Below are 69541 nucleotides of genomic sequence, written 5' to 3'. Positions count from 1 at the left end.
GATATAATGGAGTGAATCTTGGCTGTAGTTTGTCGTCTAATAGTTAGAGAACCTTTTGTCGTGGGAAATCGAAATGCCTTTATTGAAGTTTGCTGGCAATCATCAAGTGAAAGGAGAGAATGTTAAGGCCTGTGTATTAATGTTCTGATTGGACATTAAGAAGTTCAGAAAGAGAGCCTCAGTGTTCATTCAAATGTTAACATGAATATGATATGCACTTGTATTGTATTGTAACCCTAACCCTAACCCTAACCCTGACCCTAACCCTAACCCTAACCCTAACCCTAACCCTAACCCTGTGTAAATCATTTCCACCACCTCTAACACCACCCAGGTGTAGACATTTGAGGATGTTTATGGAGCTCTCAATCTACACTCCCTCAACACTTGTGAGGAACACTTATGAACTTGATAAGAGGCCCAGTGTCTTCAGTAAGTGTTCACCCACCTGGACTTTTTACACATTTCATTGTGGCCCCTCTGTACAGTTCCTCTACTGTTAATAAAAAAAAAAATTCTTCTAGCACTGTGACTGCCAATAGCCCCTGGTCCTAGCATAGCATTTGTTTGTTCTTATGATGACTGATGTATAGATGATTCACTTACTTTAGACAAATGTACTTGTTGTAAGTCGCGTTGGATAAAAGCGTCTGCTAAATGTAAAAAATGTAAATGTGCATTTCTTTTGTCCCTGATCTACACAACATACTCGATAATGTAAAAATGAAAATATATTTTTTCAAATAATTCATGATAATAATGTGATTCAAAATGAAAATCTTTGTTTTTATAGGGTCTTTGAATTGCATAGGAATCAATTAATATTGTGTGGATGAGGCTGTCACTACCAACTCTCCAGCCCATACCTGTGACAAACATACCCATAACATGATGCAGCTACCATTATTCTTCATACGTGGGATGGTGCGGAAACTGTATTGCATGTGCTGAATTTTCACTAAACTTAATGCTTTGTAGTAAAAACCAAATAAACACATTTCCAGCCGCTTTCTTTGCTGTATCACTTGGATGGATGTGAAATAGATTTTTTTCATTAAGGGATTCTCTTTGGCCACTCGGTTGTATGGACAATTTAGTAGAGTGACTGGTATGGCGTTGTACAAGAGTGGGAAAGGAGCGGGGTCGATCAACGAATGGACGGAGGGGTGTTAGACAAGGGCTGAAAGAGATTAAACGAAGGGGGAAAATGGAGCCAATGGCCTTGGCTGCTGAAAGCAACAAATCTCCTGTTCCACAGTCTGCTTCTCTCTCCGACACAAAAGATTAGAAACACAGCATCACGTTGCTATGGATGAAACGCTGGCCGCCCGCTCAGACCCAAAGGCCAGCTGACAGTGAAATTTAATTCACTTGCAACCAAAAAAGCCACCCACATTTAGCTGAGGAAAAACTAGTCTGCTAGATACATTTTGTTGTGTTTTAAAATTTAACTCAATTTAAAATGGATTACATTTTTTGCCATCAATCCACACGTAATACCCCATAATGACAAAGCGAAAACACATTTTTAGAAATGTTTGCAAATGTAGAAATACCTCATGTACATAAGTATTCAGGCTATGACACTCTTAAAATTAGCTCAAATGCAAAAATGTCTTCAACAAATCACTCAATAACTTGAATTGAGTCCATCTGAGTGCAAGGATAATAATTCATGTGATTTCAGAATGAATATCTTTTGTTTTTATAGGGTCTCTGATTTGCATAGGAATCAATTCCACACTGTGTGGATTAGGATGTCACTACCAACTCAGCAAATGTAATTTTCTCTTGATCCTGACAAACTCCCCAGTCCCTGCTGGTGACAAACATACCCATAACATGATGCAGCTACCACTCTTCTCATGATGTAGCTACCAACATTATTGCATTTGAGCACATTTTAAGAGTGTCATAGCAAAGGGGGTGAATACTTATTGATTCAAGACGTTTCAGCCTTTAATTTTTTAATTAATTTTTAGATTAATTTTTAGTTAATCTGTAAACATTTCTATAACATAATTTTCACTTTGATATTATAGGGTATTTTGTGTAGATCAGTGACAAAAAACATGAATTAAATCTATTTAAAAGTCAGGTTGTAACACAACAACATGTGGAAAAGGTCCCGGGGGTGAATACTGAAGACATTGTATATTCATACCAGTTTACAAGTTTGGGCAGTTTTTCTGTTACATGTATTTGAAATACATATTTCAATTAATTGTCAATATTTGTATTTGACTGGCCTGAACAAAATCTATATACTGTATTTTTGTTTTTTCATAATACTCTAAACTCTTTTCAAGGCCATTATAAAGTGATAATGTCATATGTAGCTCCTTTAAAGTAATGAATCATCCAGGAGGCAGAGGACAAAATGTCACAGTGAAGATGTGTCACCCAGTTCTAGGGCTTCATAGCTGGTCACACTGTGTGGATTAGGATGTCACTACCAACTCAGCAAATTTCATAATTTTCTCTTGATCCTGACAAACTCCCCAGTCTCTGCCGGTAACAAACATACTCATAACTTGATGCAGCTACCACTATTCTTCACACAAGGGATGGTGCGGAAACTGCATTGTATGTGCTGGATTTGCACTAAACGTCATGCTTTGTTTTAAAAACCAAATAAACAAATTTCCAGCCACTTTCTTTGCTGTATCACTTGAATTAATTGTTGCAAGCACAGATTATTTTTACATTTAGGGAATCTGGTTGGCCACTTGGTTATAGACCAGTTTTGTAGAGTGACTGAGATGATGTTGTCCCGTCGACTGTGCTTTTTCCTCTCCACCATTCAACTTTGTAGATTTTTAGATTTTTATAAGTCTCCCCAGGCTTCAGGGTCGCATCCCTAGGCCTCAGGGTCATCAGAAATCACAATAGAAGTCACCCGGCTGAAATAGTAGCATCCACATTGTAATCATTCCTTATGATGAAATAGATGAATGAATTCATTAATTCATAAAAGCATAACATAGATCCATCATTGGTCAACCTCAAAGGGCTACACATTATTGTAACATGTTTGCAGGTAGGAATGCTCATTTAGTAATATGATGTATTTTGTGCAAGATGTTAAATTAAATTTGATAGACAGGCAGGTAGGCTAACCATCAAATACCCCCCCACCCCATCCTGTCACACACACACACACACACACACACACACACACACACACACACACACACACACACACACACACACACACACACACACACACACAATGCACTGACAGTGTAATTTATAATTATTTAAAACTATTCTAATTTATAGTGTACATGCCCCATACCCATTTCACAGCCTCTAGCCTCATTGCCACTTGTTTTTTTATATTGTTTTATTATGTCCCATGCACCAACCTCACCAAGTCAATTTCCTGTATGTGCAAATATACTTGGCCAAATAAAAGTATTCTGAAATAGGCGATTCTTAGGCCTCCGTGGCTTGGCTCCGCTGTGCCTTTCCTCCTCGTGCTCTCAGCAGCTGAGGTTATATGATGCTAAGTGATTGTCCGATATCAGATTTAATTCACGAATTGACAGCTACATGATATACTGCAACGCCACAAATGAGGACAATGTACCGCACTGAAGTAGACCTCGGCCAGAGTTATGGCCAAAGGAGAACGGTACGTTAATTTTCAATGTTGTTAATATTAAGTGAATTAAAATGAGCAAAAATCAAGAATGTTGTTTTTATTTCCAATGACTGAGAAAATAAACATGGAATTGTAAATCATTATGATTATTGTCTTGAATTGTAATTTGTATTCAATGAAAAAATGGACAGAGGATTTTCTCCAAATATGATGAAGTACGCTGAGTCTGGTCGAAGTCTAATTATCATTAGGCCTGTTGGAACGTCCACCGGAGGAGACATGTCGCTGGCAAATGTTTGGTAGCAACTGGATTACCTAATAAGGAGATGAGCCCCGGGTGTATACTGATTGATGCTCTAGTCGCAGGGGGAATCTTGGTTGGCATTCTCATTTCACACCTGTGTCTGATTTAACAAGAGACCAACTTATGGTCATCCGTTCCGAATTTTGGTTGCAATATACCCCTCGTGTTTATACTGATCGTAATGAAAATCTTTGTTTTTTTAGAGGGTCTCTGAATTGCATAGGAATCAACAACAAACTCAACAAACGAACAAACTCAAACAAACAACAAATCAACAAACTCTCTTGCCTTCTTTCTCTTTCCCTCGCTATCTCTCTCATTCATTTAGTTTGATTAAGACAACTACAAACATTGACTAAGGAGGCTCTCCAGCAATTACATTGTTTACTTAAATGCCATCTGTCCTATGTTCACTGAGGGAGATGTTTATTATTTACAAATATTTACGCTGCTTTATGAACAAAGATGTCATGCATTAGAGATACTAGGGACAGTTTATGGATGTCATATTCCTTTGAATATGATCTACTGTGACCTGTCTAGGGTCATTACATGCGTTATGTCAGTTGCGCAAAACAAATATGATGAGTTCAGTGCGTGACAGAGTGCTTAAATATGGTGTAATCAATACATCAATCAATTGAACCACCTTGGAAGGGGATTATAAAACTGGGACGGTTTTAATATACGCTACCGCTCCAGTCCTTCCACGACAGTCTTATGTGACCGATAGAACAGATTAAGATGGAGGGATAAGGTAAAGGAGTGGGATTACTAGAAACCATGGTGATAGATCGGGGGGCCATGTTGGTGGATCCAATTGACCTTTCAGTGGAGAGAGACATATGACACATGACACGGGCCACCTGTCCACCACTGATAGGTCTCTCTCTCTCTCTCTCTCTCTCTCTCTCTCATAGAGCTAGAATTGTTGTATATATACAGAGGTGTATGCCTTTACTCTTCCATTCTGAACAGGGCCAGCTCATCATAGTCAAGCCCGTTTGAATATGGTAGTACAGGTAGTCCAGTTTGATTTCCCTTTCAACTTCTTAACTTAACAAGGTTTAGGTCACACTATTGTGAGACTCTCATTGTGATGGGAACGTTTGATTTATTTTTCCCATGAAAGTTATACATATACACCCAGTGGATTCGGACTGCTGCATTAAATAACTTTGGGATTTTTAGTTAATATCTCGGTGAGTGAGTATTTATTTTACAGTGTGTAGCTCGTTTATACTCGAATGAGTTGCATTTTATTTTCCCAGCCATCATGTCATGACATGTGCTATCTTGCTGTAGACAAGCCCCCAACTCCCTGCAAGCTAGCTTAAGTGCACTTTTTTCTTCTCCTGATAGCCTTTGTTGGAGTGAACGTGTCAGACGGAGAAACCGGCAATCTTTACAGTAGCAGACGACACCGTTTCACATGGCCGAGGAGGACGCAACACCCCCCCCACCTTTCGGAGCTGCCTTGCCACCCAACTTCACCGGAGACGGCAGCGAGAGCTTTTCACAATGGCCTTGTCATTTCCAAGCGTACTGCTCGAGTATGGACAGAGTACACCTGGCTAAAGCCCTTCCATCATCCTTGGCCGGCGTTGCGTTCAGCTATTGGGACAGTCTCTCGGGCGTTATAAAAAGTAACTATGATGACACATCTGCTCATATGCTGTTTGCTTTTGGACAAGGACGGAAACTGAACGCCACGCATTGTCAGAATACTAAGCCTCTGGGAGAGTACGCAGCAGAGCTTTGCCGCCTGGTTCCACAGGCATTCCCACACTATGGAGCAGCTGCTGTTACAGGGGAAATTCTACGACGGTTCGTTGCAGGACTTGACCCAGTGCTACAAGCAAGGATCAACGAGATCGGTGTCACTACCCTGGAGGATGCGCTGACAGTAGCCGGTCAGTATGAAAGTGCATACTCCACGCTCCAGGCCCCTGCTTCAGCCATAGCATCACCGTCACCACAGTTTCAGACAGGCCAGGACTTCAGACAGCAACATGATGACGGCCGCCAACTCACAGCCCAGGAGACACATCTGTCTGCCCCAACTGGAGCTGAGACGACAAACACACCGAAAGCTGAGGAGGCAAACCCAGGAGTGTCGAATAACACAGACCAGGAGACAAAGCCCACAACTACACCCCAAGCCACTGCACACGTTTATTCTATCCCCAATCTCTCATTGGGCATTGACATCCCCCAGAGCCAGAAGCAAGATTCTACATTGGCCACAGTCAGACAGTGGTTAATCGCAGGGAAAAGACCCCCAGTCAGGGCACTAATAACTTACTCACCCACCCTAAGACTGTTAGGTAAACAGTTCCTAAAACTGTATCTATATGATGACATTATCTATCGTTCGTCTTCTAACAAGCCAGGAGAGGAACCCTCTTTGCATGTTGTGATACCAGACTCAGTCATTCCTTGTGTATTACAGCACTTGCACCATTCAGTGGGTCACTTGAGTCACAAAAAGATAGTGGCTAGGGCTCAGGAGCATTTTTACTGGCCGTCCATGATGACAGACATTGAAAAGTACTGTCAGCAGTGTCTGCCATGCCATCGTAGAACCATGCCAGCACTCAGGAATCTAACTCCACTCTGTGGAGTTCAGGTCACTCGCCGCTTCCAAATAGTGTCTGCAGCCAGTACTGAGCTCCCCATAACATCCGCAGGCCACAGATATGTGCTAGCAATACAAGACTATTTCACTAAATATGTAAAGTTGTACCCCATGACAAACCAGTGTGCAGTGTCGGTGTTCTCACCATACAAGGAAGGAGACCTGGTCTGGCTGGAGGATCCAACTCACTTCAAGCAAAAGCTGACACTGCGATGTAGAGGTCCCTACGTTGTCATACAGGCAGTCCACCTGGCTGAGGATGATGTACGGTATGTGATCAGGCAGCAGCACCTGCCTAACGGCCACAGTCGTGTCATCCATCACAACCGCCTCCAACCGTACGTGACCCCCGATCAGGGGTCATCTGCTCTGCCACAGCAAGCTGACTTGGTGGAGCCAATGAGAGACATCCCAAATGCCCCTGCACCAAGCACCGCCACAGAGTCCCCATGCCTAATCTTCTCTGGAGCAGAGCAACACCCTGGTGCGGAACCAGAGGTTCCTACGCCGTCAGCACCCCAGGTCCATCCCCAGTTAGCACTCCTTCTTGAGCTGCCAGCAGCTCAGGATGAAAATACAGCGCAGGTGACATGTCATGTAGAGCAAGAGCTCCCCGGCCACACACAGGACCCGGGTCAGGTTCCCACAGCCAAGGGGACACAGAGTTGTTAAAATGCCCATCCGGTTCAGAGACTTTGTTTTTAATTCTTAAGACATTAAAAAGCAATAGACCATGGACTATATGCTGTAATAATGTGGTATATGTCTAAAAGTGTGTTATCCTTGTTGACATTTTACAGTATTCGTGTTGTGCCCGGTTATATGGTAATGTTAGGTCCCGAGTTTGAAACATGGACGCAAGGCTTCCAAAAGACATGTGCCCAGGGACCTCACGGAACATGATCCGGCCCTGGATGGGAGTTGTCCATGATGGCCTATTGGACACCTCCTCCACAGTCTCCAGGGTGACACCGAGGACAGAACCAGATTTGCTAATAAGCTTGTTCAACCTCTTCATGTCACATTCCTTGATGCTGCACCCCCAACATACCACTGCATACAGCACTGCGCTGGCCACCACTGCACTGGCCACCACTGACTGGTAGTATTAAATTAATTAAACTATCGCTATCATTAAACTATCGCTATCATTAAACTATCGCTATCATTAAACTATCGCTTTACACTGGAATGTCCGCTGTCTGAAATTAATTAAACTATCGCTTTACACTGAATGTCTGTCTTTCTTCATATTGCCCTTACAATACTTTGACTCCATCTTGAAATCAATTAATCAAACTGAATCAAAAAGGCAAAAGCGTTTTTTGCTGACTGTCAAGTTACTCTTAATAAGAGGTTCGCACAACGACGTATTCGGAATGTATTTATTCAGCAACTCAGTACAGCAGCAGTCGGCTAGCGTGCATGAACAGAACTCCCGCTCCCGCTCCCTTACCGACGTGCGTGACGTCACTCCTCATTACTTCAAAATAAAAGCACTGCTTACTCTATTATACCATAATACCACACTGACCAGTTTAAAACTTAACTTTCCCTGTGTTTTTCTGACTTGTAATCGAGGCCTACAGTCCAGGATGCTGTGAGTTTATGAAGCATGGCTATTTTCATTCTCCCTCTCAAACGTCTGCATGTGGCAGCCCGGCACTGCACAATACCCTATTTATAGTCCAGGGGCAGTCGTGTAAGAGTGTTTTGAGTTGAATTCTCAATTCCGCTCAGCCTGCCCACTTCCTGTCAGACAGGAAGTATGTGTATGTGTATTTGTGTGTGTGTGTGTGTGTGTGTGTTTATGTGTGTGTGTGTGTATGTGTATGTGTGTTTATGTGTGTATGTGTGTGTGTGTGTGTGTGTGTGTGTGTGTGTGTGTGTATGTGTGTGTGTGTGTGTGTGTGTGTGTGGGGGGGGGGGGGGGGGTTACAGCTGACCTTTGGGTCTGAGCGTGCGGGAAGTGTGTCATCCGTAGCAACATGATGCTGAGTTTCTAATCTTTTGTGTCGGAGAGTGAAGTAGACTGTGGAACGGGAGGTTTGTTGCTTTCAGCAGCCAAGGCCGCTGCCTCCATTTTCCCCCTTCGTTTTCAGCCCCTGTCTAACACCCCTCCCTATTCACCCTTTGCTATAACTCTCCTAAAATTAGCTCAAATGCAATATCAATCAATAAGGTGAATTGAGTCCATCTGAGTGCAAGGATAATAGTTCATGTGATTTCAGAATGAATATCTTTTGTTTTTATAGGGTCTCTGATTTGCATAGGAATCAATTCCACACTGTGTGGATTAGGATGTCACTACCAACTCAGCAAATGTAATTTTCTCTTGATCCTGACAAACTCCCCAGTCCCTGCTGGTGACAAACATACCCATAACATGATGCAGCTACCACTCTCCTCATGATGTAGCTACTACATTTTTGCATTTGAGCATAGCAAACGGGGTGAATACTTATTGACTCAAGACATTTCAGCCTTTACTTTTTTATTAATTAGTAAACATTTCTAAAACATAATTTTCGCTTTGATATACGATATTTTGTGTAGATTAGTGACAAACAAATCTATTCAATCTATTTTAAAGTCAGGTTGTAACACAACAAAATGTGTGAAAAGTTTTTTTTGGGTGAATACTTACTGAAGGCACTGTACATTCAGACCTGCACTGTGTATCAGACCATTTTACAAGTTTGGGCAGTTTTTTGAAATACATATTTTTATTAATTGTCAGTATTTGTATTTGACTGGCCTGAACAAAAAAATCTATATATTTGTAACAATATATGTTAGAGAACTGTATTTTTGTATTTTCATGATACTCCAAATTCTTTTCAAGGTCATTATAAAGTAAAAATGTAATGTGTAATGAATCGTCCAGGAGGCAGAGGACAAAATGTCACAGTGAAGATGTGTCACCCAGTTCTAGGGCTTCATAGCTTGTCTGTGGCAGCAGGTAATTAAGTCACCATCAGACCTTGACAGACATGAGAGGCACATAAAGGGATATTCCTAGGCTGAACAGCCGGCCCTGATTGACAACCTGTCTGTCTGTCTGCCTGTCTGCCTGCCAACATGTCTGTCTGTCTGTCTGTGTGTCTGTCTGCCTGTCTGTGTGTTTGTCTGTCTGTCTGCCTTCCAACTGAGAAGAAAATAAGCCTTCCTGACATCACTTCCTGTCACCTCAGCCACAAAGTCAGTGCTGCTGCTGGCCAGGATATTCTGTATCTAGACTTCCTGGATATTCTGTATCTAGACTTCCTGCTACTTTGCTTGGTGCTGCTATGTAACGACATCATGGAGCACACGGATGTTTACCTAACCGGCCGTATCCGTCAGGATAGGAGGTATAAACAGCTTAGAATGTAAAATGGCTTCATAAACTATCAAAATCAGTAGGGCGTCCATGTCAACCACAATGGTGTTTGAATGAGTAGTCTTTTGTTACAATGTGATTCAATGAGGTGAGGTTGGAAACGGAATGTCTGTGGGAGAGTTATTGCAAACAGTATGACCACATGCAACAGGAAACAGCCTTATGGCTATTCATAGAGCTTCAAGATTAAAGAGCGATAAGCATGATATAATACCATTCCTAACCATTTTAACAGCAATTGTGTATGGCATACAGATACAGTAACTGACATGACACATTGTTATAACTGCAGGTTCTGTGAATTGTCAATATCAATGTGGTTGTCGAACTGTCATAACAGGAAACCGCCACTATGTGATGCTTATGATGGCATTATGAAGGCTTAATGTCAAGCCATCTTAGGTGCAATGATACCTTTGCCTTTCAGCTTTGATTAAACATGACCGCGGGAAGCAGTTTGTATATTTATTTCATGTTTATTCTGTTAAAGAAAGGCCTCGTATTCCCCTAAAACCTTCGCCAACAGATCATTAAAAAAAGAATATTTAGAAAAATATACATTGATATTAGAACTGAAAACATTAAATGCTTTGTTTATTCAAATACACATTTTGCATATTAGAACTATGAAGAGTCAAGGTTTTGCTTCGAGCTTGATTTTGAGGTGAAAAGGACAACAGATATCCCAACAGAACAAAGCGCCTGTTATTTTCAAAACCCTTTAAGCTTGTATACATTCAGCAATGTACTCCTGAGAGTAGAGTTAAATGAAAGGGTCAAGAGGAGGTCTAAGAACGTACTAAATCTCTTAATCTCTCTCTCTCTCTCTCTGTCAGTCCATCATGTCCCCCTCCATCTGATAGAGAAGAACAGAAACTATAGAAGGTTTTTGTTAAGACTTTCCCACTCCTGAGACATAAGGCCATAATGTCACCGAACTAAAGCCACTGTATTTAGACTGAGAGACTAAAAAGACAGCTGAAAAGAACTTCCCGTCTTCTGATTGACCTCAAAGTTCAATCAGAAGACGCCATACGCAAAGTCAAAGTGTCACTGTCCTTTCTTCCTTCATCTTCTTGTAACACCATCTCTCCGTTCGTCCACGTGCTCTGTCCTTCATCGACACATCACACATATCTCTCTCTCTCTGTGCTTTTCCTGTAACATTCACAGACTTTAACCCAAAAACATCTGCACTCAAAACTACTGCCCCTCTCCCTCAGTTCCATATCCAGCTAACCCATACATGATATGCATCCTTCATGTAGTCAATGATGGCCATTCATATGCCCTGTGCCTTTCCAGAACGTCATCGAGCATTCCTGCAAAGGCTGCAGAACTCCTCTGCCCAAAAGCCACAGGTTCCGTTCAGTTCTGTTCAGTTCCGCTCAATCTGGTCAATGTCCAGCTCTCCTCCCAGCTGGTAGATGTCCTTCTCTGTCCCACGCTCACCCCTCCAGAGGGTGCGTCTCTCCCCCACTACCCCTACCGGCGACCCGGCCCTAGAGTCCACGCTACATGCTGAGTCGCTATCCAGCTCCTCGTAATCCAGCTCCTCATAGGAGGAGTCCTCCTCGTCCCCACCCACTTCCTGCTGAGGCTTCATTCTGACGTCGGACACAGAGATGAAATCAGATTCCGATTGGCTGATGCTCCTGGAGGAGGGAGGGGACCGGCTTGATTGGCAGCTGTCAGGGCCAGAGAATCCAGGGCAGCTCAAGCTGTGGAAGGTCTGGAGTTTCTGTCAAGGAGAAAACACAGGGAAAGGAAAAAAAACTGGTTAACATTCGGATTAGATTAATATTCCTGTTTGATATCTCCATTTAGCTACAGTACATAGCTTAATTAAGCCATGACATACCGAGAGAGTCGTTGAGAGAAACCTGAGCTAATGGCTTCAAAGCGTGCAGAGGGTGTGTCTGACTCGTGTTTCACTTGGGGAGCTGAGCTCACCCTCCCACTAGGGGCCAAGCTATGTTAACTTCCTGGTAACAGCATGCAGACGCACAAAACACACATTGGGGGGGGGGGGCACAGCACACTACTGCACATACCACATAATCGCAAGATTCCTGGTTCGATTCTGACCCTCGACACGTCTTGCATGTCATCCTTCCTGTCAATCTCTACTGTCTCTATCCCAATAAAGCAGAAATGCCTTAAATAGTGGGATCAGTGGTCCTCTGTGGCTCAGTTGGTAGAGCGTGGCGCTAACAATGCTTAGGTTGTGTGTTCGATTCCCACTGGGACCATATATACTGAAAAAATACCCAACAAAAGGTATCCTCTCCATGCCCTCCTACTCGCCTGCTACAGTACATTGAGGAGAGTTTGCTGTACAGTGGAACACACACCATGGTGAAGGAACAACCCTGCCTAAGATTTTACAGGGTTAAATCCTTGGGCAAGGTGTGTGTGTGTGTGTGTGTGTGTGTGTGTGTAGCAGCTCCCTCCCACCCTGGGTGTAAACACACCGCAAACAGACGTCACAAACCCTCAGGAGTGGAAAGAAGACTCTGGGGTAGATCCAGGTTTACCCAGGGTGTGATCTCTCCTTTCAGAGACCAAAGTGTGTGTGTGTGTGTGTGTGTGTGTGTGTGTGTGTGTGTGTGTGTATAACAAACAGCCATTCCTCAGCCACGGTGTGTGAGTGAAACGGACTGCTTGGGTTCCAACAAAGTGTAATTAAGAGTGTGCGAGTGATTGTGCATAACAATGTCTGGCAGGTGTGTGCAGAGAGAGAGAAAAAAAAGAGGGAGAGAAAAAGAGAGAGAGAAAGAGAGAGGGTTTGGCTGTTATGTGAGAAACTGATCCTCCTACTAGTCTAACAACGCAATAGGCGTCAGTTTCCATAGACATGAGTGTGTTCCTGTAGTGTCCATAGACATGAGTGTGTTCCTGTAGTCCACACAGAACCATGATGATGGACAAACTGTAAGTGCTATAACTGCCCCCCTCTTACAGAACGACAAGAGCATTCGGGATAGTCTGGTCACACACACACACACACACACACACGCAGCAGTGGAGGAAATCGAAAGACGAGCTCATTGTAATGCATTGAGATCAAGTTTCAGCATAGTAAAATAAACTGCTTAATTGTTACGAGGAAGAGAGTGACCTAGCGCAGACGAACACAGACACAGAGGAGAGAAAGGGAGGGAAGTGGAGCAGGCAGACTTACAGACCAGCAGCAGCTCCTCCTGTATGCGTGTGCGTGTGTATGGTTAGGCTGGGATCCACCCCCCCTCCCCCCCCCACACACACTTACACACACGTTCCCTCAACCCCGCAGAGCCTGCAGCTCAGCTATGATCGCCATGTTTGCCATCCCAAGAATGGAGCGGAGGAGAGAAGGGGGAACGTGGTGCTGTCTGTCATTTTACGGGTCTGAAGCCCAGCCAATAAATCTCTCTCTCTCTCTCTCTCTCTCCCTCTCTCCCTCTCTCCCTCTCTCTCTCTCTCCCTCTCTCTCTCTCTCCCTCTCTCTCTCTCTCTCTCTCCCTCATCAACAGTTAACATTATTTTAACAGAGGCAAAAAAAAACAACACATTTTTGTGATCATCCTGATCCTACACCCTCTCCAAATAGCGAGAAAATCAGGCCCAACCTGACCCTGAAATTTAAAAGACACACACACACACACACACACACACACACACACACACACACACACACACACACACACACACACACACACACACACACACACACACACACACACACACACACACACACACACACTACTAGATTCCTTAACAAACATTTAGTTACGGCCCTACTGGTATTGAAGGGGGAGACATAAATTCTGCCCCCCTTCCTTGAGATACCTTCCTTGAAATCCCTTCCCCTGAAGGGCCAAATGACTGTGATATCTCTGTGATGTTTACAAGCTCTCTGGAATGTGTCCATGCTGTGGTGTCATCTGACTAGAATTGATAGGAAGAGGTCTCATTCGTTCTCCTTGCAAAAATAACTAATCGGCTTAATAAAACTAATAAAACATGCTTTTCTATGAAGGAATCTGTAATTGTGTGTGTGTGTGTGTGTGTGTGTGTTCATACTATTTCTTAAACTTTGTTGTGACCAACTATGTTTTAAAATGTATTTAACAGAAGGTTTAAAAGTATAATCACTGTTATGTCCCTTCGGGGGGTGCTCAGGGACAACTAACACTGGTTGTGTAATGTGTTATTAAGTAGAGCCTTGTGCGTCGGAAGCCATCACATAAGATAGGTAGGGAATTTAGACGATGGCCCTGGGGTGAGATACAAGTGTGACGGTACTAAGTTCATTGAAACAGTCATCTGTCCTCTCCATGCACACGTTTTAGAAGGTATTTTCAGTATATAACAAATTAATGTTCAAGTTTTCGTCAGAGTCTTTGGGAGCTGTGGCTTCCAGTAAACAACTATTCTATTGTAATCAATTTTTTTACCTTGGGTATGTTATTGTTCTCTCCTTGCAAGTTTTTCTTCCTGTTGATTATTGCTGTTGTATTTGATTCTTACTTGAACATTAATTGAGTATTGAATGAACGATAATAAATTATTCATTTGATTTATCCCAGTTAATGTCACACTGGTGTCTGTCTCACATTCTTTGTTTCAAGTGAAAAAGTGGATTCCTACAGCTATTAACAGTACATAGTCAAACTCCCTTGGTAACCCTTGGTATTGTAACTGCATTCCTATAAGGACCTACAGTATCTGCTTGGAAAATACTCTGTTACATTCCAGAAGTAACAGGTCTACTAGCAGACAATATTTTCAAGTAATACTGAAAGGGAAGGCAGCCATGCTTGACAGACCACAGATTGAAGGGAGGGTTGGGACAGACACAGTAGTCCAAAGACAGAGACAGGGAATCCTGGGGGAGTAGTCTTTAAATACATGACGCACGCACAGCTCCTGAACACGTGGGCCTATTCACTGTTTTTCCCATTTAGAGCTTATATCAAAAGTTCATCACCTAACCCCAACCCTAGAGACCCTAACCCCAACCCTAGAGACCCTAACCCCAACCCTAGAGACCTCTTCATCCCCGCAACCCCCCCTGTACAAGTTCTCTCCTGCTAATAAAATAAATAAATGTAAAAAAATGTATATATATATATATATATAGAGCCTACTAGCATTGCGACTGCCTATGGCCCCAAGTCGCTTTGAATGAAGGAGTCTGCTAAATGCCATAAATGTAAGTGTAAAAATGTCATCATCTTAAGGTGAGGCCCTGTAACTTAAACTCAGGTGAAGAAGCATTCATGTATTTTCACTTTTGGGAGAGGTGCAACCATCTATGCAATCAAAGTAAATGAGGATAGGCACACTTTTCTTGGACCATGATCAGCGAAGGATCACACAAATGTAACACATGTAAAAACGCCTCAGGGAGAATTCGGCAATCACATAATCATGCAATTATCCTTGTTACTGTAAGTCAAACTAGGCATAGACGTATTGTTTTCCGTGAACTAACGCACCCCCATGTTCAGGTCAACCATGGACAATGACCGTTACGATTAGCATAGGGAGGTCCTCCAATGACCAATGTCCTGATTAAACATGATTAACTGTAATTGAATTCCCTCAATTCTTCACTTCGTTGCGAGTCCAGCACAGTTCGTAACCTGCCTCAGATTGACAATGTTGACATGTCACTTTGCCAGCCAGCAGCCCGTCCTCTCACACACACACACACTCACACACACTCACACACTCACACACTCACACACTCACACACTCACACACTCAGCCAGCAGCCCAAAAGCTGTCCTCTCTCCTCAACCCTGAGACAACAACACATCTCTCTGCTCATGTCTGGTGACCCTTGACCCTTTCACTCCTACATTACATTTACATTTTATATTTATGGCATTTAGCAGATGCCTTTATCCAAAGCAACTTACAACAAATACATTTGTTTAAGTAAGTGAATCATCTATCCAACAGTCATCATAAGACAAAGTAATCAATGCTCAGACCAGGGGCCATAGGCAATCACAATGCTAGAAGGCTTTTTTTTTCTTTTTTTTGTTAACAGGAGAGAACTTGTACAGGGGGGAAGTGGGGGTGAAGAGGTCTCTAGGGTTGGGGTTAGTACAGGGGGGATAGCGGGGGTGAAGAGGTCTCTAGGGTTAGGGTTAGTACAGGGAGGGTAGTGGGGGTGAAGTGGTCTCTAGGGTTAGGGTTAGTACAGGGAGGGTAGTGGGGGTGAAGAGGTCTTAGATGGATGACTAGCAGGGTAGCAACCCCTCCCACCTGACGATCAGTTAACGACCAGACAAGTTTCACCACTCACTCAATCCCAAATGTATTAGTCCTGGTCCAGGGTGAGCAGGAGTTAAATACCTGGCAGGATAGTGTTTGGGCCCTCCCACTGAAGATCGAAAGCACTTCACAGCTATTGACTTCAAACAGGTGGCTTTCAATAGAAACTACTTATCAGAGCTTAAGGCAAAACAAACAAACTACATCTGCAATACCCATCATCCATAGCAATATACAGGCTGTACATGTCACTCCCACAATCTTTGATTCACACAGAGGTGAGAGGTGCACACACACACACACTCTCACACACACACACACTCTCACACACACACACTCACACACACACACGTTTGGCTGTGTGCTATGTGAGAAACTGCACACTAGTCTCACCTCCTAAGGCTCATTACTGACCCCCCCCCCCTTAGTCTAGAGTCCTTTTGTGACACACAGTACTCTGGAGTGTGAGAGACTAGCCACAGGTAGAGTGAGTGTGAGTGACTAGCCACAGGTAGAGTGTGAGAGACTAGCCACAGGTAGAGTGAGTGTGAGAGACTAGCCACAGGTAGAGTGAGTGTGAGAGACTAGCCACAGGTAGAGTGAGTGTGAGAGACTAGCCACAGGTAGAGTGAGTGTGAGAGACTAGCCACAGGTAGAGTGAGTGTGAGAGACTAGCCACAGGTAGAGTGAGTGTGAGTGACTAGCCACAGGTAGAGTGTGAGAGACTAGCCACAGGTAGAGTGTGAGAGACTAGCCACAGGTAGAGAGAGTGTTAGAGACTAGCCACAGGTAGAGTGTAAGAGACTAGCCACAGGTAGAGTGAGTGTTAGAGACTAGCCACAGGTAGAGTGTGAGAGACTAGCCACAGGTAGAGTGTGAGAGACTAGCCACAGGTAGAGTGTGAGAGACTAGCCACAGGTAGAGTGTGAGAGACTAGCCACAGGTAGAGAGAGTGTTAGAGACTAGCCACAGGTAGAGTGTAAGAGACTAGCCACAGGTAGAGTGTTAGAGACTAGCCACAGGTAGAGTGTGAGAGACTAGCCACAGGTAGAGTGTGAGAGACTAGCCACAGGTAGAGTGTGAGAGACTAGCCACAGGTAGAGTGTGAGAGACTAGCCACAGGTAGAGAGAGTGTGAGAGACTAGCCACAGGTAGAGTGTGAGAGACTAGCCACAGGTAGAGTGTGAGAGACTAGCCACAGGTAGAGTGTGAGAGACTAGCCACAGGTAGAGTGTGAGAGACTAGCCACAGGTAGAGTGTGAGAGACTAGCCACAGGTAGAGTGTGAGAGACTAGCCACAGGTAGAGTGTGAGAGACTAGCCACAGGTAGAGTGTGAGAGACTAGCCACAGGTAGAGAGAGTGTGAGAGACTAGCCACAGGTAGAGAGAGTGTGAGAGACTAGCCACAGGTAGAGTGTGAGAGACTAGCCACAGGTAGAGAGAGTGTGAGAGACTAGCCACAGGTAGAGAGAGTGTGAGAGACTAGCCACAGGTAGAGTGTGAGAGACTAGCCACAGGTAGAGTGTGAGAGACTAGCCACAGGTAGAGTGAGTGTTAGAGACTAGCCACAGGTAGAGTGTGAGAGACTAGCCACAGGTAGAGTGTTAGAGACTAGCCACAGGTAGAGTGTGAGAGACTAGCCACAGGTAGAGTGTGAGAGACTAGCCACAGGTAGAGTGTGAGAGACTAGCCACAGGTAGAGTGTGAGAGACTAGCCACAGGTAGAGTGAGTGTTAGAGACTAGCCACAGGTAGAGTGTGAGAGACTAGCCACAGGTAGAGTGTGAGAGACTAGCCACAGGTAGAGTGTGAGAGACTAGCCACAGGTAGCCACCTATCTTGTTTCATGTGTGTTAAATAAAACAACTATTTAAAAAAGTAATCTTTCCTTCTTCCAGCATTGTGACTGGCACCTGGTCCTAGCATATAATTGTTCTTATGATGACTGATGTATAGATGTATTCACTTACTTTAAACAAATTTACTCGTTGTAAGTCAAGCTTTGGATAAAAAATGTAAATGGAGAGGAGTACACTCCTCGTGCATTCCTGTACAACTGGTGTGAATAATGAACATGTGCTTGGTTTTCCCCTCTCAGTGGCTGGCATGGACAGAGGAAACAAGCTAAGCTCCATTACCCAACACTTGTTGATCCACCCGTGGGTGAGAGAGGGGGGGGGGGGAGAGAGAGGGGGGGGGAGAGGGAGAGGGAGAGGGAGAGAGAGGGGGGGGGAGGGAGAGAGAGAGAGAGCAAGAGAGAGAGAGCGAGAGAGAGAAACAGACAGAGACAGAGAGAGAGAGTAGAGAGTGAGAGACAGAGAGAGAGAAAGAGAGGATGCATTTGAGGAGACAGCTTTTAGACTGGGACTGCATTCATTCACAGCTGAACACCAAAAAATATGGGGGTGTGGGTGTTCAATGAATGTTCTGCAACAAATAAGGCCATGTTCAGAACGTCCTCCATCTGTCCGCTCCCTCTGCGCTATTTCTGGTTCTACAAGCATCTCATGACTGTTCCATGCTTTCCTCTGAACACTAATACACGCCACGCAAGCACAAACAAGCCCCCACCGGGGAAGAATGTAATAGCAGCTAAAACAAATAAGAGCCGTCCCATGTCGCTCCCATACGAATAACCCGGTGAATCAACATCTGCTGGCCCCAGACGGCCAACGACTGGACGGAGGGAAGTAAAAGAGGGTTCAACCTCTGGATCAGCGGTTTAGCCAAAAATGATAACCGGAGCTGAGGTTGCCAGAGCGTGGCCGTGACCGAACACAAGGAATGCTTTCTTAGTTAACGGCACTTCCCTCAGGGAAGGCCCCAGTTAAAAAAATAACAATTAAAAAAAACACTTAAAAACGGACATACAGTGCCCTGCGTAAGTAATGGGACAGTGTGTAAGTAATGGGACAGTGAAGCATTTTTTCTTCTTTTGGCTCTACACCCCAAATGTTTGGATTTGAAATCAAACAAAGTTAAAGTAGAGATTCTCAGCTTTCATTTGAGGGTATTTGTGTACACATTGGTTTCACCATTCAGAAATTACAACTGTTTTTGCACAGTTCCCCTGTGTCAGGGTACCCAAAAGTGATGGGACAGATTCATCAAATGTCCAAATTAAGCACTCATGTTTACTATTTGGCTGATGCGACCTTTTGACCTCACCAGGCGACCCATTGACCCCACCAGACACTGGGTGTCTTCTCTGGTGATGCTCTGCCAGGACTGTACTGCTGCCAGCCATTGTTTTTGTTGTTCTTTTTAGGTATTTTTGCCTAAATCATCATCAGGAAATTAAATGCATGTTAAATTGGATTTAAATCTGAAGATTGACTTGGCCAGTCGAGAATTTTACACTTTTCGGCATTGAAAACCTAGTTGCTATGGCAGTACTGTTTTACCGTATGATGAAACACCATGTTTTCAGAGACAAGATGTTTTCTGTACACTTCAGAATTCATTCTGCTGCTGCTGTCAGCAATAAATCAATTGATCAATAATCAATTAAGATTGTAGCCCGTTCAAGTGCCAGCTCTGAGTTACTGAGTCATAGGAGGTTACCTGAGTTACCTGTCATTATGGGGACTATGCATAACAAGGGTTAGATACCAATATGTACACAAATAACATCAAATAAAAGCTGAGAATCTCTACTTTAACCTCACAGTAATTGTTTGGTTTCAAATCCAAAAGAAGAAAGAATGCTTCACTGTCCCATCACTTATACAGCTCACACCTTGCCAAGCTGTCATCAAAGCAAAAGGTGGTTACTTTGAATAATCTAAAATATAAAACATATTCTGGTTTGTTTAACACTTTTCTGTTTACTACATAATTCCATATGTGTTCCTTCATAGTTTTGATATCTTCAATATTAATCTACAATGTAGAAATAAAATACAATAAAAATAAAGAAAAAACATTGAATGAGAAGGTGTGTCTAAACTTTTGACTGGTACTGTATGTATATATACATATATATATATATATATATGAATGAGAGAGAGAGAGAGAGAGAGAGAAAAAAAGAGAAAGAAAGGCCAAGTTCACTGAACACTGAGCTCTCTAAGAACAGAGGGGTGTTTGTCTGAGTAAGTGGGTTTGTCTGCCAATGCCAACCTATTTATTAAGGTTGATTCCAAGGCATTGAGTCGTTTTTAGGCCAAGCCAATGGCTGATATGTTAATCAACATAACAAAAGGTTTGTGTTTGCATGTGTGTGCGTGCAAATCCATAGATACTAACCTGGTTCATCTTAACCAGGTCAAGGGATGGCCGTGTTTCCCGTGCGTCCTCAGGCCTCCTGCGTTTCATACCGATCTTCTTATCGTTCAGGACGCAGGGCTGGGACTTGCTCCGGGAGAGCCCCCCAATCCCCCTGGCTCTCTGTCCACGATGCCTGCCCAGCTCTGGGGTGGAGTCTGGGGAGCTGGCCCCTCTGTGGGGATCCGGCAGGCTGATCTGCTCATGGGACAGGGAGAGAGGCCGGAGGGATTGGTGGTGGTGGTGGGAGGGGGAGGCGTTGAAGAGGGGGTGAAGGGGCAGGCGTTGGGTGAAGCAGGGCAGCTCCAGGGTGCTCTCAGCGGGGTTGATGGAACGGGAGGGCAGGCTGAAGCTGGAGCTCCGCTGCATGGCGAGAAAATGGCCCCCTGAGACCCTCCCCTCACCACTACCACCTCCTCCTCCTCCTCCTCCAACTCCTCCTCCCCCGGGATAGCGCTGGACACTCCCCCCACTGTGGCACCTCCTCTTCTCCACCGCTGTCCAAACGCGGGACCCCTGCGGCCTCCATGACGACCCGTGGCATCCCCCAAACTCGTCGGAGAAGGAGAGGGAGCGGCACTGCCGTTTGCTAGGGGGCGCCGCGGAGGCAGCGGAGGGCTGGGGGTCAGCTCCACCTAGCTTCGCATCGGCCAGGTTCAGGTCTCGGATCAGGCTGGTGATGGCCGTGGCGGTGCCCAGCTCGTGGCTCCAGGTGCGGCTACTCCGCTGGGACTCCTCAGGCAGCACGTCCCACAAGCTCTCCAGGCTGGCACTGGATTGGCTGGAGGGTATCCCTCGGTGGATGGCACAGCGTCGCCCCAGATCCAGCCACCTGTCTGCTTCTGTGACACACAACACACAACACACAACACACAGACACCAAAAGGTATGTAATTTACATTACATTCATTTGTCTGACTGTTATGTCTTGCTGTCTTTGTCCTTATGTTGCCAAAGCCTCACATACAACTATCATGCCAGAGATACAGAGCACTTAGACCATGGTCAAGTCATAAAGTAACTAATCGCTAGGCTGGGCTAAGCTGCGTGGGTCATTCAATGGTCACAAACACAGATATACAGACAGACACACAGACAGACACACAGACATACATAAGGTTGTCTGCACCATACATCAACGGTAACTTTCTAGGTCTATTTTTCGTGGATGTAATTGAGGGATTAGGCTCAACAAACAGAACCAGCAGAAAGACTAGCCAAACCCTGAATGATTCAGACAGGAGATATGCAGTGTCGTTATGAAAGTAAATTGGGAGAAGGCGCGGAAAATACATAGAAGAATGACTCCATTGTCATTCAAAACAACAGTCCTATGATAGTGTATGACACAACAATAGAATAGAAGAATAAACAGGTCACTTCTGCCTATAAGTGGTGATTCTCCTCACCACCTACAAAGCCCTCAACAACATGGCACCCTCCTACCTCTCTGACCTCCTCCTCCAGCACACCCCTACCCGCAGTCTCCGGTCAGCTGATGCCGACCTCCTTGTCCCCATCACCAGAACTAAACACCGGACTGGGGGGACCAGGCTTTCTGCAGCCCCCACTCTTTGGAACACTCTCCCAAACCTCGTCAAATAATCCAGCATGCTCTCGACCTTCAAGCAATCCCTCAAAACCCTAACCCTAACCCTAAACACAAACACTTCAACAATTTTTATTGTTATTTTCACTGACTGTGCTTTTGTTTTCCTTTTTATTTATCTATCTATTGTTGTTCTCTCCATGGAATGTAGTGTATTTGAGTACTGAGGAAAACGCTATACAAAATAAATACATAATTAATATGAATAATAATAATAATAATAATAATAATAACAATAATAATAATAATAATAATAATAATAACAACAATAGTAATAATAATAACACCACACTGGTTGTGTGACCCCTTCTGGGCTCTATGCTAGCACAGACCTCTATTGATTCTCATGAAATACTTTTCAAAATCTTCTCGGCCAATTCTTGCACGTTGGTGGGCAGAATCCATTGTTGCAGTCCTAGAACTCGAACAATGTACGGGGGTAACAAGATGGCCGGACAAGAATGTCAAGAAATACAACAACAAATAAGAAGACAATGGAAAATAGGCTGGCTATGAAAACAACACAACCAAACAAACTTCCACCAAAGAACTAACGTCCTCAGCTCACCTAACAGCCTATGACGTGTACGTATATAGTAGGGCAAACGGACCACTATCACGTATATATCAATGTCATATATATATGTACAGTACCAGCCAAAAGTTTGGACACACCTTGCCAAGAGTGTGCAAAGCTGTCATCAAAGCAAAAGGTGGCTACTTTGAAGAATCTAAAATATAAAACATATTCTGGTTTGTTTAACACTTTTTTGTTTACTACATAATTCCATATGTGTTCCTTCATAGTTTTGATGTCTTCAATATTAATCTACAATGTAGAAAAAAAAATAAGAAAAAAAATAAAATAATATATATATATATATATATATGAAAGAGAAAGAGAGAGAGAGAAAAAAGAGATCCCACTAACGTCAATGCTAACAATAGGTACAGGAGCTGAGAGACATGTCCCTTCCCTGTGCAGTCTCCTCTTCCGTATATACAACAGACGAGCTGACAGACTCTTATTTACAGTAAGTTGTCTTTTAACACGACGGCTAATTATGAGTGTGACATTCACTGAGCCTAAAGGAAACAGCTGACAGACACACACACACACACACATATACACACAACATTCAATTAGAGTCAATTCCCCTGAGTGTTGTGTCAAGGCAGGTGCACACTGTATGATAGAGAGAGAGAGAGAGAAGGAGAGAGAGAGAGAGAGAGAGAGAGAGAGAGAGAGAGAGAGAGAGAGAGAGAGAGAGAGAGGGAGGGAGAGAGAGAGAGAGAGAAGGAGAGAGAGAGAGAGAGAGAGAGAGAGAGGGAGAGAGAGAGAGAGAGAGAGAGGGAGAGAGATGAGTGACAGATGGAGAAAAAGAGAAGTGAGAGGGGGAGAGTGACAAAAGCAGGATAAACAGAGAGACAGTTACAGAGGAGGAACAGACAGAAGGCTGGGGAAGGGAAATGAATGCTGACCAACAGGGCATAGATACCGAGAGACAATGTGTTGAAAAGCAAAGCTGATAACATGACAGCTGAGGCCGCCGAGGGGGACTTGAGGTTTAACACCGAAACTACGCCAACACAGAAACAAGACCGCACCGTCATAGTTGAGTGTAATCTGTGAGATTGAAGAATCGGAAATAAAACACACTGAAGAATTTGAGGACGGGGGTCAAAAATGAGACATACATTTATTCCCAATAATTAGTTTTTAATAACGGTTATGGAATGCGCTGACACAAACATTGATCTGATGACAGGATAGGCTGTGTTTCGTAAAGGGAAGCTGTCTGAACATAATTTCGGCTACACTTCATAACGGGAGGCTATATTCATGAAACGTCAACAACTAATATGCATTTAATTTTTTTGCGTCAACAATGTTTTTCTAGCCTAAAATGCGATGCCGAACCTTTTCAATGTGTGCAGGGTGATTTTAGCAATTTTTCTACTTTTTAGGATGATTGAGATTATTTGTGAATTTTATATTTGATATACGATGAGCTCATTTCTCTGCATCTACTACGCCTCTGCAACGCTCGAAGCGTAAAACTATGGTGCTTCCAGCGAGCCTAGCTTCGTAGACGTGCTGCTTTCGCATGCAGTCTAGCTTGTCTCGTAGATCACCGTGAGTTGTTAAACTGCGGCTCACGTCAAGCAGATGTTGCGGTGCCATGACGGCGTTGGTACAGTGGGAGAAGAGGAAGGGAGGATGGTAGGAGAAGAGGAAGGGAGGAGAGGAGGAAGGGAGGAGAAGAGGTAGGGAGTAGAAGAGAAGAGGAAGGGAGGAGAAGAGGAAGAGAGGAGAAGAGGAAGGGAGGACAAGAGAAGAGGAAGGGAGGAGAAGAGGAAGGAAGGAGAAGAGAAGAGGAAGGGAGGAGAGGATGAAGAGAGGAGAAGAGGTAGGGAGTAGAAGAGAAGGGAGTAGTAGAGGAAGGAAGGAGAGTAGGAAGAGAGGAGAAGAGGAAGGGAGGAGAAGAGAAGAGGAAGGGAGGAGAAGAGGAAGGAAGGAGAAGAAGAAGGAGAAGAGGAAGGAAGAAGAGGAAGGGAGTAGAAGAGAAGAAGGGAGGAGAAGAAAAGAGGAAGGAAGGAGAAGAGGAAGGGAATAGAAGAGAAGAGGAAGGGAGGAGAAGAGAAGAGGAAGAGAGGAGAAGAGAAAGGTGGATAGTCTGAATGAAGAAGAAGAGGAGGAAAGGTGCACTCACCCACAGTTCCACAGGAGAAGAGGGTGGTCCCTCTGCTCAGGGTGTGGAGCTCACGCTGTGGATGGACAGACAGACAGAAAAAGGTAAAGAGGGCATGGTTTAACTCCAGGATTATCCAGCTCTGGCTCCTCAAGAGCACACACACACTTTTTTATTTTTTTTTATTTTTTAAATGGGCCCAATTTCTGTTAAATGCATTTCACCCAAATTGCCTTATTCAAAACAGCCCTTTTATGCCATCGACTGCCGAGGGCCAATGGTGAGGCCACATAAATGAAGTTAAGTCCTTGGAAGCGAGTAAGTCCTGCCAACAACGACAACAGCTGGTACTGTAGAGGTCCTCTGCTATGAGGCCAAGGTCTGATTATGCTCTGAAGGTTAGCAGAGCGAGAAGCACCTGTAAGGTCTTTTCAGCCTTTCTGTTGCTACCCTGAAGTGGTCTGCTAACTGTTACACTTACATGTACATTTTAGCCCTGACATTTTGCAGAAGCTTTTATCCAAAGCGACTTACAACAAATACATTTGTCTAAAGTAAGTGAATCATCTATACATCAGCTGTGGCCTAACTCATTCTAAGACCCACTAACTAACGGCCTGTCTAACTAGGGTCCTGGCTCATTCTAAGGCTCACTTTTGTCGATGGCTTTTGTGGTTATCCACTCATGTAATTGTTAACCTATTGATTTCACATACTAGTGTTTAATGCCAAAAGCACAGCAGGCTTATATTCGGAAAGCAAAAATTGTCAACAGGTTTTTTTTTTTTTTACATACTGTAGCTGGAAGTCTCAGGGGTTACTTTTTGCTTACCAGCAATTCAGAGTCCTTGGACCTTACATCATTGACAGCCTTCTTCTTTTCCAGTGTTTTTTTGAAGATGATCACCATGGTAACACACAGGTCTGTTCCAGTGTTTTCCAGTGCAGGAAAAGGCCATAGGCAGCCACGTTTGTCATGAGCGGAGGGTTGAGTGAGTTTTGGGCAGGCTGGATCGGTGGAAGACCTCCCATCTGCAGAGTGTCCTAGTACAGGTAGCCGCTCTGGAAAGATCTGTCACGCTTCAGCCAACCCTGTACAAAAACATAGAGGGTGAGAGATTTATAAGTACACAAACATAAACATGGTGATTTGCAAAGGTGTTTGTTTTCTCACATTGCAATGGTGGCAGCAATGCCAGGACTGAGTACAGAGATGGATGATGCGTGTGTGTGCATGTGTGTGTGTGTGTGTGTGTGTGTGTGTACATGGGCAGTCTAAAGGCACACATATTCTGGACAGTATGTCAGCCTGATGTGTGTGAGCATGCCATAGCAGTAGTTGGTGACCTTTTTCCACCATACAACACCGTGTCCCCAGGCCTAAACACAGCCCTGGGACAGGCCTAAACACAGCCCACTGGGATGGGCCTAAACACAGCCCACTGGGCCTAAACACAGCCCTGGGACAGGCCTAAACACAGGCCACTGGGACGGGCCTAAACACAGCCCTGGCACTGGGCCTAAACACAGCCCTGGGACAGGCCTAAACACAGCCCACTGGGCCTAACCACAGCCCTGGGACGGGCCTAAACACAGCCCTGGGACGGGCCTAAACACAGCCCTGGGACGGGCCTAAACACAGCCCTGGGACGGGCCTAAACACAACCCACTGGGCCTAAACACAGCCCTGGGATGGGCCTAAACACAGCCCACTGGGCCCAAACACAGCCCTGGGATGGGCCTAAACACAGCCCTGGGACGGGCCTAAACACAGACCTGAGACGGGCCTAAACACAGCCCACTGGGACTAAACACAGCCCACTGGGCCTAAACACAGCCCTGGGATGGGCCTAAACACAGCCCACTGGGCCCAAACACAGCCCTGGGATGGGCCTAAACACAGCCCACTGGGCCCAAACACAGCCCTGGGATGGGCCTAAACACAGCCCTGGGATGGGCCTAAACACAGCCCTGGGATATTATAGTATAGAGGCATTGTATATGTACAGCGTGAAAAATGTGTGTTGTACACATGTGGCTACGAGACACAAAGAGGAAAAGATGGAGGGAAACGGAGGTTTCATCACTTCACTACACACACATACGGTATGTTTCACTTCAGCAAAACAATGTTGAACTTTTAGTCCACCTCTTGGAACTTTTCACTCACAACACAGAAACGAATCGTACACATTAGGAGGATCATCCCTACCCTGAACTTTGATCGACAATGGCCTTGGGGTTCCTTTAAATCTCCCCTCCCATCGCCACCACACAACAGACAAATATGGAGGGTACAGAGTGAGCAGGACATGGTGGTAGAGGCTGGATGCAGGAGGCAGACCAGAAGGGAATGTTCTTCTTTATCAGGCCTTCAGATAACTTCACTGATTTGTAGTGACATTGAGTTATGGGTGAGCAGTGTGTGTCTGTGTTTTTGTGTGTGTGTGTGTGTGTTGGACTCAGAAAAGGGAAGGACCAGACCAATACCACTGAGAAAAGTATGTGGGATTCTGTGTGTGTGTGTGTGTGTGTGTGTGTGTGTGTGTGTGTGTGTGTGTGTCTGTGTGTGTGTGTGTGTGTGTGTGTGTGTGTCTGTGTGTGTGTGTGTGTGTGTGTGTGTGTGTGTGTGTGTGTGTGTGTGTGTGTGTGTGTGTGTGGAGTTGGCAAGGGGGGGTCATGGGAGAGGGCAAACCCTAGTGAGAACTCAACCCTGGGGCCATATTTTACTAATGATCCAGCTCCACAGCATGGAGAGCTGAACCTTATCTTTGGGGCTGAGGAGGAGTGCTGTTCGCCACGATATTTGTCAGCGAGCGCATTGCTTATAGACACCCCCCGTTTCACTCGTTTTTGCAGACCACAAGCTGGTAAACAAACTCTGCCCATTCAACAAGTTACAGCTACTTGTGCTAATATCTGTGGTTTCTTTCTTCATAGTTGATAGTTGTAACATGGCCCCTGTAATTCCACACATGTTGTATCATGTTTCCTTTCTGAGCAATTACACCACAGACTCTCTGGCTCTGGAACAGGTTGAGATAGGGGGGGAAAAAGAAACACAGTAAACGTCAATAATTCGTTAATCATTGAATCAACAAAGCTAAATATGGTCCAAATCCATAGCGAATTTAATACCAAATAGTAATCTTAACCAGATTTTCTTAATTCGCGTGAGTTGGGTCTGGGCGCAGGTCCCTTAGCTCTCACCGACAGATGACTCAGGAGGGCACTTGAAAGGGCAGCACTTATAGTGGCACCATGCCCAGGTTGAAATCCGCACGGGCAGATGATAGCCCATGTGGGGCCCAACAAAGGTGCTGTGTCAGTTTGGTGTCCCTCGCTGATTGGATTCAGTACTTGTGAGGAGCGCCATAGTTTGATCAGTGACCCCCATTGAATGAGGTTTCCTCGCCCCTGACAATCATGGGAATAGACCAACTGAATATCTTGATTGACACTTTGTGGCTCTCACAGTTTCACTGCATCTGATTGACGCAATGGGGTGGGTCCAGGCTAAAATAAAATACTGGATCTTCAATGACAACAGCATTGGGGTCGCCCGGCAGAGAGTTAAAATGTTGACGCAAACAACGATTCATTATTTATCCTCTCATCAGGAGGTGTTTTTAGTCTCGAAGTGAGGGGAAAAAAAGGTATTTTCAAGAGAAGATTTAGTCTGTGTGAGCATTTCAGGGTTTAATCCGGGCCAGCTCTTGAGAACAAGGCCATAAAATGGGGCTGGAGAGGTCATGGCATACCAAGGCACCCCCAGGCCATCACCCCTGCACCCACTGGCTGAACACAAGGACACCACCACCGTCACGCCAGAGGAGCCTCAGGAGAACATCAACAAAGCAGGTTTTCATTCAATCAGACTTGGTTTTACTTGATTGGCTTGTTAAAATGTTTTTTTTTTGTTTTTTTTACTAGTTCTAATGGTGTTTCTGTAACAGCGGTCGGTGACCATGAACTTGTACAAAAAGACTGTCTTATCTTCAATTCTTGAGTAGTTTATCTCAGAAAGGCATCATGACAAGAGTCCAATGGGAGAAAAACAAAACAGAAAGAAACAACTTATTAGAGAAAATACTGTTTCTCTTTCACACACACACACACACACACACACACACACACACACACACACACACACACACTTCCCCTGTGGTCACAAGTCACGGGTCTATTTTAGGGTATTGGAGAGCAGCAGCGTCTTCAGTAGCTAACATGTGATAAGAAAAAAACCCCAGGAGGAAATCCACAACGCCTTGTCAGAGCCTATCACACAGCTGTCTGATCCTGTGATCTGTGAGAACCCACTGCCTCCGTCAAAAAACGAGAAACAGTCAAATAATGCAATATCCCATCATGACTTTACTTCCACATTCAATATTGATGTAATGAATCCAGGCAGTGCATGTAGGCTACTGATATTGTTCATCGTGATCCTCTGTGGCTCAGTTGGTAGAGCACGGTGCTAACAACGCTTAGGTTGTGGGTTTGATTCCTGCTGGGACCGTACATACTGAAATGCATGCACTCACTGCAAAGTAAGTCGCTTTGGATAAAAGCGTCAGCTAAATGGCATATATATTATATTATTATTACATATACAGTACCAGTCAAAAGTTTGGACACACCTTGCCAAGAGTGTGCAAAGCTGTCATCAAAGCAAAAGGTAGCTACTTTGAAGAATCTAAAATATAAATCATATTATGGTTTGTTTAACACTTTTTTGTTTACTACATAATTCCATATGTGTTCCTTCAGAGTTTTGACGTCTTCAATATTAATCTACAATGTAGAAAATAATAAAAATAAAGAAAAACCATTGAATGAGAGGGTGTGTTCAAAGTTATGACTGGTACTGTATATATATATATATATACACACACATACATATACATATATACATATATATATATATATATATACACTGTACCGTACTGTATATCATTTAGGACTGTTAATGATCCTCATTGGATCATTAACTAGAATATGAATCCTTCCTGAACTGTGGTGTGCAACAGATGTGCCACCTCTGTTCATCTCTTCGACTTCCCCATAACAACTGCCAACACCAGAGTAACTGGTGGAACATACATTGCAGTACTGGGTTACTGCAGGCAACTTCAATGCACCAATACAGCATCCTGATTGGACGGGCAGATCTGCTGCACAGTGTACTTAACACAGCATGAGTATGTGTCTGTGTGTCAGCGTCAACACAGCATGAGTCCTGTGAGTGAGTGTGAGTGTGAGTGTGAGTGTGTGTGTGTGTGTGTGTGTGTGTGTGTGTGTGTGTGTGTGTGTGTGTGTGTGTGTGTGTGTGTGTGTGTGTGTGTGTGTGTGTGTGTGTGCTACTACAGTCACTCCATGCTCTTTAAAACTGATTTAGGGTCAGCTCTCTCTACATCGGTCCTGATTGGTCTATACAAAGAATCCAGCCCAGAATGCAGTGTTGATGGAGGTTTGGGCCCCCCGCTGCCCTCTGGAGTGACCCTTGCATGCCAGGACTCTCCACACATCAGGTAACCCACTAATTACGATAAACACTCTCTCTCTCTCGGTTTCTCCAATTACCCATGACCACCTGCTCTATGCACACTAACCAGACCCTATAGAAACCCGCCAGGGATACATTACAAGAGAGCCTCCAGACCCAGGCATGATGGAGAGCCCCTCACAGAGCTCCATCTGGGGGACCACTCCAGAGCTCCATCAGGGGGACCACTCCAGAGCTCCATCAGGGAGACCACTCCTATGCTGTGTAAATAGGTGACGTTGTACAGAGTAGTACTGCCCCGCAAGGTAGTTACATAACATACCGCGTTCATGACAAATGTGAGCTTTACCCATTCAACTACACATTAATCTACCACTGGTTTGGCAACAGTGTGTGTGTGTGTGTGTGAGAGAGAGAGAGAGAGAGAGAGAAATAGTCTTTTCTCTAGTAAGGTGTGTTTCTTTCTGTTTTGTTTTTCTCCCTTTGCCTGTTGTCATGGTGACCAGTCTTCTTTCTGAGATAAACTGCTCATCAAGACTGAAGATAAGACAGCCTTTGTGTAGAAGTTCATGGTCACCGACCATTGTTACAGAAACACCATTAGAATTAGTAAAAAAAAAACTTGCCATTAGGTCTACAACTTGTTCTTATGCTTACATTCTTTCACACCAAAATTAAGGATTGATCACATCCAGGGAGATAAGAGAACTGGCAGTTGATAATCAGCTGATCTTGCAGTCATCTGCCATCTTGTCTATCTTAATGTCCTGCAGGTTAGACACAGTGGCAGATGTACCTCCTGACACATCAATAAGGGAAGACAAATCAATATCACAAGATATGGATTGCCAGACGTTGACTTGAATGTGACATAAAAATGCATCAAGATATCTGTTGTGGACACAAGATGATTGTCAGAGCACACTTACCCTATCCTCACTACTACCATGGACAGAGTAAAACCATATACATTTCATGGGAATCACTTAGCATTACAAAAATAGTATTTTAGGATCGAGGGAAATGACCTTCAGAAATTTGTGAAGCAAAGCCATCTTTGCAGAGATACTGTGAAACCCAGTATGGAAGGCCATTGCTTTAACACTATGGAAAGCATGTTCTACTCATATGACAAATAAGGTTGTCTGCACCATACATCAATGGAAACTTTCTAAGTCTATTTTTTTCGTGGATGTTAGGCTCAACAAACAGAACCAGCAGAAAGACTAGCCAAACCCTGAATGATTCAGACAGGAGATATGCAGTGTCGTTATGAAAGTAAATTGGGAGAAGGCGCGGAAAATACATAGAAGAATGACTCCATTGTCATTCAAAACAACAGTCCTATGACAGTGTATGACACAATAATAGAAGAATAAACAGGAGGTCACTTCTGCCTGTAGGGAATTCAGGGACAAGATGTGAAGAAGTCCTCCATTGGTAGTTGCCTAGTGACTCGCCACACAAACACACAGAACAGACACACACACTCACACAGAACAGACACACACACACACACAGAACACACAGAACACACAGAACACACAGAACACACAGAACACACAGTCTCCAATCTCTCTGTCCAGTTCAATCCAAGCCAAATTGGCTAATCTAAAATTCTCCAGACCTCCAAACGGGGCATGAGACTGTGATTGGAGGTATGGAGGTGCAAGACAATTGAATAACAAGACATGCTTCTTTTTTTTTACAAAAACGATAATAGGTCCCTTAGGGTAGCTGTGAACAACATTGGAAATCTAACACCATGTGAGTGAGGGGTTCTCGTTCAGTTCAACACCACATCCTCTTCCTGGCATGCATTCAGTGAAAGGCCCTCAGCAAATGTGCCTAAATGGTCACAAACACTGTCAATTATTGGACAGGGGGAAGCCATTCCAGACTAGCTTCGAGGGGCTTATCAACAGAGAGTTGTGGAGTGATGAGTCACTGACACTAGGTTTACAGATGTGGCACTGACACTAGGTTAGGGATGAGTCACTGACACTAGGTTTACAGATGTGGCACTGACACTAGGTTTACAGATGTGGCACTGACACTAGGTTTACAGATGTGGCACTGACACTAGGTTTACAGATGTGGCACTGACACTAGGTTTACAGATGTGGCACTGACACTAGGTTAGGGATGAGTCACTGACACAAGGTTTACAGATGTGGCACTGACACTAGGTTAGGGATGATCAAATCTAATCTAATTTTATTTGTCATTTATGTTATCACAAACAGTGAAATGTTTTGGGATCTTGCTCCACACTCAACAACAATCAAGTCACCAAACAATCAACAATTCAATAATAAGTAATAATTGAGTCACTGACACTGGGTACAGAGGGTGTCTGGTTACTGGTGGGGGGGAACAGAGGGTGTCTGGTCACTGGTGGGGGGTACAGAGGGTGTCTGGTCACTGGTGGGAGGTACAGAGGGTGTCTGGTCACTGGTGGGGGTAACGTGTGTTGGCAAGTCAGTGGTCGCAAGTTTGAGGCTCGGTCAGAGCAAGTTGAGTTGAAGGGCTACTGTTTGCAACAACTTGACGCCTGTTTCATCTCAACAACAGCCTCTGCAATATCTGACACAAACATACTGCAGGCCTACCCTTATCAATATCTGGGGTGTAATTAGATGCTACAGCTGGGCATTTCATTACGTCCTTGCCTGACTCTTGCAAGCTGAACTGAGCCTCATATCTTCCAAGTGCATGAGTGAAAACACAGTTTGCTGCAAGCAAAAGGAGAAAACAAAAACCAGTACTGGAGGGGAGACATTCCATAAAAACAGACACACTTTAATTGCCATCAAGCACAACAGCAAACTTAGAAAAAGGCATTAAAAAAAACACACGAAGCCCTCCAGCCTAGTTCCAGTTCTTGCATTTCCAAGAAAAAAATGTTACACTTTAAGCATTTCCAGGTAGTTTCAGTCTGGCGATCCTGGTGCAAAAAACAGAGCTTCCTGGTATTTTGTTAAAGACATCCGCAAAAGATCAACCATCTCCCCCCACATCATAACCAGAGAGGAAAAAACAAATGCTCTAACAATAACCTGACTCCCAAAGGAAGCAAGTCAAGCTGGTAGCCAAAGGGCACCATTGTGACAATATGTGGATTTTATTCACAGTGTATGCAATGCTCACTATTTTAAACTCGAAAAGCATCACACACCAACTTCAACCCTGATCCAGAAACAATGCAATCAGACAATACAGCTTTCTCCTGTCAGCACTTAAGAGTAGGCTCGATCTTACCCTTTGTTTATTTTTGTTTGGAGCAGAAACAAGAGTTGCTAGAGCGCCTAGACACTGAAGAAGAAGTACCCTATCCAGAACAACGACTGTTCCCATTTGCAACTGGCGACTTTTCCCACCAGTCTATGGGTTGCACCCAATTCAGGAACAAAAACACAGCACATGGGGATCGCATAGCGAAATGTCCTTGTGCTCAAAACCCTCCTCTACTAAACCACAACCCAGAGGGATGATACTAATTACAGATAGAACTCATCCAGATGTAAGGCTGAAATGTGTGTGTGTGTGTGTGTGTGTGTGTGTGTGTGTGTGTGTGTGTGTGTGTGTGTGTGTGTGTGTGTGTGTGTGTGTGTGTGTGTGTGTGTGTGTGTGTGTGTGTGTGTGTGTGTGTGCGTGTGTGTGTGCGTGCAAGTGAGCAGGGGGGCAGGGGTGACTGTCATGGAACACAACAAGATGAGGTAGGATGACCACTCTGCCCTCCCAACTGGTACACAGGTTCGACTGACAGTAAAACACTGTAAAACCTAGAACGTGAGTGAGTAAGTGAGCAGGAGTGGAACAACATTGTACAACTCCCGGCATGCCTACAACAGAACATCTCCAGCTCTACCTTCCCCCTCTGGATATGTGGGGGGCCGACCGAAACGAGCAGGAGCCTTGAATACAGGGTTTTGTCCAAGTCACCCAGGGACAGCGCAGCGCAATACGGCTATCCTATCTATATAATAGTAGCATACAGTTAAGTGAAGTCAGGCGCAACGGGAAGCTCTAGTTAGTATAAGTCAGCGTCTCATTTGAAAAACGTATTTCTCATTTTGGAGTAGACTGAATCTGAAATAGGCCTACATAAAACATACGTATATTATGGTTACAACTAATCTGATGTAATGATGAAAGTTACAATGATAGAGAGAGTGACAGGCAGAATTAACAGTCAACATGTTTGTGAAGTTGCATTTGTTATTTTGTGCATTGTTGACAAACAACATAGTCAAAGACTGCCCACTATGTTAGTATCCTCGGCTAATTGTTTAGAGAGTATCAACAGGAGTCAAACGAGGTTATTGCACATGATTGATGAATAGGCTAATTCTTAAGAATATAGTTTCAGAATATAAAAAAACAACACTATAAATTACCATTATTCAACTCTCAAGTGACTGCCAGGTCAAGTAAACTTTAGCTACCTATAGAAACTACTTTGGATAGCAAGTACCAGTAAGAGCATAAGAAAATTGTCAAATGGCCCAGTCATTAAAAAAAACTGCGATGTCGGGATTAATTCGTGCCTTAGGTTATTACCTGACAAGCAGCGAGTCTGTCGAAGTCAGGACATCTTCGATTTCTGCAACAAAGGACCAGAAAAGTATGCGGGTCCTCATGCACACAAGTCCTAAAACTGCGTTGCCAGCAAGAGACTGGGCAACTACAAGATTCATCGCACTCGCTGGGTCCTTTAGCCTGAACATTGTATCAACATCCGCGTACAGCCAAACCATTTCTCGCTAAGAGGGGGGACACAGGCAATAGACTTACTCACTGGTGTACCTCATTTTACCAAGTCAACTGAATATGCACTGCTTAACAACGCAATTTGTTTGATATTGTATTCCCTATGCCAGAGACATGAATATTACCACATAATAGTATTTTATTGATAGATTATTTCACCCCACCAAATTGGCATCGTCTACTCGTGTGCGCTTTAGTTTCTACCCAAAAACAATTACAAACGTATAACTCGGTAACAATGTGACACTGACCATATGCATTTGTTGTTTCAATGTTACAAACTGTGTCTACTTGATAGGCTATGTAATGACATTTAGAGTCCATCCAACCTGTTCATGCTTCATATAACCGCAAACCAATGAAGTGAAACTGATTTCTTCAAATATGGATAATTTACACCAAAATACACCAAAATCAAATACCCTCAAACTTTTAGAATGCCGGTTTATTTGTGGACGTTGTTTTCTTACCTTTAGCAGTCATGTGCTAGGCTATTCTACTTCATTACAAAACGTCTTATAAGTAGTATTAGCAAAAAATAATATGTCCATGTAGTGTAGACAGAGAGATAGAAAGACAGACACTGAATAATGTCATTAATAGATTTATGCATATGTAAAGCTGAATTAGCTGACTGAGAAGGTAACGCTGGGACCTGGCCAGTGGTTTTGAAATGTGGCCATGGGGACTCTTTCCCACTTCCACATACTTCCCACCATGGAAAACACAGCTACATGCAGGAGTAATTCAATCAGTGCCCGAAAATCGTATTAGGAGGTTTCAAACAGTTTCCAAGGAGATGGAACAAAAAACATAAATATTTACTGTATCACACTTGAGACTGAGGTGAAAGCACTGCATTCATGGTGTCAGGGTGCGAGTAGTGCACGACATCAAGTCTGAAAGTCAAGTCTGAGTCGCGTTATGACTGGAATAAATGGGTGGCTTCACACAAGAGCCAGCTCGCAGTGGTCTGCTGACATTGGCATATTACAAATCTAAGACAATGTATAGACAACCCTAATTGCCTACAACATGCTCGAAGTAGGTTAATCTAACTCATCTACAGGGCAAAATCTGTTTTATTGGGCCTCAAATTCCTTGTGTCAACATAATGACTGCTGCATTCAAACATGCTCAGTCCCATATACACCACAAGAACTCCAGTTATGTTCCTGTTCACAGCTTAATAAAGCAACACATGAACCAATATCAAACTATCAGAAAAGGGTGAAAGGATCACAACTATATAGCAGATACATCAGCTTTGGCAGCAATCAATCTATCACTTTAATTTATCTATAAGGAATGTAGGTGCTTTCCACAGATGCAAATGGTGGTTCATTTGAATGACGCCTTTGCAACTGCACAGAGTATAACGTTTGTATGGAATGCTGTTTGGAAAAGTTGAGGTGAACTACTCACCACATGACTTAGGCAAACAAGATTGTAAAGTGCTGGCCAACATCCCCTTATTTGTGGCTGTGTCTCTTAGCAACAGCACCTGTGCAAGGGTGTGGGGTTCATATGAAAGACCTTCAATCCGTAATTCAATCTAATCTGTGGTGCACAATTAATGACACGGATCCCTGTGCAAGACAAACAAAGATCCATTTGACAAGTCTTAGCACAGTGTCCAGTCTCAAACTATAAATAAAGTGGGTAAGTATTGATCAGTGGGTAAGTATTGATCATACAGAGCAGGAGTCAAGTCAAGATGTAATTTCATGGGAATGTTGTGCAACGGTGTGAAGGTTGACAAGCAGGATATCCAGTGCCTTGTAAATTTCCAGGCGGTAATTCTTGTAACATGTTGCATGTGTTTACTCAACAGCATGCATCTACATGGCCTCCTCTCACTGGGCCACTGTTCTCTGGTCCTCTGTGGCTCAGTTGGTAGAGCATAGTGCTAACAACGCTTAGGTTGTGGGTTTGATTCCTGCTGGGACCAAATATACTGAAATCTATGCACTCACTGCAATGTAAGTTGCTTTGGATAAAAGCGCCAGCTAAATGGCATATATATATGTATATACCAGACCAGATTCCAATTAGAGTTAGTTTGACAGTTATTAATGACAGAACATTGAGAGAGGAAATGGCAGGCTACTTCTCTTCCTTTGAACCATGCCTCTCTGTGTGTTCATGACGAGGTGGTAAATAGTATGTAAACAAGCAGCGCCCAGTTTCATTCATTATGACATCGTAAAATGTTTTGGGATCTTGCTCCACGCTCAACAACAGCAGTCAGCAACAATCAACAATTCAATAACAAGTAATAAAAAGTGACGAAAAGTGACAATAAAGTGACAATAGTACTAGTGTAATAATGTCAGTGTGCAATAATGTCAGATGTCTTCTGATCAAAGGGGGGTTGGGGGGACATTGGTTTGTGTCATTTGTGTGTGATAATAGAAAGCACAAGGCATGTTGCAATTCTTAGGTCGCTGAGAAATGGCTCCATCTACTGGCTGCCACTATATTTTTCCCTATTATTTTTACTTTTATTTTTTTAACAAAAGTATGAGGTGGTTACATAGTCACATAATATGCAGACATTTATTGGTACACAGGTAAAAGTAGGTATTGTACATTATACATTACACATCAAATAAACAAAAAAGGAATAGGGCTAATATATGGCTAATCCCTTTGGCCCAGAAAAGACACCTATTTATCCCACAGTCTCTGCCCCTGCTCTTTCCTCAAGCTTAAATTAAGGGTCAAACACTCCATCTTGAAGACATTATTAACTATGTCTACCCGCCGGTCTAAAGTGGGAGGTTCCGTTACAAGCCAGCGTCTCATGATGGCTTTCTTTCCAGCAGCCATGAACACTTTTAAAAGATATATATCACCACTACCACAGATTTTACATTTTACATTTATTTGCATTTAGCAGACGCCTTTATCCAAAGCGACTTACAACAAATACATTTGTTTAAGTATGTGAATCATCTATCTAACAGTCATCATAAGATGACAGATATCACCGGGTATCACTTAAGTAGATAACTGTCATTAATAACTGTCAAACTAACTCTAATTGGAATCTGGGCTGGTATATATATATATATGTCATTTAGCTGATGATTTTATCCAAAGCGACTCACATTGCAGTGAGTGCATACATTTTTCAGTATATATGGTCCCAGTGGGAATCAAACCCACAACCTAAGCGTTGTTAGCACCAACTGAGCCACAGAGGACAACATGTCAATGATCTGCCAGTAGGGCCCCACACTGTCTACAGCATTGAAATGGGGTAATAAAAAGACGTGTTATATTCTTCCAGCCAAACTTACTCCAACAGTGGCCTGGGGTGGTCCAGTGGTCTAGCACCAGGGCTTACAGTGCACCCATATGCCCACGTCGCCATGGGTTAGAATCCGGCCCTGCTGACATACCCTCTCCTCCTTACTTTCCTGTCTTTCTTCATAGTCTCTATCCAATCACAATTCAAAATATAAGAGTGGGACTGCCCCACTCAAAAAAATAATCTTAAATTATTTTATTTTTGTTAACTCTCTCCAACACTGTGAGTTACTGGAGCTCATTTGAGTGATGCAGATGTTCATTCTTGCCTCATCCATTATTTCGATATTAAACTCTTTCTCCTTTTTTTTCTTTTATGTAGTTTGTCGAGAGATCCCTGGACAGTAAAATACCTTACTATAGTCTGCCAGTGACTCTTCCAGTACCCCTGGATTTATAGGCATCAATGAAGACCTGCATCACTGTTGATGGTTGACCCGTATTAAGACCTTTCACTTCCTTCTGGAAGTAACAGTGGACCTGCATATACCTATAGAAATCTGGTCTCTCAAGTCCATATTTTCTGCTCAGGGTCTCAAAGCTCTCAAGTTCCTAGAAATGTGTAATAAGGCAAATAGATGTGATAACGCTCCACCTCCACTGTCTGTATGTACGGTCTAATGCTGCCAGTCTGAAGTCAGGATCATATGCAGGCCAAATCAGTCATTTTAACTCGTTATGTATTGGGGACCGCCTGACAAAACTAAACCAGGTCCTTAAGGAGAAATTAACCCATTGATTGTCTTTGTTATACACCTCATTGGCCATGTTTGGACAACCCAGTACAGATTGTAGGGGTTTATCTAATAATGACAGCTCAGTGTCATTCCATTTGGCCTCATATTCAGAGTTACACCAGTAGACAAGGCGTCTGAGCTGTGCTGCCATGTAGTAACCCCCAAGGCATGGTAGGGACATCCCTCCTCTCTCCTGAGGTTGTTATGTAGAATATCTTATTCTTGGTCTTTTACTGTTCCAAATGAACCTAGATATGTTTTGTCCCATTTCCTAAATTGTTTAGGTGGTATTTCCACAGGTAAAGACTGGAACAAATACAACAGCCTTGGTAACATATTAATTTTACTTACATTTTATTGACTGTATTCTACTGTTGAAATCAAAAGGGAGGGAGTTCCATCTATCAAGATCATCAAATATCTTCCTGTTAATGGCTATAGTTTATCTCCAAAAGTTGAGACAGATCTTTTGTTGGTTTACCCCCAAATACTTGATATATGTGGAATTCCATTTAAAACTATATCTCTCCTGGAGTTCCTGAGAGGAGGAATAGTTGAATACCAGAGTTTGAGTCTTCTGGACATTAAGCACATATCCTGAATAAGTTCCATACATATCCAGTAGATTCATTTGAATAGGTACATCACCTCCTGGGTACATCACCTCCTGGGTACATCACCTCCTGGGTACATCACCTCCTGGGTACATACAGACCCTATGCTCAGTACCTCTTATTGTTATACCTTCTTGGTTCCTGCCTGTGCTAATAGCTCAGTAAAAAGATCAAAAAGAGTCGGGGACAAAGGACAGCCCTGCTGAGAACCCCTCTGCAAATGGATCGTCCCAGATAAATAACCATTGACCTTTATTCTGGCAGTTGGGGAACAGTAAATTGTTCTAATGCACTGTATACATTCTTTGCTAAAACCAAATCTATTCATAACCTGAAATAGATACTCCCATCCTGCTGAATCAAATGCCTTCTCTGTGTCCAAACTAACCAAAATGGCACTAGCCTTTTCATGGATAATATGATCTATCACATGAAGAACCCTCCTTATGTTGCCCTGAGTCTGTCGGTTTCAAATGAAACCGGTTTGATCTGTGTCTATTAAGTCCACTACCCTCCTTTGGGATCACTGATATTATGGCTTCCCTCCAGGATGGAGGGAAAATCTCCCTCTTTTAGGGTCCAGTTGAAACAAGCATGGGTGTAATTTGTTCTCTCATGGTCTTATACCATTCTGAAGGGAATCCATCAGCACCTGGCGATGTATTTGCTTTTAGATTTGAAATTGCCCTATTCATTTCTTCAGTAGTTATTTCTGAAATCAGCTCCTCATTTTGGAGCCTGCCAATACAGGGAAGATGTAGTGTATTCAAGAACTGTTCAATTGTATGTGCTCCAGCTCTATCTAGTCGGGTGTACAGAGATTTGTAATATGCATCAAATGATCTCTGTATGTCATTCAATTTACATTATACAGTCATGAGAAAAAGTTAGGACATCCCCCAAAATATTAAGTTATTCTCTTATGGACAATATTTCAATATTTTATCTTCTTTCTAACAATATCTATAGATAAAGGGGATGTAATTGAACAAAAAACTATGAAAATGTAACTTTGTAATAATTTATTTAACGAAAAATTAACAATAATGCCAATTCCTACTGAGGAAAAAGTTAGGACACCATATGCCCTAATAGGTAGTATTGCCCCCCTTGGCTGAAATAACCTCAATTAGACGTTTCTTATAACTGTCTACAAGTCTCTGACATCGATTGGGAGAAAGTTTTTCCTACTCCTCCTTGCAGAATTCTTTCATCTGTGTGATGTTCGAGGGGTGTCTTGCATGCACAGCCAGTTTCAAATCAATCCACAGCATCTCAATAGGATTAAGATCCGGGCTTTGACTTGGCCATTCCAAAACTCTCAATTTATTTTTCTTGAGCCATTCCTTGGTAGATTTACTGGAATGTTTTGGGTCATTGTCATGTTGCATGGTCCACATCCGCTTCAGCTTCAACTTTCGAACAGATGGTCTCACATTTTCCTCAAGCACCCTCTGATACAATACAGAATTCATAGTGGATTCTATGATGGTGAGCTGACCAGGCCCTGCTGCAGAAAAGCAGCCCCAAACCATGACATTTCCACCCCCATGCTTCACAGTTGGTATGAGGTTCTTGTTCTCAAATGCTGTCTTGGTTTTGCGCCAAACATGTCTACTCTTACTGTGCCCAAATAGTTCAACTTTGGATTCATCTGTCCAAAGCACATTGTTCCAGAAGTTCTGGTCTTTCTAGGTGTTCTCTGGCAAACTTTAGTCTTGCCCTGATGTTTTTTTTTGACAGCAGGGGTTTCCTCCTTGCACACCTCCCATGTAATGCAAACTTGTTCAGTCTCTTTCTTATGGTGGATGCATGTACTTTGACATCAATTGTGGCAAGAGATACCTGTAGGTCCCGTGATGACATTCTGGGATTGTTGGAGAATTCTTTAAGCATCTTTCGGTCAGCTCTTGGGCTGAACTTGCTTGGGCGGCCTGACTTGGCCATGTTGGTGGTGGTTTTAAATGTTCTCCACTTGTAAATTATTTTCCGGAAAGTGGAATGGCTAATTTCGAATTGTTTGGAGATCTTTTTATATCCCTTCCCAGACTCATATGCATCTACAATTTTTCTTCTGAAGGCCTCAGAGAGCTCTTTTGATCTTGCCATGGTGATGCAACTCACTTCAACAATCAAGAGCAAACCAAACTAAACGTCTGAGGTTTAAATAGGACAGGCTCCTCCAAAATCCTCTGTAACGATGTTCTAATCATTTGCACCTGATGTGGTGCTCTTGATTATAATTTTAGGCATTTTAAGTGGAACTAAATGTGGGGGTTTCCTCACAAGAAGATTGCATTTCTATTAATTACATTTTACCAATCATTTTTTAAATAATTTGTTTCAGTTGTATTTGTTTAGTTATATTACCTCAATTTTTCAATATTGTTCAAATTAATATCAAATGTCCATATGTTTGAATATGTTGAAAAAGACAAAGGTTTTCATAGGGTGTCCTAACTTTTTTTCATGATTGTATCTTTTTGGACTTTAATCTTATGAATAGCATTTTCTGCTTCTTCCTTTCTAAGTCTCTATGCAAGCAGCTTTGTTGCTTTGGGGCTGAATCTACCTGGGGGTAAATCTACCAAAAGATCTGTCTCAACTTTTGGAGATACACCATAGCCATTAACAGGAAGATATTTGATGATCTTGATAGATGGAACTCCCTCCCTCTTGATTTCAACAGTAGAATACAGTCAATAAAATGTAAGTCAAATGAATAAGTTACAGTCATGTGACAACTGCTGAGGTGAGAAACCCTGGGTCCAGCCAGAGACTGCTGCCACTGTTGCTTCCCTACAACACTATCCTTCACCCAGTAAGCGATGACACCTGAGGATGGCACTGTTTAACACCAGATCCATTGACAACATCCATCCTCAGTGAGTTCATTATGGAAAATGACCCAAAACAGGTCTCACTGTACATGCTGACAAACAACACCAGCAGCTGTACAGAGATGCTCTCCAAAGTGCCCCCTCCTCCGACTAACTACTCTGATGTCATTCAGTCCGGCTGTGGTAATCCCAGAGTTCAGCACTATTAACAAGCTCCTCAAACCAATGGACAATCTCTCTCACTCATTCACCACTGACAAATGTAACTGGTTTATGTGATTCTTTCAAACCAAGATCGACAAAATCTATAACCAGCTGGCCACCTCCTCTGCCTCGTCTGAGCTAGACTTGGACAGCTCCTTCTCCAGTTCCTCTGAAATCACCATCTCTGACTTTGCAACGGTGGTTGCAGGCATGAATACCACTACCTGTGCCCAGGACCCAATTCCACCTTGGTAAAGGCCTGCCTCCCTACAGTCAATCAGTCCGCTCATCATCAGAGCTGTCAACTCCTCCCTCTCAACTGGTAATGACCCCCCTGCTCTAAAGCTTGCTGCTGTCACCACCATACTTAAAAACCCTGCTTTGGACAGCTCCAACAACTATAGACCCATCTCAAACCTCCCTTTCCTGACCAAAATATTGGAGCAAGTTGTCACCTCCCAGATGAAGTCATCCTGGACTCCAGCCTCTCATTTGAACCTTGTGTCAAACACATGGCTCAGGAATGTTGCCTGTCTCCGACCCTTCCTGTCCTTCAGTAATGCAGAGATCCTCATCCTTGCGTTTGTTACCTCCAGGCTGGACTACTGCAAAAGTGTTCTATTTGGGGCCACCAACAGAGTCCTCAACAGACTCCAACACGTTCAGAACTCAGCTGCCCACTCGCTCACTAGAACCCACTCCAGAGACCGCATCCCTTCAGTCCTCCACTGGCTCCCAGTCCAATTTAGGATTCAGATAAAGATTCTCCTCACCACCTACAAAGCTCTCAACAACATGGCACCCTCCTACCTCTCTGACCTCCTCCTCCAGCACACCCCTACCCCTAAGTCTCTGGTCAGCTGATGCCAACCTCCTTGTCCCCATCACCAGAACTAAACACTGGACCTGCGCGGACAACAATAACAGCGCGTAGAAATAACATGCAGAATAATCTTCATTCTAGAATCTCGATGAGACAACATGTAACAACTAGAAAAAGAAGTTCCAGAAGAAACGTCCTATTTTGGTAGAAGAAAAGGTTTAAAGATGGTTTGGACAATAGATAGATTTGCTGGGTAGTTGAAAGAAAGTGAGATTTTAGTATTATTATTTTAATAGAGGATATAGTTAAAGATGGTTTGATTGGTAGGTTGGTTGGATGGATTAATTGATAGATACTGTAGATAGATAGATCTATAGCTTTTACCCAAAACAATTAACACATTAATCAGTATGGGTTATACTGAGTGAAGCAGTAGTGACTGTTGAAAGGAAGAAAGGATAGGTAGTTGAAAGGTTAGATAGATACCATGTTTGGAAAGATAGAAGGTTAGACAGATAGTATGTTAGAAGGTCATAGATAGATAGATAGATAGATAGATAGATAGATAGATACAGTTGTGGTCAGAAGTTTACATACACTTACACCATGCTTGACGGTAGGTATGGTGTTCTCCTCCAAACATATTTCTGGTCATTGTGGCCAAATAGCTCAATTTTTGTTTCATCTGACCACAGAACTTTCCTTCAGAAGGCCTTTTCTTTGTCCATGTGATCAGCAGCAAACTTCAGTCGAGCCTTAAAGTGCCGCTTCTGGAGCAACGGCTTCCTTCTTGCACGGCAGCCTCTCAGCCCATGGCGATGTAAAACACGCTTGACTGTGGACACTGACACCTGTGTTCCAGCAGCTTCTAATTCATGGCAGACCTGCTTTTTGGTGGTTCTTGGTTGACTCTTGACCATCCTGACCAATTTTCTCTCAGCAGCAGGTGATAGCTTGCGTTTTCTTCCTGATCGTGGCAGTGACACAACTGTGTCAGGCATTTTATACTTATAAACAATTGTTTGCACAGTTGATCTTGGGACCTGTAGCTGCTTTGAAATGGCTCTAAGTGACTTTCCTGACTTGTTCAAGTCAATGATGTGCTTTTTCAGATCCGTGCTGAGCTCCTTAGACTTTCCCATTGTAGTGTTTTTGGCGGAGTGTAATGAGTGTATCAAACGTGCCCTATTTAAATGGGCTGAAATAAGTCACCAGCTGTAGTCAATCATAATCACTCATAAGAAGTTAAGAGACCATGCCACAAAGCAAATTTGATTGACACAACTTTCTACATCACCAAAATTGATAATTCAAGGTGCTGTATGTATATTTTTGACCCAGCAGATTTTGTCACATTTTCAGAAGACCAATAATAAATTAATAAAAGAATCAAACTTCATGAATGTTTTTTGTGACAAAGAAGTATGTGCTCCAATCAATCCATCACAGAAAAATAAGAGTTGTAAAAATGATTGGAAACTCAAGACTGCCATGACATACATGTTCTTTACAAGTGTATGTAAACTTCTGACCACAACTGTAGATAGATAGGATAAGCCTGGGGTAGTTCAGTGGAGTGGGTAGAGGGTTGGTTGGTTGAGTGGTTGGGAGTGGTAGTTGTGAAAGTTCCATAGCAGTTGCAGTAACAATGGAGCTCTCCGAATGTTGGCCTAAATCAACATTCCACCATGTTAAAAGATAGGAGTTTTTGAGTGACAAAAAGCTGAAGTGTAAAAAGTATAATGACTTTGAAAAATATCAATGTGAGCAACTCAAGTCAGACCTCTCTGCACGTTTTAAAGTTTGATTGGTGTGAATAGCTTAAGCTGTAGGAGTAGCAGCATACCAACAAATCTGAAAATAGAGAGAAGGTTAGATACAAGGTTAGCTAGAGGAGAGAAGGTTAGATAGATGGAAATAGATGACAGAAGGTTAGATAAATTAGAGAAGGTTAGATAGATAGATAAACATTTTGAGGTTATTCAGTATGGGTTAGAAGTTTAGTTAGATTGAATGTTGTCAGGTTGGGTAGTTCAGTGAGTGGGTGTAAAGTTGGTTGGTTAACCGAATTAGAGTTTTTGGAGTTAGAAAAAGCTTAATAGTTTAAAAAGTTTCTGTCTGTTCATATGTCACATGTTTTTTCTCAGACACCACTGGGACAAATTTGATGAAACTTGGATGAATGATGAGTCTTGCCATACTGATATGGCATTTACGAAATGACTGAAATGGCTCAAAACTATGGTAAAGATGTGTCTTGCCATAGAGATTCTTCAGGAGTTTCAAGGTGAGGCCAATTCCTCATTAAAAACATCATAATAGGGTGCAAAGTGGACAGCTAGGAGTGTAGCCTAATACAGTAGGCATATAGCCTTGTGATTTGGGAGTAATTCAAACTAACCTACTGCTTATATTATACTATATCATACTGCACTACTACTGATCATATATTGCACTACCTGTAAATACTGTTCATTGCACTTTCTGCTATTTTGCACTTCTGGTTAGACGCTAACTGCATTTCGTTGTCTCTGTACTTGTACTCTGCACAATGACAATAAAGTTGAATCTAATCTAATCTAATCTAATCTAATATTTTGAGAAATCAATGCAAAGCTTAGTAAGAAGCTGACCCCTGAGGGTTAGTCTGATAAACAGACTAACATTTGGTGGAGACGGCCCCTTAGGCTATAGGCCTACTGCATTAGGGGCCATGTCCATCAAACGTGCATTTGTCTACAAAAAAGCGAGGCACGCTGGTTCTGTACCTATTATGATGTTTTTAATGATTAATTGCCGTCACCTCGAAACTCCTAAACAATCTCTACGGCAAGAACTACTGGTACTGGTGTACCATTGTACGTACAAGTCATTTCTGGTTCCTGATTCAGAAATGCAAAAAAGCAGATGTGGGACACCATCATGTGCTCTGGCATGAACATGCCTCACCATGTCATCTCTAAACAGGTATCATGGAAACTAACCTTCAAAATGATAATTCCTGTTGTATTGGAATGACATCTTGAAGGTCATAGATAAGTGGTGGGACGGGGCCAGGTGCATGGAACATTCCAACTGTTGAAGCAAGCCCACTGATAAGTATGAGCAATAACAACAGATGGTTTAATACAATGTCAGTGACAAACTGCAAAAGTAGAGGACAAAGAACTCCTTTGTAACAAAATGTAAATGTTGTGTTTATTTTGCAGAATACCACTGTTGATACACTCCTTCCTCAAAACATTTAGCAAAAAAGTCGAAACAGTTTTTAGTTTTTTGTACAATAAAAACGTTGCACGTAGACCGGCGTCACTGTCGTCGTTTCAAGATGAGTGCTGTCACACTGTTGCCAGTCTTGCCACCAAACTGGAAGTGGGGTGTTGGTAGCTCCTGCACAAACTCAAACCCTGCAGAGCAGAGAGGACAGGTTGAGAATGTCAAAATAGTAGTTATTATCCACAAATAATTCCTCACTATCCTTCAGTATTGCTTTCATTGCGGTAATGCTGCCTCAAAACCGGATGCCTAAAAGCTTAAGCTATCGCTGATCTCTAAACCTCAAAATAGCTTTTGAAAGCTTGGATAAGCAACATCCATCCAACATCTGTGGTCCATCTTTAAACCCAGTAGAGACAACTTGTCATCTGTGGTCCATCTTTAAACCCAGTAGAGACAACTTGTCATTTTGATAGATGGGTTCACATGGCCTTGACTCTAGCAGCATTTCTGTACAGTTCCTCTACTGTTAATGATAAAAACATTTTTTTTTTAAATCCTCCCTTTTTCTAGCTTTGTGACTGCTAATGGCACCTGGTCCTAGCATAGATTTTTGTTTATGATGACCGATGTATAGATGATTCACTTACTGTAGACAAATGTACTTGTTGTAAGTCGCTTTGGATAAAAGCGTCTGCTAAATGTCTAAAACGTCAAATGTAAAATGTTGCTTTGAAACTGTCAAATTGGTTATTTTGTTGATACTCTATTTTCATTCTTCCTATGTGCATTAGTAAATGCTAAAGGTAAAAAAAGGCATTTTCAGAGCTCATATTACAGGCTTATATTACAAGGCTTCCGCTATGACTTGCACTTTCGTTATGACATCTCCCAGCTGTCGTTTTATCTGTCTTTGTTTGGATAACAGGTCAGAGAGCAAAAGGAGCCATCCAAAGTCATTATTAATAAATCAAACAAAGACTATCATAACCTTTGTTGATGACACCCAACTAGTCACTTACATCATACAGAAGCCCCTGTATACACTTAAGTGTAATAAGCAGCATCAACAATGTCTTAATTCAATTTAAACAACCTGTGTTCATACCACTTACAGCAGACTGGCACAAGCAGTACTGGCAGCTGAGGAGTACTGCTTTTAATGAAACTTTTAATGAAACAAACACATACAGTGGCTTCGGAAAGTATTCAGACCTCTTCACTTTTTCCACATTTTTTTGTGCTATAGACTCAATTTAAAATGGATTACATTCATTTCTTTGCCATCAATCTACACGCAATACCCCATAATGGCAAAGCAAAAACATGTTTTTAGAAATGTCTGCAAATGTATTAAAATTGAAATACAGAAATACCTCATGTACTTAAGTATTCAGACACTTTGCTATGACACTTTAAAATTATCTCAAATGCAACAAGTCACTCAATATGTTGAATCAAGTCCAAGGATAATAGTTCATGTGATTTTGGAATTAATATCTTTGTTTTTATAGTCTCTGATTTGCATAGGAATCAATTACACACTGTGTGGATCAGGTTGTCATTACAAACTGAGCAAATGGACACATTTCTAAAAACTTGTTTTTGCTTTGTCATTATTGGGTATTGTGTGTGGATTGAAGGCAAAAACTAAAAAATAATCATTTATTTTCATCCATCATACATTTATATTCATAAATTGAGTCTATAACACAACAAAATGTGGAAAAAGTGAAGGGGTCTGAATACTTTCCGACGCCACTGTACTTAAGGCTTATCATTACGCATCATGATAATGCACCTTGGGACGTCACTGAGGGGAAGCAAAGGGTAATCCCAGAATCTCTGGTGTCAACAAAGTCCGCCTCACCTTGGCTGAACATCTGTAGCAGCTGTTCCTTTGTCCAGTTACAGGAAGTGATGGCGAAGAGTCCTTCCTCCCTCAGTGCCCCCCTCAGGGCTTGGGCGTAGCGTGCTTTGCCCTCCTCAGTGTTGTCAGGGTTCAGGCTTATGGCGTCAAACGTGCCCTTGTCGATGCAGACATCGAAGCCGCTCAGTTCCTCAGAGCAGCTCAAGAAGTCTGCCTCCTGACATGGTGCAAGAGAGACAGCGAGTGTTATGGAAAATACACTGATAGAACCGCTTGAAGGATATACACTTTCATATGACTGATACAACTTGTGTAAATACTGTGATCACATTTTCTCTAGTAAATCCTAGACATTCACCACAGGAGTGAGTTGGAACCCACACATAATACATGCCATTTAGCTGACGCTTTTGTCCAAAGCGCCTTACATTGCAGTGAGTGCATACATTTCAGTATATATGGTCCCAGCGGGAATCAAACCCACAAGCGTTGTTAGCGCCATGCTCTACCAACTGAGCCACAGAGGACCACTGAAACCAGGTGTCTATTGAACGTTTCCATTTATTTAGTCTGGTTTCTTCTTATTTAGTCTGGTTTCTTCTTATTTAGCCTGGTTTCTTCTTATTTAGCCTGGTTTCTATTGATGTTGAAGCTACAATACAGGCTAGCGATAGAGCCTAAAAAGGTTAGGACAGTTGGGGCCTAGAATCTTTCTCTTCCTCTTTGTGAATCGTAACTGATAGGAAACCTTCAGCATCACTCAAGCTTACTCACCATCTTGAGTAAACACGAGAGAAAGGGTCATTTCCCCATGCATGCACTTTCACCCATTTCTTCTAACCTAGTCTCATTCCCAGACACTTCTGCCCAAATGTGCGAAAGGTCTGGTGGACCAACGTGCCAAACTTGGCCTTCATTAAGTCAATAGAAAGACAGAAGAAAAGGGACGGCACATAGCCATTGGCTTTACTTCATATCAGTCATGTCCCACAGCCCCTCCCCCCCAGTGCTTGCACACCACATGTTTCTGATTCAGAACTACACCTTGCAGCCGTGTCTTCAGCTGAAATCAAATAATAACAAATGCTTTACTCCCACTAAGGCCAGGTTTCAGTGGTTGTTATTCCAGGCTTATTCCAGGCTACGCTCCAACCTGACCACTGCGGCTGAGGACCTACCACCAGACAGGGCATGGAACACTAGACCATTAGGGTGAGGTCACCACCCAAGGGTCAGATCATCTGAGGGGTCAACAGTGATTCGGTGTTGAGAGAAATGAGTGTGGCTGTTGGAATGGCTCAGTTTGTTTTTGACTGATCTTCCAATAAACCAAAGCTCAGTAATATGTTTGTACACACACACACACACACACACACACACACACACACACACACACACACACACACACACACACACACACACACACACACACTTCAACAGATGTGTTAAATCCTGTCAGCTCACTTAGAGGCTAGGTGAAATGAAAGGAGTGAATTGCCATTCCCATAGAGGAAGACAAAAGGGCTGGCTTGAACAGAGCTTCCTTGGTACAACACTCTTACTTGGTACATGACACTCACTCTAGCTTGGTCCGACAATGAAAGCAGATTCATTCTTTTTCAAAATGAGTTGTCAACTAAGTTTGCATTAGTTGATAAATCTGTTCAACTTTACAGCCCTCATTTTAACACCCATACACCATCCTTTCCACCCTGCAGCAGTGTAAACACAGCAGAGTTTCCACTCATGGCTAGTATACTAGTATACTCTATGCTGAGTATGCTCCATCACTGGCAGTTGGGGGGAAATTAATGCAGAGCTAACTGGGTTTGCATCAATGGCTGGGTTTGTCTATGGTCTGGGTACCAAAAGACCCCAAGCATAACATAACCTCCCTTGGATGAAATTGAGTGTAGAGGGTGGATAACACATGGAAATGTTTATATTCAAATTCTGCACACATGGCAGTAACACTTTACAGTATGCTCATTCATAAAATATTCATTCTATATATAGACATTTATATATTTTGCTGTTATTGGAGTGCCTACTGAAGTAGCTGAATTTAGCAATGTAACTTAAGCTTGTTGGACTGCAGTCAGTTAGGACAGTGACTAAGTACAAGGAGGTAGACTAAACAAGAGAGTAATTCAGCATAAGAGGTCATGCAGTAAGATATTATGTGTTTCACCAGTTAAAATGGCTTGTATCCATGAATTTCAGAGTCAGCATTCTAGCTAACTTTGTCCCAAGCGGCTTAGGTGTGTACAATCAACCGTATCTGCATGGACTGGACGACAGAGGTTTGTTTACTCTCGTGAAGAGAGCGGAGTTGACCACTTTGATAAATGTCTAGGGGAGGAGGAGGGATGAAATAAACCATTACTGGAGATTACACTGGTTGGCAACCAGAGAGTGCAGGGGGTTCTAACAGTACGTTTTAAGAATGCTTTTCACAGTGCTTTTTTTGTATGTTTTTGTTAATATCTAACTGAGTGTAACAAAAATAATTCAGTGGATTTGGCATAGTACAAGTAACTTCTAATTCATACAATGAATAAATGTTGCTCTATTTATCAATGGAGATCATTTCTGGTCATTATTGACCTACAGATTTTTGCCTAATCAGCATTAAGAGCATCTTTTGCCATTGTTTTCTTATGAAAACTGTGCTAAAAATTATTTCTGTAAAAAAACAAAGATACATACAGTGCCTATAGAAAGTCATCATACCCTGTGAAATCTTTACCTTTTGTCACATTACACCGTGGAAATTAAAATAAATCAAATCTAACTTTTTTGAGCTGTATGTACACATCATAACCCTCATCATCAAAGTGAAAATAAAAAAATTTAAAATTCAGGACAATTATTAAAAATTAATTAGTGAAATACCTGGTTTGGTTAAGTGATCAGCCACTATATTATAAACTTGCTCAGGTGCAACCAATCAACTTCCAGATCAAACACCAGGCTAATTGCCCCCCACCTGACATCAATTGTAGTGGTTTTGATTACTCCAGAATAAAACCAGCTGTTTCTTGAGGATTCCACTACTAGAAGTGCACGGTTCTGCAAAGAATTCACCATGGTTGGAAAAGTACTTTGAAAAGGCCTCTGGGATAAAGTTGTGGGAAGGCACAAGTTAGGTGAAGACTACAAAAAGATTTCGAAGGCTTTAGCTATCCCTCTGAGTACCGTTCAGAGCATCATTAAGAAGTGGAAGGCGTATGGCACCACCAACACCTTGCCTAGATCAGGCTGTCCGTCCAAACTGGATGACCAAGCCAGGAGGACATTGATCAGAGAAGCTACCAAGAGGCCAAAGGCAACTTTGAAGGACTTACAAGTCTTTATGGCTGGGACTGGGACCTCTGCTAGACAGCTGAAGATGGGCAGGTCATTCACCTCCCAACACAACAACGATCCTAAACATACCGCCAAAAGAACAACGCATGTCCTTGAGTGGCCAAGTCAGAGCCCTGACTTAAATCCAATAGAAAATCTGTGGATGGACTTGAAGAGAGCAGTCCATTGCCGCTCACCACGGAATTTGACTGAACTCGAACAATTCTGCAAGGAACAATGGGCAAATATTCTCCAATCTAGGTGTGCAAAGCTAGTAGAGACATATCCAAACTGATTGATGGCTGTAATTGCAGCAAAAGGTGGCTCTAAAAAGTATTAAATCAGGGGACTGATGACTTTTCCAATCCTGTTATTCTTGTTTTGCATTTTTTTATAAATTTTCAGAACTGTCGCCTTTTTTCCCCCCATTAGTTTGATGTTGTATGGCTAAATTTGTACATACACATTTTTTTAATGGGTTTTGATTTCAGGCTGTACAACAAATATAGTAACTATTTCAAAGGGGTATGATGACTTTCTATAGGCACTGTATACATCGGCAGATACATCGGTTATCTGTGAATTTTGCCCCACATAAATCGGCATCTGTATTGGACCTAATAATCCAATATCTGTCGGGCTCTAGATGTATGTATAGTATTATGAATAGCCATCCTGTATGGAACACACAAAACATATGTGGTCCTTCAGAATCTGTTTGAGGTCTACGCACCACAAATACATCCCAATCCTGACCAACTGAATAACTGCATGGAATCAAGGCTCAACATGGTCCTACCTGAACTTTCACATTCAACAAATTCTCGGTCTGCAGAACACTTCTGGCAAGTTCCACAGAGGCTGAAGAATAATCTATTCCTGTAATATTTGTGAATCCATGCTTGGCCTTGAAAAGAAAACAAACAACAACAACAACAACAAAGTTAATTATAAAAGAAATGCGCTGAACAGAGGAATAAACTGTTCTGTAACTCCTGTGTCATCATCCTAAGTGTAACAAAGGTGTAATTTACATTCCTTACATTTTGCTTTTTAGAGTTACTTTAATTGAGCGTAACCCCTCCATGACCAGAAACATTAAGCCCAGCGCAGGAAAATTAAACATGTGGTGGCATCCTTCCCAAATTCACATGAGTATTCCCCTCATACCAATTCAACTAAGAGGACACCATTTCCTGTGCCGATATCCAGTATGGCAGCGTTTTCTGGAATATTTTTCTTTTCCATCCACCGGAGTACACGGTCCATGCTCCCCTCACCAAACCTTTGAACAAGAGGGGAAAACAATGCATGACCAGAAATGTTACTTTGGGGTTCATGGGCAGACGGACAGAACACACAAAGTCAAAAATCCCATCTAAATTGACATAAAGTTAGGGCTGGGGTTAGGACTGGACCTAGCATAACCTAGCGTTCTGGATCACAATTAACACAACAGCACACTCATAAGGATTGGCTAATTCATCTGTAGACTGTTCCACCCGGTTTGGCCAGCACTGGTTTTGTTTGGGAGTCGATTGTGGTCATTGAGACACAGAGATTCATTATATTACAGCAGCAGCATGGCAGTGTCAATCATCTTTACCATATCTCACCCACGTCTCCGATGTCTTTGAATGTCTGCAATTCTCTTTGGTATGCTTCATCCCAGCTAGAACAGACAGAGGAGCATTGCACATCATGAGTAAATGTCACTATCTGGGATAAAATAAATAACACGTTTCAAAGAACACGATGAGACACAATGTAGCCATTCTGCTATGGCCCAGTTGGTGTCGTTTTTAAACACTTATTACAGCACTCACTATTCTTTCGTTCCAAGCTTTGAAGATATAAAATCATCTTCTGAGACTATGTCCTCTTCGGATTTCGAGGTGTCTTGACAGCCACGCGTGCATCCTGAATCCTGCATGCTGACAATTTCGTAAACACGAAACACGCTGACAGTACTCGGAAATACACGTCATGCACTAACAGGCATTGCAATCTATCCCCCTTCGACTTACAATGAGTAATACATATTCATCAACTTCTACGCACATAATCCGTGTGTTCAGATAAATAAAGACCATACAAAGACAACTGCTTTGTTACAGTTATTATAATTATCAACTACAGATCCCATATAAGTTTCCTGTGTTAAGGCGAGTCAGCAACCGCAGGGGGTGGTGGGATAGATGGGGATGTTTCCATCATGGCGGCGTCTATTTCGGGTTATACTTTTAGTTCTGTGTGTTATCACAGTGCCAACAGCAACTCCGATCATGTAAGTACCGAAAACTATTTTTGCAGAGTTACGAGAGAGTGCATGATCTTATGGCAGTATCCCATCGGCGTCCCTGATCGCTATTCTCAATCATTTCTGCGATGTGTTTTCCAGTGGCACTGGCAGTGTCATCTTCATCTCAGTAGCACTGGGTTAGCTTGCTACCTCTACCAGCTAACTTGCTATAACCTAGCAGCAGAAGAGCAGAGATGGTGCTAACTTGTAACGTTGGAGTAGACACCCACGCCACAGCAAGCAACGTTTTGCTAGTTAGTTAGCTAGCTTAGCTATGCTACAAGCTATGTCAACTGACTTCCGTGGTCCTGCACCTAGCTAACTAACTAGCTAGCTAGCTAGTTAACAGTGTGACCGTAGCGTTGTGAATGATAAACATTATAATTGATAGCTCGCTGACAGTGCTACGAATTTAGCAATTATATCTGATCATGTTTCACAGTCAGATGTGTTGTGCGGAGAAAATGAATACATTTGTATCCCCACCCCTAACTGACGTTAGCATCTAGTTAGCCTAGTTGGACTAGGAAGTGATATCTCTGATCACCTGCAGCTTGCGTTCTTTGCATACTATAGCAAAGGGTACCTTAACCAAAAGTAGACTTAGATAACATTAATGACGTTGACAGCTGCCGCAAAACATAGCTAAGCAAGCCGTGGCTTTCCCTGATTTTCAGTGTCGATAGATTGCCTGTTGATTAGTCTATCCACATCATGTTCACAATTGCTCAGTCTCTGGCAGTGCAGGGCGGTTGGTTCCTTGAGATACAGAGTCAGTCCTCAGACTATTCTACTTATGCATAGACGAAGGCCTACTACGTAACTTAAGGGCATGGCGATTTAACGTTAATGTAGTCTGCCTTTGATTTGGGTATGTTTTATAAGATTATGTTTATGATCGCAAATTCGATAGACAGATTGATAGATTGCAGGTGGTTATATCTGCCAGTCCCACATTTGTCACAATAATCATATCCCTCAACACTATTTTGATATAGACGTGCTATACTTTTGTTTCTACAGGAGGGATTCCTTTTAGGGGAAGTTAGGCAAGAGGAGACTGTCAGCATCAGTGACACACAGATGAGCAGTGCAGAACTCATCCAAGTAGTAGGTAAGGCCTTGAATAATCCTATAAATTGACTTGTAGGGACACAACACAAAAGAAATCTGCGTATTTGGCTTGTTTTGATGATTAGGCTTCATGCACAAGTTACTGTGGAATGCTGTCTAACACGACTGGCAGGTTTAGCTTTAAGATCAAAAGTGGCTTTCTGTTGTCAGTTACTGGTAGCAATCCTTTTATAGCTGTATTTGGATTCATGTTATGTAATCTGTTTAAGACAAGACTGTGATTTATCAGCAGTCTTATTTTATAGTGGTGGACTGAAGCCCTATCAGGGTTATTTAAAGAATTATTCAGGGTAGCCTACATGTTGTTTTCTCTGTGATTAGTGTCAGCCTGTATGATTTTGTATAGTAAGTAACCATATATTTGCGGTGTTTTTTTTTCTTAACAGAAGTCCATAATCATGAACCTTGTGCACAACTATTTAGGTAAGATTTGGTGTTGCTGTCACATTGAAAGTATGTACAATCCACTCAGTGTGTCGTCTTGATGACATTTTGTAGAAATGTCTATTTTTTTCCCTTTTTTTGTTTGTTTGCCATTTGACTATCCACAGACTACTCTAGTTATGGCTTCATGGATAAGTAACGTGATTTAATGAATTCCTCATCCAAAGTGTGAGCAAGCTTTGTGTTGATCATGTCAAGTTCTTCCATTTTACAGAAGTGACTAATTGTCAGTGTACAGTACGAGACCCCCCACCCTGCCAGACCCCACATGACGTGTGTAAGCTACGATGGAGGAGAAATCTTGAGGAGTCGTGTGGAATTATATTAAAGTTATCTTAACTGTTATTCTCTGCATCATTTCCCCCAGCTTTTATGACTATGCTGGCAAAATCAACACAGAAAGTCTTAACAGAATTCTTAAAGATAGACGAAAAGTGAGTATCTGCTGTAGTTGTACGTTCTTAAGACAGTAGGCCGAATCAGTAGAGGCCTGGCTGGTATTCTATAGATCAAAGTCTGTACATTTAGTGAACCAACTAATATTGTTTTTAATAAACTGTAAATCAAGTGTGTTTTTCATAGCCCAACCAACAGATAATAACTAGAGGTGACACTGACTGGAGTCTCCTAATGACCCCCCTTGCCGTCCTCTACTCCCTGTGTAGAATGTCATCGGCTGGTACCGGTTCAGGAGGAATACACAGCAGCAGATGTCCTTCAGGGAACAGGTCATCCATAAGCAGCTGACCCAGCTCCTGGGTGTGCCCGACCTCGTGTTTCTCCTCTTCAGCTTAATCTCCACAGCCAACAACTCTACACATGCTCTGGAGTATGTGCTTTTCAGACCCAACCGCAGGTATGACTACCCCTCCACACACACACAGTCACTCACTCACTCACTCACTCACACAGACACATACACACACTCACTGTTGTTCACATTAAGCATCACAATAGGCTGTGTGAACATTTCATTTGTCAATACATTGGCCTCTCTACACACAAATTCAACCTTATCTTATCGATGACGCATGCAGCTAAATCAGCTGAAAGTTTACGCAGTGGATCTGTCGCGATGCATTCACCATAAGTGATGTCACCATAAGTGAATGCATTCACAACAATTTCAGCAAAATCCCTGCTACGATAGTTGAGAGATATCAAACCACTTGGCCAGCTAGCATATTTTATTCCGTCATGTTGGTAGGTACAGTCGATAGCTAGTTGCAGTTATTGAGAAACTTACCTCATGTTTATTGCAAACCCTTACTGTTAGCTGGTTTACGCAGCTAAGTACTGGTAACATAATAATATATGCCATTTAGCTGATGCTTTTATCCAAAGCGACTTACATTGCAGCGAGTGCATACATGTTTCAGTATATATGGTCCCAGTGGGAATCAAACCCACAACCTTAGCGTTGTTAACGCCATGCTCTACCAACTGAGCCACAGAGGACCACAGTAGTTGACCATGTTTGTAAATGCGTCTCTCTGCTGTTTGACAGACAACGAGTCAGAATGTATGAAAAATGTAATTCAACTGTCAATAGACGATTTGTCAGTTGTCACCGGCTGGTAGAGAAAAGCAGATAGAAAGCAGTTTGATTGGGCAGGGTTTTGCCCCCCAGCTGAAAATTAAAACGTTCACACCCTATTATGATGTTTTTAATAATAACAACATATCGATGAACATGCATGCATCTGAATGCACCGTTATTCTGGGGAGTATTATAAATTTCATAATGTATCTACACACATACATACATATACACACAATGTTGACTCTTGAGCCTATGCCTCTCGGTCTTCATTCCCACGCCATTGCTCAACTTGAACAGGCAGGTCAGTCTGTGTGGGAGGCAGGGAGCAGCTCTGTCAGTCTGTGTGGGAGGCAGGGAGCAGCTCTGTCCATCAGGCCCAGCCGCGTAGCCTTCAGTCATTACAAGTTGCCAGCTTGAAATTGAAAGTGAATCACTGACTACCACTGTCCTCATGAAGACACATTTTACATTTACATTTATGGCATTTAGCAGACGCCTTTATCCAAAGCGACTTACTTAAACAAATGTATTTGTTGTAAGTGAATCATCTATCCATCAGTCATCATAAGATAAAGTAATCAATGCTCAGACCAGGGGCCATTCGCAGTCACAATGCGAGTAGAAGTATTATTTTTTTTATTAACACACAAAAACATCTGAACATGGTAGGTAAGAGAGAATTACAAGTGTAAGCCGACTCCCCCCATTTACATTTTTAAATGTTTGACATTTAGCAGACGCTTTTATCCAAAGCGACTTACAATAAGTACATTTGTCTAAAGTAAGTAAATCATCTATACATCAGTCATCATAAGCAAAAATCTATGCTAGGACAAGGTGCCATTGGCAGTCTCAATACTAGAAGATTTAAATGTGTTTATTATTATTATTATTATTATTATTATTATTATTATTATTATTAACAGTAAAGGAACTGTACAGAGGGGTAGTGGGGGGTGAAGAGGTCTTTAGGAGGGACAGTCAAGATGTAGCCTGGCATGGCATGTATCCAGCTTGACTTTCAATGAGAGACTGATCTTCAGGAAAGTCTGTGAAAGAGAAACATTTGTCCTTCACGCCAGTGGCACAGAGACTCCATTGAATTGGAGGGAAGGAGCCATTGCTGCCTTGAGCCCTAAAGGCTGCTAGTTAAGGGGGCAGATACATAGAAGTAGGATACAGAATAACCAGTCATATGTAAATCGCACATGAAAGAGATGTCAGGTCTGTTCATGTCAAGACCAGTTGGAGGTTTGTCTGTCTTGGCTGTTCGGCTCATGCTGGGGACTTAAATGCTACTGTGTCTAGAGCCCGCAGTGTGTTTTGTTAGTGTCTGGACAACAATGAAACTAAATAGCATCCCCACCACGTGCTGTGTGAGTAACAGTGACCAAGCCATTTAAACCCGTGATGAATCTCTGAAGCAAAGCTAAAACAATGGAGACGGTTGTCTCTTGTAAGCCTATACTGTCCCTAGGTTGTCCATGTCTGCTCTTAGGCTAAAGCTCTGTGTCCACCCAGCTCTCAGGGCTGTTACTGTTAGCGTGACGTTAGGCTAAAGCTCTGTCTCCACCCAGCAGGTACAACCAGAGGGTCACCCTCAGCATCCCCAACCTGGGAAACACCAGCCAGCAGGAATACAAAGTGTCCTCTGTCCCAAACACCTCACTCAACTACGCCACAGTCATCAAAGAGCATGGGTGAGGGCCTCCCGCGTGTGTGTGTGTGTGTGTGTGTGTGTGTGTGTGTGTGTGTGTGTGTGTGTGTGTGTGTGTGTGTGTGTGTGTGTGTGTGTGTGTGTGTGTGTGTGTGTGTGTGTGTGTGTGTGTGTGAACAGACACCCCACTCTCCTAGCTGGTATATACAGCTGGTGTAGTCGAGTAGATGTCTCCTTAGAGGGCCTTCATTCTATTTTAACTGCAGCTAATATTACTGATATCATCATTTGGTCAGGTAGAAAAAAACTATTGAAAGGGCATTCTGCCCTCAATATTATTTGAAGGGATGAAGGAGTATACTTTGTTAATGTGTACTTCTGTAAATGATTATCTTGGTGGATGTATTACATGGTTTGGTCAAGTCCATATATACAAGTCCCTCTACTGTAGGGGTGTTTCGTAACTGACATGCTGATTGAACCTTGATGTGATGAACATTTTGCAGGGCTGAATTCTTTGACAAGGATGGTGTAATGAAGGATATCAGAACAATTTTCCAAGTCTACAGTGCACTACAAGATAAAGTGCAGGTGAGCATCTGTAGCTGTTAGCAAATTTGTAATCCATCACTCGATACCAGTTGCATATTGTACACATATATATATATATATTACACCCACACACACGTATGTATGTATACACTCACCGGCCACTTTATTAGGTACACCTTGCTAGTACCCTTTTGCCTTCAGAACTGCCTTAATTCTTTGTGGCATAGATTCAACAAGGTGCTGGAAACATTCCTCAGAGATTTTGGTCCATATTGACATGATGGCATCACGCAGTTGCTGCAGATTTGTTGGCTGCACATCCATGATGCGAATCTCCCGGTCCACCACATCCCAAAGATGCTCTATTGGATTGAGATCTGGTGACTGTGGAGGCCATTGGAGTACAGTGAACTCATTGTCATGTTCAAGAAACCAGTGTGAGATGATTTGAGCTTTGTGACATGGCGTGTTATCCTGCTGGAAGTAGCCATCAGAAGATGGGTACACTGTGGTCATAAAGGGATGGACATGGTCAGCAACAATACTCGGGGAGGCTGTGGCATTTAAACCATGCTCAATTGGTACTAAGGGGCCCAAAGTGTGCCAAGAAAATATACCCCACACCATTACACCACCACCACCAGCCTGAACCGTTGATACAAGGCAGGATGGATCCATGCTTTCATGTTGTTTACGCCAAATTCGGACACTACCATCTGAATGTCGCAGCAGAAATCGAGTCTCATCAGACCAGGCAACGTTTTTCCAATCTTCTATTGTCCAATTTTGGTGAGCCCGTGCGAATTGTAGCCTCAGTTTCCTGTTCTTAGCTGACAGGAGTGGCACCCGGTGTGGTCTTCTGCTGCTGTAGCCCATCTGCTTCAAGGTTCGACGTGTTGTGTGTTCAGAGATGGTCTTCTGCATACCTTTGGTTGTAACGAGTGGTTATTTGAGTTACTGTTGCCTTTCTATCATCTCGAACCAGTCTGGCCATTCTCCTCTGACCTCTGGCATCAACAAGGCATTTTCGCCTTGAACTGCCGCTCACTGGATATTTTCTCTTTTTCGGACCATTCTCTGTAAACCCTAGAGATGGTTGTGTGTGAAAATCCCAGTAGATCAGCAGTTTCTGAAATACTCAGACCAGCCTGTCTGGCGCGAACAACCATGCCACGTTCAAAGTAACTTAAATCACCTTTCTTCCCCATTTTGATGCTCGGTTTGAACTTCAGCAGGTCGCCTTGACCATGTCTACATGCCTAAATGTATTGAGTTGCTGCCATGTGATTGGCTGATTAGATATGTGTTGACGAGCAGTTGAACAGGTGTACCTAATAAAGTGGCGTGTGTGTGTGTGTGTGTATATATATATATATATATATATATATATATATATATATATATATATATATATATATACACATACATGCATGCATACACACACACATATATATATGCGCATGTCCATTTGCTTTGGTGGACAGAAAATGATATGATTCTTGAATCATGAGGTTTTGTTCCTTCTGTTTCTAGGCAGTCTGTGGAGAGGTTGAGCAGAGTGAGAGTGTGAGGGGGAACATCCAGGAGGAGGTGAACAAGCTCAAACAACAAATTGCTCACAGGAAACGAAAGGCTGCAGAGGAGGAGAGAAGTGAGTGACAGGTTTGGGTTCCAAGAAGTAGGGTTGTTTAACTGCTCTAGGGTTGTTTAACTGCTCTGAGGCGCTCCCCTATCCAAACATTTCACCACATCCTAGATCCTAGGAAGTATTTCCCAAAGAGACATTCCAAAGTCCAGATGTTTGTTTTGTATGTTTTTTTTTTTTTTTGGGCTGTTTGAGGTTTCTTTTGCTTGTTTGACTCTGTGCGTCCCTCAGGACTCCAGGAAGCGCAGAACCCAGAGGCAAGTCCTACTCCAGCGGAAAACACAGAGCCCTTTGAGACCTCCCTCCTGTCCAGGGTGGCCTTCCACACCCCCTCCGCCCCAGAGCGACCTAGTACTTCTACCAACCCTCCTGCCTACGCAGACCTCTCATCCCAGGACCACTCCCTGCCCTCTTCCTCCCCCACTCCCAACAGTGCTGCACTGCTCCCCCGGCCCCAGGCTGTGGGCTCCCCTGGCCACCCCACCCCGAGCCCCCTGGGTCTGGGTTTAGGTTTAGGCTTGGGCCTGGTCGCCAGCCCTGGTCCCAGTTCCAGTCCCAGCACCCCTTATCTGGGCAACGGGGACGGCTCCAGCTCTGACTCTCTGGACAGACAAGCCGCAGGGCAAGAAGATGATGATGATGATGAAGACGACGACGATGATGAAGATTGCGACGACGATGAGGACAGTAGCGAGTATGAGAACCTGGTGAGTGAAGCCACACAGTTGCCCACAGTTTCCACCAGTGTGTTGGCCCAGGGTCGCCCCGCTGCCCTCAGTCCGGACGGCGATGCCTGTGGCTCATAGAGATGGAAAATTGCAGGCCACCGGTGGCGTGGGTGACATAATAACTGATGCACCCAGAGAGGATGGCATCCCAACCAATCAAATATAGACAACTATTAGATCACAGAGGAAGTGCCAGCCCTGAAAATTAAAGGCATGCGCAGGTGGTATTCCGCTGTGTGTAATTCTCTTTGTCTTAGTTTGATCTCCTTTTTGGGGGGGCGGGGGGGGGGGGGGTTGTGTGGAAGCAGTCGGTTGTGTGGAAAAGCTAGTCTGTTGGAGCTTGGCTGCCCCTTGTGGATGTGTTTGGTATAGCAACGGAGGAGGATGTCAAAACGGAATAGACGCTCACCTGTTCGCTCGCTCTCTCCCTACGAATAGACCCACCTGGCTCTCTCTGGATCATGCTGCGTCACATCTGAACCACCAACTCTGAGCATCCAATTGTACCATTACCTCTTGCACTATTTTTGCCTTCTTTTATTGATTTATTTAAGAAAAAGCAAAGGGAAAATGTTCTGCGGCCTTCAAACGTTTTTTTTTTTTGTAAGACAGGCGAATGGTTATCACCTTTTTACACACACACACACACACCCCTCCCACACACACACACACACCCCTCCCACACACACACACACACCCCTCCCACATACACACACCCCTCCCACACACACACACACACACACACACACACTATGATTTCTTTAGCCTGCATGGTTCTGACAGTCGGACTTGGACTTTGGACTAAGTTTTTCAATTTCCTTTAACAATCAATAGTATGTCTTATCATGTGATTGCCTATTTTGATGTCATAGAATATACATTTTGATCAAAATTTGACATTGCCACTACTATAGTGGCAGCTCCTTTTATTTTTGACAAAATAACAGTCATTAATGTCACTTGTTTGACAGATGTCAATGTCTCATTCTTATTGAATAACACTGAAATTGTATGCGCTTTGCTGCACTTGACAAATTTAGCGAATTTCTTTATTGTGCTTTTACCAATGCTGTCATGTTGTCCAACAAGTAGAGACCGTCTGAGCTGAACAAGCTCAGCTTTGAATTGTGCATTGTATAGGGTTCACAGGGCAAACACAACGTACTGTAGCTTTACTAATCAGACGCTTAAGGTCACCTGCCTGCTGCTGCTGCAAACAGAGAGCTATCAGTAAAGAAACTGCATCTACATCAACCTCTCTGCTTCTTCCATCTCATGTCCTAACACTGCTGGCTGTCTCTATTGCTGCTGTAGTGACACTGATCATGACAACTTGGTGATGGGGCCTCTATTTGACTCGTGTGTGTGTGTGTGTGTGTGTGAGAGAGAGAGCCGGGGCAGTGAATCAGAGATGACCTGTCTGTCTCGTCGAAACCAATATAGACCTCATGCATTGAAAACTGATTGGGCTAATAATGTGTGTGGACCTTTGATGACGTGTCAAAATCACCTTGATTCAGTATCCAGTGCCTTTCATACTGGCAGTTAAGAGTTCCTTAACGGTTCCTAACTGCACACAAAACACAGGGAGCATCTGGAGAGAGGAAAAATATGTCTCCTTCTATTATAATTAGAGTATGCTGTCCTCCTGCATTACTCAAGAATTGGTGTACATACAACATCTTCACCCCACAAGTTAAGAACTGGCACCTTGTCCAGTATCTAGTTGTCACAGAGTACCCTGCTTGCCTCACCCGAATTGCATCCTCACATCTCATCAGGCTGTGTTTGATAGCTTTTATCCCGTCAGATAGGTACTGCCACCAAAGTAGACCTGTTCCTTCAGGCACTTCATGCTCACTTGCTGTTTGGGACTGGAATTGCATCATTCATCACACATACCGACAGTTAGAGGGAGACCCGTGTACAGATAGACCCTTCATGGCCAACTAAGAGGGATGCATGTGAATCACACATTTAGAGGTCAGGGCCAGTGACTTCATAGAGGAGACCTGGTCACAAGAGGAGACAGTGATTGGCTACGGTGCTGAATGTAGGGGAGTGGGCATGTACAAGTCAGACAGAATGGGACACTGGGACCTGGACGACATTGAGCACGATACTGTGATGGTCAATATGAGAAGTCAAGTGACGGTCACTTTAAACTATGGAAAACAAGGAATAACAAAATCGCAACGTTTATAATAACAAAGCAGAGGGTGAAAGGAGCGGTTTCCATTTGAGGACTGGAATTAAATTAAAAAATAAATAATAAAAAATGGAAGTTAAGAACAAGTAATGAATATTGAATGTACAGGAGGGAGAGGGCAGCATTCAAACAGCACTTATTTATGAGCATCTCAGTCAGGGATCAAGTGGCTGGCAGGAGGAAACGACACTTGGATTGGTCGTCCTCTAAAATGCTGAATTCTAAATCAACCCCAAGCCCCTACCCCCTAGATACTCATGGAGCTACTCGATGTGAGAGGATTGGATCGATAAGCAGGAATAGCCCCATCCTTGCCTTTTGATTGGCTGGGTGGACATTTTTGCCGTATTTTTGCCACCTATCCAGTCCTCTCAGAGCAACAAAAGTGCCTGGGAGATTTATTTAACCTTTATTTATACTGGGAAAGACACACTGAGACTGGTGCACGCTGTCCACAATATTTACACAATAACAAAACAACACATGAAAAACACAACACAGTTAAATACAGAAATCAATACGTTGTCATCATCATGAAACCACAGTATATTAGGAGAAACAAACCAAGGAGGCCCTCAATTAACAACCTAAATTGCCCAGGCGGCACCAGAACATCCAACTGAAATGTTTCCTGTAGTTTGGTAGGGGCTTGGGGTTGATTACGGGCTCAGCACCACACGATTTAACCCCTTGCTGGATGTGGCCCTTGAGAAGGCTGCGACTTCTCCCTGAAGCACAAAGTCCTATCACACCCTTGATCATTCTTAGTTGTTTTCTGGACATGTCTGTATCATAGACCAACCTTGTGTGGTCATAGTTACTTACTTATTTGGGGGACAATAAAAGATACATGCTTATTTGGTTTTCAGTGTCGTTTGTTCTCATTTTGTACATCCAAACATGGAAAGGTCTGGTTGAACTTTAATATCATTTTTACATTTTTTACATTTAGCAGACACTTTTATCCAAAGCGACTTACAACAAGTACATTTGTCTAAAGTAAGTGAATCATCTATACATCAGTCATCATAAGCAAAAATATATGGTAGGACCAGGTGCCATTGGCAATCACAATGCTAGAAGAAGGAAGGATTACTTAAAACAAAAAAAAGTTTTATTAACAGTAGAGGAACTGTACAGAGGGGTAGTGGGGGGTGAAGAGGTGATATCATCATGAATTCAATGTACTGGACAGGGTTATTATTTATACATATTTATATGATTATGTAATTTGTATTAGCCTAATTATGATAGCAAACATTATTGTGATTTAGCACAAATGCACTTCTATGTATTTTTATGTTTGTATTTGTCCTTTATTTATTCATGGGAGTCCCTTTGAGACCAAGGTCTTTTTTCAAGGGAGCCCTGATTACAAAACATAGACACATCACTATGATTTGCATCAAGATTTTAAAAGGACACGATTTACACAGGCAATAAAAATGTTTACAGACAACAATCAATTACAACCATATATCCACTGAGGAATCCTTAATCAAGTTCCTAAAACTGCCTAATGCTACTAAAACAGCAAGTCTTAGAGTATCCTGCAGGTCATTCCAACACCCGAGGAGCACAATGACCAAAGGCAGTTCTATCCAGCTCAGAGGAGACATGTGGGACCTTGAGGACTAACCAAGCTGTGTTTCAGGGGTTTCCACCACTACTACATAGAGAATCCCGGTGATAACTGGTTGTGGGTTTGATTCCCGCTGGGACCACATATACTGAAATGTACGCACTCACTGCAATGTAAGTCGCTTTGGATAAAAGCGTCAGCAAAATGGCAGATATAAACAGATGAAATGTTGCTTTCCCGGTTATAACAATGCATCTGTTCTGAATGACTTCCAGTCCACAGCAGAGTCAGTGTGTCTAGCTTTGGCCCAGGCAGTATTGCTTGTATGGACAATAATATCTGCCATTTAGCTGACGCTTTTATCCAAAGCGACTTACATTGCAGTGAGTGCGTACATTTTTCAGTCAATATGGTCCCAGCGGGAACCGTAGTCTCTGACAGTTCATTAGTAAACCATGGATTATGTCTATCCTTTATCCTTGTTTTTTTTAGTGTTCCTCACTTGTTTGTCATATTCGGTTCTACTTACACAAACTTACAGTTGGTACCAATTTGCATTTGGCAAAGAGGATGAGAAAATGGAAAAATAAACAAATTTGACTTGGTTGATCTTCCATCCTTTGTTCAGATAAAACCACATGATGATGACACACTGATGTTGAAGAGAATTCAATGAAACAGAATGTTGTGTTTCTGTTGTCCACAGCACTCCAGTGTGAAGTGATGAGAGGGTACCCAGGTGCTCGCTGTATGGTGTATGTTGTATGTCCTTTATGGTGTATGTTGTATGTACTGTATGGTGTATGTTGTATGTACTGTATGGTGTATGTTGTATGTACTGTATGGTGTATGTTGTATGTCCTTTATGGTGTATGTTGTATTTACTGTATGGTGTATGTTGTATGTACAGTATGGTGTATGTTGTATTTACTGTATGGTGTATGTTGTATGTCCTTTATGGTGTATGTTGTATGTACAGTATGGTGTATGTTGTATGTACTGTATGGTGTATGTTGTATGTACAGTATGGTGTATGTTGTATTTACTGTATGGTGTATGTTGTATGTCCTGTATGTTGTATGTACTGTGTGGTGTCCTTTGTCCTTAGTTTTTTAACAGGAGCATGTTTGTCTGCAACAGAGTTAAAGGCAGTGGAAAAATAGGCAAGGGCTAATTCAGGGTCAGGTATGTGGGACACATTTTCTAAATCACACAGATACATATCATGCAAAAAACTTTGGTCATTGAAGTTTCTAAAATTCCTCATAGAGATACCTGGGTTTATGTTTAGGAATCCTAGTGTCTCTGACACAGGCAATAGGGCAATGATTACTGATATCATTTTCAAAAACACAGCTGGATATGTATATCATAATGCAAGGTATTCAAACCGTTTGGCTACAGTTGTGGAACTTAAAACCGCTGCGGTAAAACAGTTTTTCATTTGTTTGATGTTATTTGAGCCCTCATGGACTATGATGGCCTCTGGCCTCTGCCAATGGTGGAGAATGGATGGAAGCCATTCAGTGATATCCTTTACCCGTGCCCCTGACTAGCACATGGTTTCTGCTCCGGGACCCCGACGTTCCTCACCATCGAGCTGCCGATGATGGCTGGTGGAAGTTGAGTGGCCGCAGAAGTCTGACTACTTCTGTGCCTCCTCAAGGACCAGTCAGAGGTGGGGGGAACCACTGGCAGTGGAGCCGTTGAGGAGACCCCCCGCACTGGAACCCCAGACTCCAGGGAAGGCTCCGGGGCACCGTCAGGAGCTGAGGACGCTGCCGGGGCCTAGACCCTCGAGATGCCCGGGGAGGACGAGCCAGAAATGGATGGAGCCAGGATGTCAGGGTCCAGCAGGGCGAAACCATTGGCCAACTCCACCAGGTCGTCTTTACTGGGGCAGAACTTGGGAAGCGTCACCCGTTTGTCCTTAACTCCTGGTCACTTGGGACCACAGATTCGGGGGGGCGGGCAAGTCAAGGAAAGGTACCCAGGCTAAACAGCTCCCCTTCCCCAAGGGCCGAACTCTTTGAGGTCTGCTGTATTAGCTGGTCCTGGAGAACAGTAATAAAATCGTCTCTATCTCCCATCACCTCTGTGAGGTGGAGGATATCAGCCTGCGGTTCAATAAGGCGATTACATCCATCACACACAAAAGAGTCATCCGAGAGCAACCCAGTGTGTCCTTTCACTGTCAACAGAAACATCACATCAACAGACACATTCCATACTTCAAGGAATCCAAGTTACTTTGGTAACAGTACTGTAGCGATCTTACTAAGACAGTTATAATAAGAGCATGTCCGAACGCAGATATAGTTCTAAAGATAATCATTTATTGACAACGAACACAGGCTACTGTATGGCCTTTGCACACGCCAACACATGCTACTGTATGACCTTAGCACACGCCAACACATGCTACTGTATGACCCGAGCACACGCCAACACATGCTACTGTATGACCTGAGCACACCAACACATGCTACTGTATGACCTTAGCACATGCCAACACATGCTACCGTATGACCTTAGCACACGCCAACAAAAGGCTGCTCTTTCTTGGGAGAAACAGACTTGGATCCCTCATTCTTGTCAGGTTGGAAAGACAGATAACAACACAATGCATTCTCATATCACCCAACACTTAGTCCCGCCCCCTGCTGCCCAGCCAACCACAACTATTACCAAACGAACTTGGATTCCTTGAAGTGTGATGTTTCTGTTGACAGTGAAAGGACACACTGGGTTGCTCTCGGATGACCCTTTTGTGTGTGTTGGATGTTGTTTATTATTGAACTGCAGGCTGATATCCTCCAGTTGAGGTGATTACAGCACTGTTCATTACACACAACTGATGGCCAACATCAAATACACTGGGCATCCGTGTGGTTGGCAGACAGAAGGTGAGTGACAGCTGACACTTATACTGGAACACAATTGGTATACTGAACCAGGAACACAACTGGTATACTGAACCAGGAACACAACTGGTATACTGAACCAGGAACACAATTGGTATACTGAACCAGGAACACAACTGGTATACTGAACCAAGAACACAACTGGTATACTGAACCAAGAACACAACTGGTATACTGAACCAGGAACACAATTGACAACAATTGTTAACGGGCAGGGTGGGGTGGGGGTCGCTACACTGCCTCCTCACTTCTCCACACTACCTCACCCACGAGGGAACAGATCAAGTCTAACACACAGTCTTTAAAGCGCCCAAGGGCTGGTTTGCCTTGTTCTTCATATGTGAAAGGGTCTCATTTCTCCAGAATACTGAATAATAGAATAAAGAATCCAAGCACTATGTTTACAGTCTCTAGTTTTGGAACTGAAAACAAATTGGAATACAGTTGTGTGTTGTTTTCGCTAATTTGCACAGGCGTCATACTTTTCCCAGAAGTTTCCCTCAAAAACTGGAGACGGTAAACAAAGTTCTTGGATTCTCTTTTATTTCGTATTTTGGAGAAATTAAAGTAGGATGAACAGTGTTGTAATCACCTCAACTTCAAAACAATTGTACAGTAAATAAGTTGACTGAAAAGTGTAGTGCTTATTTGACTTATTATCAGTCTTGCTTTTTACGGCTTTGCGTTTATTTGAAGCCAGTCCACGGTTTTGATGTAGGCTGAAAAATTGCGGGAGCTTGGAGTACTTATTTGATTATTAAAGATTTGACATGGAGTCAAATCTTTAATCTACATGCCTATTATTTG

At 43.0% G+C, this 69541-nt stretch overlaps 3 protein-coding genes across 4 annotated transcripts; 1 reads left to right on the top strand and 2 right to left on the bottom strand.

Annotated features, from left to right (window-relative positions):
- Positions 1-9153: 9153 nt before the first annotated feature.
- On the bottom strand, positions 9154-34957 carry LOC310823112 (protein FAM53B-like). Its single transcript, XM_083695850.1, has 5 exons — positions 34838-34957; positions 25601-25860; positions 24790-24844; positions 20449-21308; positions 9154-11672 (listed from the first exon to the last, which is right to left on the bottom strand). Exons 2-5 carry the CDS (start codon positions 25676-25678, stop codon positions 11310-11312), a joined length of 1356 nt encoding a protein of 451 aa, XP_083551976.1. The 5' UTR covers positions 25679-25860; positions 34838-34957; the 3' UTR covers positions 9154-11309.
- Positions 34958-46794: 11837 nt separating this feature from the next.
- On the bottom strand, positions 46795-53980 carry eef1akmt2 (EEF1A lysine methyltransferase 2). The gene is made up of 6 exons (XM_083695459.1): positions 53841-53980; positions 53621-53686; positions 53185-53299; positions 52814-52921; positions 48667-48883; positions 46795-46987 (listed from the first exon to the last, which is right to left on the bottom strand). Exons 1-6 carry the CDS (start codon positions 53945-53947, stop codon positions 46890-46892), a joined length of 711 nt encoding a protein of 236 aa, XP_083551585.1. The 5' UTR covers positions 53948-53980; the 3' UTR covers positions 46795-46889.
- Positions 53981-54219: 239 nt separating this feature from the next.
- On the top strand, positions 54220-65085 carry abraxas2 (abraxas 2, BRISC complex subunit). 2 transcript variants are annotated; one of them, XM_083695458.1, is made up of 9 exons: positions 54220-54301; positions 55340-55430; positions 55837-55873; positions 56262-56328; positions 56560-56750; positions 59018-59137; positions 59601-59685; positions 61180-61297; positions 61523-65085. In XM_083695458.1, exons 1-9 carry the CDS (start codon positions 54230-54232, stop codon positions 62095-62097), a joined length of 1356 nt encoding a protein of 451 aa, XP_083551584.1. In that variant the 5' UTR covers positions 54220-54229; the 3' UTR covers positions 62098-65085. The 2 variants fall into 2 exon arrangements, with proteins under 2 accessions (XP_083551584.1, XP_083551583.1); XM_083695457.1 differs by having other exon boundaries at positions 59015-59137.
- The last annotated feature ends 4456 nt before the right edge of the window (positions 65086-69541 follow it).

The sequence above is a fragment of the Argentina silus genome (assembly GCF_951799395.1).
Source record: "Argentina silus genome assembly, chromosome: X".
NCBI lineage: Eukaryota > Metazoa > Chordata > Actinopteri > Argentiniformes > Argentinidae > Argentina > Argentina silus.
This window is presented reverse-complemented; position numbering and strand designations above follow the sequence as displayed.

What these genes read in the sequence shown, in the direction of transcription:
- LOC310823112 (XM_083695850.1), bottom strand. Translation starts at nt 25,678, where the DNA reads ATGGTGATCATCTTCAAAAAAACACTGGAAAAGAAGAAGGCTGTCAAT. An exon ending in CCAAGGACTCTGAATTGCTG is followed by an intron (nt 24,845 to 25,600) that starts GTAAGCAAAAAG and finishes GTCCATCCACAG; the next exon opens with CGTGAGCTCCACACCCTGAG. An exon ending in CTTCTCCTGTGGAACTGTGG is followed by an intron (nt 21,309 to 24,789) that starts GTGAGTGCACCT and finishes TGTGTGTCACAG; the next exon opens with AAGCAGACAGGTGGCTGGAT.
- eef1akmt2 (XM_083695459.1), bottom strand. Translation starts at nt 53,947, where the DNA reads ATGCAGGATTCAGGATGCACGCGTGGCTGTCAAGACACCTCGAAATCC. An exon ending in GGAGACGTGGGTGAGATATG is followed by an intron (nt 53,300 to 53,620) that starts GTAAAGATGATT and finishes TCTTGTTCAAAG; the next exon opens with GTTTGGTGAGGGGAGCATGG. An exon ending in GTGTCCTCTTAGTTGAATTG is followed by an intron (nt 52,922 to 53,184) that starts GTATGAGGGGAA and finishes TTTCTTTTCAAG; the next exon opens with GCCAAGCATGGATTCACAAA.
- abraxas2 (XM_083695457.1), top strand. Translation starts at nt 54,230, where the DNA reads ATGGCGGCGTCTATTTCGGGTTATACTTTTAGTTCTGTGTGTTATCAC. An exon ending in CTTTTCAGACCCAACCGCAG is followed by an intron (nt 56,751 to 59,014) that starts GTATGACTACCC and finishes GTCTCCACCCAG; the next exon opens with CAGGTACAACCAGAGGGTCA. An exon ending in CACTACAAGATAAAGTGCAG is followed by an intron (nt 59,686 to 61,179) that starts GTGAGCATCTGT and finishes TTCTGTTTCTAG; the next exon opens with GCAGTCTGTGGAGAGGTTGA.